Source organism: Mesocricetus auratus, unplaced genomic scaffold (assembly GCF_017639785.1).
Source record: "Mesocricetus auratus isolate SY011 unplaced genomic scaffold, BCM_Maur_2.0 Super-Scaffold_4256, whole genome shotgun sequence".
Classification (NCBI taxonomy): Eukaryota; Metazoa; Chordata; class Mammalia; order Rodentia; family Cricetidae; genus Mesocricetus; species Mesocricetus auratus.
The window spans coordinates 47,683,183-47,755,078 of NW_024429182.1; the positions used below are offsets into that span (position 1 = coordinate 47,683,183).

At 41.4% G+C, this 71,896-nt stretch overlaps 3 protein-coding genes, 1 long non-coding RNA gene and 1 other non-coding gene across 6 annotated transcripts; 3 read left to right on the forward strand and 2 right to left on the reverse strand.

Annotated features, from left to right (window-relative positions):
- Window positions 1-537: 537 nt before the first annotated feature.
- LOC106021056 lies at window positions 538-9,241 on the forward strand. Its single transcript, XR_001196409.3, has 2 exons — window positions 538-1,182; window positions 9,023-9,241. It is a non-coding gene; the product is annotated as an uncharacterized LOC106021056 (long non-coding RNA).
- A 666-nt stretch (window positions 9,242-9,907) lies between these two features.
- Patl1 (PAT1 homolog 1, processing body mRNA decay factor) lies at window positions 9,908-43,139 on the reverse strand. 2 transcript variants are annotated; one of them, XM_040747079.1, is made up of 19 exons: window positions 42,927-43,139; window positions 40,424-40,535; window positions 33,851-34,068; window positions 33,338-33,418; window positions 32,599-32,793; window positions 31,602-31,703; window positions 30,934-31,023; window positions 30,397-30,614; window positions 29,293-29,382; window positions 26,207-26,387; window positions 23,700-23,823; window positions 22,929-23,026; window positions 22,235-22,294; window positions 19,122-19,270; window positions 16,783-16,942; window positions 14,348-14,503; window positions 12,049-12,140; window positions 11,793-11,942; window positions 9,908-11,515 (listed from the first exon to the last, which is right to left on the reverse strand). In XM_040747079.1, exons 1-19 carry the CDS (start codon window positions 42,939-42,941, stop codon window positions 11,494-11,496), a joined length of 2,313 nt encoding a protein of 770 aa, XP_040603013.1. In that variant the 5' UTR covers window positions 42,942-43,139; the 3' UTR covers window positions 9,908-11,493. The 2 variants fall into 2 exon arrangements, with proteins under 2 accessions (XP_040603013.1, XP_040603017.1); XM_040747083.1 differs by lacking the exons at window positions 33,851-34,068; window positions 42,927-43,139.
- On the forward strand, window positions 17,183-17,289 carry LOC121135705. Its single transcript, XR_005872806.1, has one exon. It is a non-coding gene; the product is annotated as a U6 spliceosomal RNA (small nuclear RNA).
- LOC106021470 (COP9 signalosome complex subunit 5-like) lies at window positions 17,296-18,110 on the forward strand. Its single transcript, XM_040747087.1, is given in 1 exon segment — window positions 17,296-18,110. A coding segment is annotated over 1 exon segment (657 nt). The 3' UTR covers window positions 17,953-18,110.
- A 25,950-nt stretch (window positions 43,140-69,089) lies between the features above and the next one.
- Window positions 69,090-70,019, reverse strand: LOC101833882 (olfactory receptor 10V1). Its single transcript, XM_005063811.2, has one exon. It carries the CDS (start codon window positions 70,017-70,019, stop codon window positions 69,090-69,092), a length of 930 nt encoding a protein of 309 aa, XP_005063868.1.
- Between the last annotated feature and the right edge of the window lie 1,877 nt (window positions 70,020-71,896).

A 71,896-nucleotide genomic window follows, 5' to 3' on the forward strand; every position in this document is an offset into this window, starting at 1 on the left:
CCTCTGCCTCAGCTCCTGCCTCCAGGATCCTGCCCTGTGTGAGTTCCTGTCCTGACTCCTTCTATGGTAAACAGTGCTGTGGAAGCATAAGCCAAATAAACCCTTTCCTCTCCAACTCACTTTTTGGTCATGGTGTTTCATCACAGCAACAGAAACCCTAGCTAAGACTTTATCATCAACACTGAAAAGAGATAAGTTATGTAAACTTTTAGAATCAAAAGAAAATGCATATTTTAAAAACGCAATTGAAAGAAGAAGCACTGAAGAGAAAAGATATAGAATAAGAGAGAAAATCAAGTTATTAAGAGTGAAGAAGGGCTGGGTGTTGATGGTGCACGCCTTTAATACTAGCGCTTGGGAGGCAGATCTCTGTGAGTTTGAGGCCAGCCTGATCTACAAGAGCTAGTTCCAGGACAGCCTCCAAAACAATACAGAGAAACCCTGTCTTGAAAAACGAAAACCAAAACAAACAAACAAAAAAAAAAAAAAAAGGAGGAAAGAGAGGCAGGATTTTTACGGCAATTGAGGAACTGCTTTGAAGAGCTCAATACTAAATTGGTTTGTGTCCATGGGAGAAGGTGGGTGAGGAGTGGAAAGCAAAGATAGCACTCAGCAATGAGCTCAAGAAGCAAAAGCAAGAGCAGATGTTCCCAAGGTTCTTCTGGGAGGAGACAGATTGAACGGGGAACAGTGAGAAGCCCAGGGGCTGAAAGCCCCAGTCACCAGCGACCAGCAGCAAAGGCAGGCTCCGTGAACGGAGCAGGAGAAGCCTGCCTCCCGCAGCTCAACAACGCACAGGTCAAACTAGAGACTCCAAAGAGAAGCTCCAGAAACAGGAGACACCAGGAAACTAAGACTAACTATTTTTCGAAAAGCAAGAGAAGCAAGAGAAGATAGAGTCTATGCAGCAGGAGCACGGAAAAGACGGGGCTGGCGCAAGAAACTTGTGGGATGGGCCTTTGAAGACTTAGAAAAGGGTGCAGATAAAAATAAGCGAATGAGAGGAGGCACGACAAGAGAAAAGAAGGCCCTGTATGGCTATCTAATGTAGCAGTGAAAGGAAGAAATGGCTCAGGAGAAAATGGGACAGACCACTAGAGGACACAAAGGCAGAGAAGGTGGATGAGGAGGGTCAGGAGCCGGCACGTAGAAGGCAGGCAAGGACGGAACTCAAGAACGAGGGTATGTGTACAAGGAGACTCAGAGCTCCAGAAAAGCATAAAGAACTGTTATATTTATTTTATCATTTGCCTTTACTTTTTTAAATTTGTTTTTTACATTCCAATCCCAGTTCCCCCTCCCTTCTCTCCTCCCGTTCTCCTTTCCTAACCTTTACCCTTCCCACCTCCCATCTGCTCTTCAGAGAGGGCAAGGCCTCCCCTAGGATGTCAACTAAGTCTCTCCCATCACCTCGTTGAGATAGGACCAAGGCGCCCCTTCCCCCAGTCTGAGCAAGGAATCTCTCCATATAGAATGGGCTCCACAAAGTCAGTTTATGAATTAGAGTTAGATCTGGGTCCCGTTGCCAGTGGCTTCATATACTGCCCACGCCACACCATTGTCACCTGTGTTCAGGGGTCCTACTTCTGTCCTGTGCTAGTTTCTCAGTAGAGAGTGCCGACTCAGTGATCTCTTACTGGCTCTGGTCAGCTGGTTCTGTGAGCTTCCACATCATGGACTTGACTCCTTTGTTCATATTATCGCTCCTCCCCCACTTCAGTTGTACTCTGGGAGGTTGGTCCAATGGTTAGTTATAGATCTCCACGTCCGCTTTCATGTTTCTGGAAGAGGGATCTTGCTTCTCTGGGGTTGTGGATTGTAGCTGGTTATACTTTGCTTTTCAACTGGTGTTCACTTATGAGTGAGTACATATTTTGTCTTTCTGGGTCAAGGTTACCTCACTCAGGATGTTTTTTTCCTAGTTCTGTCTATTTGCTTGCAATTTTTTTTTTTTTTTTTTTTTTTTTTTTTTTTGGTTTTTCGAGACAGGGTTTCTCTGTGGCTTTGGAGGCTGTCCTGGAACTAGCTCTTATAGACCAGGCTGGTCTCGAACTCACAAAGATCCGCCTGCCTCTGCCCCCCGAGTGCTGGGATTAAAGGCGTGCGCCACCAACGCCCGGCATATTTGCTTGCAAATTTAAAGATGTCATTGTTTCTTACTTGCCTTTACTTTTTAAAAGTTAATTGTTTCCTCCTATTTATTCTCTCTGCCCACCAGCCCTGTCTATCCTTCTACTGCCTAACTATTGGCCATTCAGCTTTTTATTAGACCAATCAGGTGCTTTAGGCAGGCAAGGTGAAACAAATGCCGTGGTTAAAAAGCATTTGCAGTTGTGGGTCAGGAGGACCTGCATCCAGTTCTTAGCACCTACTTGGTCAACTCACACCCATCTATAACTCCAGCTCTTCTGGCCTCCATGGGCACTAGCACTCATGTACACACACACACACACACACACACACACACACACACACACACACACAGAGTAAATGTTTTTAAGAAGTTATTTCCTCAATGATTTCATTTTTGTTTTGTTTTGAGACAGAGTGTCATGTAGCTAGGCTGGTCTTCAACTCCTGGCCCCTTGCCTCTACCTTTCAAGTCTTGAGATTATAGGGAAACACCTTTACAACTAACTAGTCACCTTACCTTTTAGAGGTGCAGATTCTGCATCTTGCAGGAGAGGGAAAATGGTATGAGATTTCATTAGGGTACCTGTTACACTGTGGGTGTGACTTGCCAGTAGAATTCACGTTGAAGTTCAGTTGCTCACATGAGATGATTAAGAGGCTATGGGACCTTTAAGAGGTAGTTAGGTTATAGGGTCGCCACTCTCATGAAGGAATTAATAAAGTGCTATAAAAGTGGGTTAGTTGTGCAGTGGGTCAGTTGCTCTGCTCCTCAGTTCTGCACGCTCACTTCCTCCAGCATTCCATTGTTCACGGAGCAGCACACGGCCCTCAGCCCGATTCTGGAGCCATGCTCTTGGACTCTCAGCAAAGCAGAACAAGGCACCTCTCTTTTTGTTAGAAGTTGACTACTTTAGCAACTTTGTTATAGCAATAGCTTAGTTCATAGGTCTATTTCTACTTCCATGCCGTGGTGATGGCTAATGGATATCTGGTGTTTGCTTTCATTTTGCTTTTAAAGATGCTGCCTTTCTAGTGCAATGAGACTAGACCCCTTTCCAGCGTTTGTGGTCTATTCTGCTCACTTTCTAATGCTTGTCATATGATGCCACCTCCGTTACTCCAAAGACATTGACCTTCTGTGGTTTCCTTTCTTCTTTTAGACTTACCTTATCTTATGTGCTGTTTTACCTGTACTTACACATGTCTGCAGGGGTCAGAAGAGGCTACTGGATCCCCTGGAACTGGAGTTATGGATAGTTGTAAGCTAGTATGTGGGTGCTGAGAACTAAACCCTGGGCCTCTTCCAGAGCAGTCAGTGTTCTTAACCACCCAATTACAGAAAGTGCTCTTAACCACTGAGCCATCTTTCCAGGCCCACTAGTGGTTTCTTTTTTTTTTTTTTTTCTTTTTTGGTTTTTCAAGGCAGGGTTTCTCTGTATTGTTTTGGAGGCTTTCCTGGAACTCGCTTTGTAGCCACTAGTGGTTTCTTAAACTTTTTTTTATACAGGGTCTCACTCTGTAGCCCAATCTAGCCTTGAATTCAGACAGTGATCCCCTTGTTTCAGCCTCTCACATGCAGTGATTACAAGCTTCTGTCACCATTTCTTGAAGTTCTCATGGGCTTCTTTTGTGGAGTTGTTCTCTTTTCATTCATGTTTTCTTGACCCTCCCCCATCCTGCCATTTACAACCCCCTCCATTCAAAGTCATTAATACCCTCATGGCTTCTTTCTAGTACTTACCACTACAAGTATCCCACTAGGACTGGATGCTATACCAGAACAATAAGGTCTGACTTACATGATAGTTCCTGACTTGCTGATAAAATGAGTGACAATGTAGAAATAGGCCTCCAGAAACAGACTTCACACTTTGTGCCCGTTTAAAGGGGTTCCTGAAATATCACCTTTAAGCTTGGTCTCATCATTGTACAGTTATTTCACAGCCAGATGTGTGTTGGTTGCCTACTATGTGTCAGCACTGTGCTGGGTTCTGGGGTAAACAGGGCAATTTCTGCATTCGTGCAGCTTAAATGTGAATGCACTAAACCACAGAAGGAACAAGCCACCTGTGACCCGTGTGTCACATCGGTAGAATGGAAGTAATGCCATTTGCTTTTCCTTCCCAGGATCCACACCTACAGCACTGCACCCATGCCTGTGATTCAAATCTTTATCACAAACCCAGTTCCCTTTTTGGACATTTCCCAAGAGGCAACTGCTTAATCTGCCTGCTGAAAGTAAAGTCATTGAAAGCCAATCAGGGAGGCTGCAGATGTGGCCTTCAAGCTGCACAGCTTTGCAGCTGTTCCTGCACAAAGCTCGGATCTAGGATGAGGAGCTACCTTCCAGCTAGGACACAAATCCCAGCTTTAGTCCTTACTAGCTGGATGGTCTAGTAGTCAGTGGTTCTCAACCTTCCTAATGCTGCAAACCCTTTAATACAGATCCTCCTTTGTGCTGACCCCAACCATAAAATTACCTCATTGCTACTTCATAACTGTAATTTTGCTAGTTTTGAATCATAATGTAAATATATGACATGCAAGATATCTGATATTTGACTCCAAAGAGGTCGAGACCCACAGGTTGAGAACATCTAGATGCTATTTTGGCAGTACAATTACAGCTGGCCATTCTGTTTCAAAAGGCAAGAAGATCAAAGTAGAAAAGTTTTGTTTGGGGTGGAAATATGGCTCATGGAACACATACAAACAGGCAAAACGATAATATGCATGCAAATCTGTTTTTTAAAAGTGTAATCTTTCTACATTATAAAATAGCTACAGAAATGGAAAGTTGTGTAGGCTTATCTTTGTTTATTCTTCATGAGAAATGGTGACAGACAAGAAATATTTGAAGATTGAAATTTATTGATTTGAAAGTTAAATTTTAGCACAGTGGGACGGACACACAATCATAAGCAGGGTGGCTCTCTCTGCACTGATACAGAAAGATGGCCTTGGCATATTTAATATAAATGCAAAATGTCTCTAATTGATATCTTTGTGTGCATGTTCATGGTGGAATCACTTCAAGGGCAATCCACTAAATTCCTAGCTTTTTATTTTAAATTATACTTTTTTGGACAGGGTCTTTCTGCATAGACCTTGCTTGTCCTGAAAGTCATTATGTAGACCAGGCTGGCCTTGAACTCACAGAGATCCTCCTGCCTCTGCCTCCTGAGTGCTGGGATTAAAGGTGTGCACCACACTTGGCTCAAGATGCTTTTTTTAATGAGCATATATTCCACACAAAAATTGATTGCATTTTTATATATGTGCATTATCTATTTGGATCACATTCACCCCTCCATTATTCTCTGCCTCCTTCCCCTTCCTACCAACCCTCTCCTCTTCCCAACTTGTCACCCTTTCATTTTCCTGTCTGTTCATTAGGGTTTCTTATAGGATTATAGGTAGGGTTTGTTTACAGAAGCAGGGATACTTTACTAGTGACCACACCCATCAACCATTAGCTGCACACAAAGCCTCAGGGTGTGTGGGACTCCATGAGCCCTCCGGCTTCCATAACCGGATGTTGATCTGTCTAACCTTGCAAAAATGATCACAGATGCTATGAGTTCAAGATTCCAATAGTCATATCATACCAAGAAGTCAGTATTCAACCTTGTTCCCTTACTTCCTCTGTCTTTTACATTCTTTCCACCCCTTCTTCCAATAGTGCCCAGAGAGTTGTAGGGAGTGACATAAATTCCCCATTTATATACATTCGTCATTTACTCTCAATACTTTGACTTGTTAAGAGTCTCTGAAGTCACCTCTGACCACTGTTAAAAAGAAGTTTCTCAGGCTAGAGAGATGGTTCAGTGGTTAAGAGCACTGACTGCTCTTCTAGAGATCTTGAATTCAATTCCCAACAACCACATAGTGGCTTTCAACCATCTGTAATGAGATCTGGTGCCCTCATCTTGGCTGCAGGCATATATGCAGGCAGAATACTGTATACATAATACATAAATCTTTTTTTTTTTTTTTTTTAGGAGACAGGGTTTCTCTGTATTGTTCTGGAGGCTGTTGGTCCAGCCCGGCCTCGAACTCACAGAGATCTGCCTGCCTCTGCCTCCCGAGTGCTGGGATTAAAGGCGTGCGCTACCACCACCCAGCCATAATACATAAATCTTAAAAAAGTAAGTTATAGGCATATGCACATCACTATTTTGAAGGCAACTTGATGGATAAATCATTCTTATTAGCAAGACAACAGCAGTAGTTTTCTGCCTTGGGCTTATGACCTCCCTAGTCATGGGCTTTTGACTAGGTTTACAGTATCAGATGTGATTATTCTCCTGTGGTGCAAGCACCAATCCCATGTAGAAAGTGGTTGGTTATCCCCATAACACACCTGACACTATTGTACCAGTGGGCTCAGCTAGCCTAGCTGGTCTGTATAGTTGTAGCAATGGCCCACAGCCGAATAAGACTACTGATGACAGTTCTCATCAGCTTGCATAGCATCTTCCAGCACTATAAGATCTAGCTAACACATAGGAAATTTCCAGCTTGATTTCTTTATGTCCTGAGACCAAAGCCCTTAAGAAATAGTGTCTTACTACCTAGTTCTGGTGGCAACCAACAGAGGTGGCAACTGACTGGGGGCCTCAGGGAACTCCCTCACCAATAGCTCATGAGGTAGTCCACCCCTGGCATTGGGATTTTCATTTAATAACTTTTAGGTTTATTTTGACTGGCTTATCAAGTATTAGATGTTTTCCCTATATTGTGATGTATCCCAGGCTGGCCATGAATTCATTTTGCTGCTGAGGATGACACTGAACTTCTGATTTCTCCCCTCACCTCCCCAGTGCTGAGACTGCCCAGTTTATGCAGTATTAGGGATCAAACTCAGGGATTTGTGTATGCTGGGTTAGCAGTATCACCAGCATTTCTTGTTCTTCAAACTGATACAATCTAAGCAATTTAAGGATGACAATGGACAAAAAAACAAAAAACAAACACACAAACAATCACTTAGGTTTTTCCTCTACATGCTTTGGAGACCTCATGTCCAATTTTGGTTAGCATCACTTTGGAGAATGAATTCAGCTAAATTGGGAGCTTGGAGAGTCACGTTGAATAATGAGCAAGTTCCTCTGAACAGCCTTCCTTGCAACACTTGCAAGCTAAAAAGTAAGGCAGGGGCTGTCATGAGACCTGCAAGCTATTCATAACTGTGTCTCTAATGCAAGGGGAAAGAAAGTGAAAATAATGCTATTAGATCATTTGAGGATGCTGAATTGTCAGATTAAAGGCTTGGTTGCTAAAATCTGACACACCCATTAATTTTCAGAGATCACAAGTCAATCTACTTAATTGTAGATTGAAGGAAAAGCCTAAGTCCACTTTGACCTTCCCACACAGTAAACCTCACTGTACTCCCAAAGTAGAAATTCATAAGCCATGTCTTCTCTGCCTAATGTTTAAGAAGGCAACTTCAGTGATTCAATAGCTACAGTTTTGAAAAAAAAAATGCAACATAAGGTAGCTATGGGCGCTTACTAAGCACCTCTGTCTTGAACTTACTAAAGTGGGTCTTTGATCTTTCAGCTGGTATGCTCTATCCTTTTACTGTATTTCACCAGGTAGCAATTTTTCTGGGGCTGAAGAGATGTCTCAGTAGTTAACAGCACGTGCTCTTTCAGAGGTTCAGTCCCAGCACCCAACATGGTGGCTCACTATAGTCTGTAACTACTTCCAGGGTATCTGGCACCCTTTTCTGACTTCTGCAAGCCCTAGCCCATAAATGGTTGCACATACATTTGCAGACAAAACTCATACACATCTTGATATCAGTTTTTAACTGTTGCACCATAAATTCTTATCGTCTAGTATAATTGACTACATTCTTTATTCTTAGGTTTAAAAAACACTTTTAAGCTAAATAGCACATTCTCTGGGATTTTACTATTAGTTAACACATGCTACAAGCAAGGCCCGGCTCCTCCTAGAATTTCAGTTCCCAGGTCTCTAAGTTATGAAGTACTATGTTCTCTCACCAGATTTTTAGCCTTGTGGATCCTTCCTCAAGGTCAGCCATCTAACAACAGGGTTTATGCTAAAGTTAAGACTAAACTTCTCACTTCATCCAGCAACTGGTGGAAACAGATGCAGAGACCCACAGCTAAGCACTAGGCTGAACTCAGGGAATTTGGATGAAGAGAGGAAGGCCAATCAACTAACCGGGGCTCACAGTTCACACAGACTGAACCAACAACCAGGGAACCTCTATGGGACTGACTTAGGCCCTCTGCACATATGTGAGTTTGGTCTTCTAATGAGCCTCCTGCCCAGTGGAAGTGGGGGCTGTCTCTCTTTGCCTGACTTCTGGGACTCTACTCCTCATACTGGGTTGCCTTAATACAAGGTGAGGTGTCTAGTCTTACTACAACTTGATACAGCATAATTTGTTAGTATTCACAGGAGGCCTGACATTTTCTCAACAGAAATGGTAGAGAGATGGATGGGGTGAGGGGAGGCAAAAGGAAGGTTGGGGGAGGGGCTGGGAGGAGAGGAGGGAGGAGAAACTGCAGTCAGGATGTAAAATAAATAGACCGAAACAAAAAAATCAGAGGTGGTGGCTCATGCCCTTAATCCCAGCAGTCAGGAGGCAGAGGCAGGCAGATCACTGAGTTGGAGGCCAGCCTGGTCTATATAGTGAGTTCCAGGACAGCCAGGGCTTCACAGAGAAACCCTTTCTAAAAAACAAAACAAAATCTCTCCCATTATATTCTACTCTTAACAACAGTATCATCCCATCTAGTAGTCTGTTCTTAGATCCAACTTCCTTTCTCACTGTTCTTCTTTTTAAAAAGTCTATGTATGGGTGCTTTGTCTATATGTATACCTTAGCACCATGCCTTTGTGTCTACAGAAATCAGAAGAGACATCAGATTCTGTGGAACTGGAATTATAGACAGCTGTGAACTGACAATGTGGGTGATAAGAATTAAACTTCGGCCCTCTGGAAGAACAGCAAGTGATTGAACCATCTCTCCCATTTCTTGTCCTCTTCTGCTCTTCTTACTATAGTTTGCTGAATCTTCAATCTTGCTCAATTTAAGAATAAAAATGAATGATCCTCCTGCTTCACATTCCTGAATGCTAGGAATACAGGTATGTGCCTAGCAAGATTGTTTTATTTTGTTTTAAGAGATTAAACAAAGCTACAGGGCTAGAGCTAAGAAAAATACAAACCATGAAGGCAGTTAAATGCTTAAGGGAACTACTTAAGACCTTAAAATCAAGGAGAGATGGGTATCTGTCTAGAAATATGTGAATGTGTTCAGGGCAAAGTGGTACTTCTTCAACATCAAGAGTTTTGCTAGGCCGGGCGTTGGTGGTGCACGCCTTTAATCCTAGCACTTGGGAGGCAGAGGCAGGCAGATCTCTGTGAGTTTGAGGCCAGCTTGGTCTACAAGAGCTAGTTCCAAGACAGCCTCCAAAACAATACAGAGACACCCTGTCTTGGGAAAAAAAACAAAACAGTTTTGCTAGCGAACCCAAGGATGATGGAGAACCCATTAAAAACAGATTCATGGGCCGGGCCAACGCCTTTAATCCCAGCGCTCGGGAGGCAGAGGCAGGCAGATCTCTGTGAGTTCCAGGCCAGCATGGTCTACAAGAGCAAGTTCCAGGACAGGCTCCAAAACAATACAGAGAAAACCTGTCTCGAAAAACCAAAACCCAAACAAATAAACAAAAAAAAAAAAAAAAAAAAAAAAAAAAAATTCAGAAACAAAAAGTATGCAAGTACACGTTTTCAAGTATACAATTTGTTTTTATTTACAATACCCTATAAAAATGTAAATTTAGAAACTTTTATTTTTATTAATTAGAACTGAACAAAAAGCACAATAAGGAAGAAAACTAATCAAGTGTTTACTTGATCAGGTGTGAAGGGAAGGTAGGAAAGGCTCAGTGGAGACAGTCAGCAGATGGCAAAGAGAAGCTAGAGACCGTCACGGGGGAGCAGCTGGTGGAGCCTGAGGCCACAGAATGAGAAGAAATGGTGATGAGAACAAGGACAGCTGGTTGTAACGGAGGGCTTTACTGTTATACATGTATGTGCAAAACATTTATTCTCTTTAAATATCAGCCTGTCCCGACTACATTCAAAAAGGTGAGAAGAGCAGAAAGGAGGATCAGAACGGGAATATAAAATAAATTCAATTTAGTTTTTAGAACTGCAACTACTAGGGAGAAAAGTCCCTTATCCTGGCTGACTGCTGAAGGTAAGAAAGGTCAAAGGAAAGTGTCCCTAAGAGTCAAACCCAGGCCCTGGCTGCTAGTGGATAGGGCTCAGGCAAGACTAAGCAGCCAGGACACAGTTCTGCTGTAGGGTAGGGGAGACCGATGAGCAGAGCAGCCCAAGCTTAGCAGCCATGGAAGCTTCTACACTAAACGAAAATGGGGAAGAGAAGCAGATGCATGGCTTACAGAAGTCATGTCAGGAAGACAGTGCACGTGTGCAAAAGCTACACAGCAGAAGCAGGCTCTATGTGAGGCTCATCTTGGGTACTCTTGAATGCACTTGAGGGACAGGCTCAAGCACGCTGTAGTCATCACAGGAAAAGGCTTAACCGTGTGTGTGTGCTGTTTCCATTTCGGTGGTCAGGAACAAAGGAAATACAGTTAGGGAGAAAGAAAATACTTCTCAGCCTAGAGCTGGGCATCAGCCAATTAACAAGTTTGATTTAATGTAATGTGCTGTGTACCCTGTATTTATATGTTAAAAAAGTAGAATCCACCAAATTACAAGATGAACAGAAACAGACTAAAAATGTATCAGCTGGTTTATTTTTAGAGGTATATGTTAACTAAATATTTTTCAAACTAAAACTCATTCTTTAAGGACCCTCTGGAGACCACATGAATGTGTGTGTAGGGGTGTGTGCATATTTATCTATACCTTGACTTCTACTTAGTTTTGGCTCTCCTATAGTCATATTAATAAGGGAAGATGAAAAAAGACTTCAAAGGGTAGAGGGAACCTTTGGTGGACTACAACCTACTTTGAACTGTAATAGTGGTGATGGGATAAAGAGATATTATATTTGTGTCTCTAGGGCAAAGAAAATGCAAAATTGAGAAGAATTGAAAAGTAGGACATGCAAAGTGTAACACAGAAGATAAAAGAAACCAACAGAAGTATCACCCAGCAGAAGTATCAGAGCAGTGGGGAAATACCTGGCATTCAGAGCTAACCTCTGAAAACAGGTTGCTCCCACAAGACTTTCCTTTGGGTCATAAGCTACCTCCCCTCCCTCATTAAAAACACTCCATTGGTGATGGCAGCAGTGCAGGTGGCAGCCACAAGGAGGTACAGGACACACTGGAGATCTTTTATCGTATCCCCTGAACCAGCCTACGGATATGAAGAGAAAGACAACTTTTTGTATAAATAAGTTAAAATAGGATGAATCTTCTGCATCTTTATAAGAATTCTTATAATAAAAGACCCTAGGTATTTCTGTCCTCTCAGCTTTTGTCATTTTCTGAGGCACTGCTGCACAAAATACAGTGATTTGGTTCAGCATACATGCAAACATTTAATAGAGGTTTCAATCTCAGTCCCATTCAGCTGCATCCTCCCCACAGTATGATGTGTAAAATAACCAAGGAAGAATGTATGTGGAACTTACTGTAGTTTTGTCTCCAGCAAGTTCAGTTTCTGCCGGTCAACATAGCGAGAAAAAAGGGACACAAGATTTGTGGGTATAGAGATTGGCTTAGCCAGGGCCGCTTGGGGGATCTGTAGAAGTTCTCGGGTTGCCATGAACATCACCTCTGTCCTGACAGAGAAAATCCAAAACAATATGAGAAGTAGTAGGGGAAGAGAAAGGAGAGCAAAGATTATTTAAAAGAATTTAAAATAGAAGATAAACAATCAGTACTGACCATTGGTTATTTTGTGTTGATTCTATAGCAGGGTCTGAACTCTGTAGGTCTTCTCCACGGCTTAGAAGGATTAGTAGCAGTGACAGGCCAAACTGTAAGAGAGGCCAGATGGAATCAGATTTTCACAATGTACCTAAGTGGCTAGACAGATGGCTTACTGGTTAAGACATTTGTTCTTGTAGAGGATTAAGGTTCTGTTCCCAGAAACTAAATGATGGCCCATAACCATCCATTGATATTTACAAGGTACATACACATGCAGACAAAACATTCATACACATAAAACAAATCTAGCTGGGCCGTGGTAGCACATGCCTTTAAACCCAGCCCACGGGAGGCAGTGGCAGGTGGATCTCTGTGAATCTGAGGCCAGCCTGGTCTATAGAACGAGTTCCAGGACAGCCAGGGCTGTTACACAGAAAAACCCGATCAAAACAAAACAAAAAACTACAAGGGACTCAGCTGGTAGCATTTTTTTTCCTAGAATGTGCAACGTTCCAGGTCTAATCTCCATCACCATATAAACTTGGTGTGAAGGTGCATACCTACAACCGAGCATTCAGGAAGATCAAAAATTCAATTTTATCCTTGGCTGTGCAGGGAGTTAGGGACCAGCCTGGGATACATGACAATGCCTCAAAAAGCAAAACAAAACACATTAACAAAAATAAAAAGCAATATACAAAGAATAAACAAAATAATCAAAGCTCAAAAGAAATAAAATAACAAACCACCACCACCAACAAAAAACTCCTGGGGCAAGGAAGATAGCTCAGTTGTTAAAGTTCCTGAGCTTAGCTTGGAGTTCACAAAATGACAAAAAAGCTATATATGGTGTGTGCTTGTGATTTCAGCTCTGGGAGATGGAGCCTGGCAGATCCTGAAGTACATTGGCCAGCCACCATAAGCCAAATCAATAAACTTCAAGTTTAGTCAGAGAACTTATCTCAGAAAGCAAAGGTGGAGAATAATCAGAAAGACACCTAATGTTAAACTCTAGCCACGTGGCTTCTGCATGCACATCACCAAAAGGGAACGTGTGTGGACACAGAGTATATTCTTATCTGAAATGTAAAAAAAAACCCAACAACATGACTTTTTTTGTTTTGCTTTTTGAGACAGGGCTTTGTACAGCCTTGGTTATCCTTGAATTTAAGAGAGTCACCTGCCTCTGTATCCCAAGACTGTTGGGATTAAAGGTGTGTTCTACCATGCCCAGTGCAAAATAAACTCTTAAGGGGCATCAAATGAAAATATCACACAGCACTAGGTTAAATGTGTAAACCATACTCATAGAGGATAATCTTTTTTTTTTGTTCCACAAAATTTCCCTATTTGCTATTTGTAGGCAAATTTTCATCAGTTCATGATCTTGTATGACTTCCTGGTTTTCTACTGCTCTTATCAAAATTAAAACAGTGACTAACAGGAAGACCATGACTGGTCACTTGAGAACCTCCCTATATCCCCTGAGGGATACAGGTATGCTCTCCTATCTCTGATGACCTGTTACTGTTGGCAGGTAAGAGGAGGAAGAGGTCCTGAGCCTTCACCTCTATTGCTTGGTATGGCCCTAAACAAGAGCCTAGTATATACCAGGCACCACCTACATACCAGGACGACTGTGCAAAGCCTGCACCAATACTTGCACAATACACATCAGAAACCAGCTGAGCAAATACTCAGATCATAAAGCTGGAAAAGGGCAGGCAAGGACTGACACTGCCAGTTTAGAAACTCATGATCCTCTTTCCTTATTAGGTTTCCTCTAAGGGGCTTTGAACTAAAAAAGAAAAAAGCTCCCCCCTTTTGGAGGTAGGGTTTATGCCCTGGAACTCAATATGTAAACTAGGCTGGCCTTGAACTCAACAGAGACCCGGCCTGCCTGAGTGCTGGGATTACACACACACAAGTGCACCAAGTTTTGCTTTATCTTTGACATAACCGAAAGCTATATATAGCTTTCCTGAAGCTAGGTATGCCAATCCTGGTCACTGCTACTCATCAGAAGCTTGTTAGAATTTCTGGGGAAAGCCCTAACAAAGAGGACAGGTAGTTAACCTATACTTTAATAATCCACACCCAGCTTTGTTCTTCATGTCAAGACAGTTTTAACTTTCAGAACAAACCTGAAGCAGGAACCTCGAGGGTATGGGAACCTACAGTTAAAGAGGACTGGAATAATTGTAAAAAAGACTGGATGCTTGATGACCCAAATCTCATAAAGCTACAATAGTCCTAATTTTCCTAAGTCAATACAGATGTCATCTAAGTTAAGGACACTAATGGGCAAGACGACCTTGTTCTGGAGCACAGCAGTGAGGTGAGGATTGGAGGGTGCTGGTGCAATTGCACTTTGAGGTAGGTTCATTAGCTGTTGCAGAAGGCTGGTGACAGTCACTGAAGGAAGATGATAGAGCAGAAGAGAGAAGGGACTCAGTAAGCATGGCAGCACCTACGAAACATAAACAAGAACATTACAATTTACCAACTGTTCCTTCACTTACATCCATCCCACCAGTGGCTGTGGCCAGCAGGATGCTCACCACATACAAAATCATTATGATATTACTGTGTGCCAGGACATTTGGTTGTAATGGAAAAGCAGGATATAAACTTGACTCTCCCTTTTTCAGTTTCTGAGTTGAGTTACTGACCCAGCACTCACTGCAAATGATTGATATATTTTTGGTATCATTATGAACTCATTACAGAGAATCTAATTCAGTCTACTGCTGTAATTTTCCTTTCTGATGTTAAGTATACTTCTGGCAAACAGGAGTCTCCTCAAATAGGTTTGTGCATCTGTATTAGTTCCCTTGCCTCTGGTGTAAGGATTATATGTACTTCTCATACCTGGAGCCAGTTATTACTGCAAGAAAATCGATTCTAGAGGCATGGTAGATTACTTTTTAATTTACATACGTTAACAATACAGCACATGCATGTATACATATAAATAGAGATGGGGGAGGGAGGGAGAGAATGAACTACAACTCTACAAACACATATTTTTAGGCCGGCCTCAAACTTATGGCAGCCCTCCTGTGTTAGTGTCCCTAGTATGGGGAAATCAGGCATGAGTTACTACATGCAACTTTTCTACATAGTTAACTAAGTGTTTTTTACTAGCAAGTAAGCCCCATGAAGGTACTTTTGCATTCCTAGCTTTATTTCTATGATATAAAACAGTGCCTGGTATGCAGATGTATTCAGTAAGTATCTGCCAAATGTTAAGATTCTCCCAAACCTGCTTCATCATGAGATCATAACTGACAGAGTGCCCATTGCTCCATTCTCTTTTTGGCATTTATGCTTTAAAATAGGTATACCTGCGCCGGGCATTGGTGATGCATGCCTTTATTCCCAGCACTTGGGAGGCAGAGGCAGGCAATCTCTGTGATTCTGAGGCTAGCCTGGTCTACAGCCTCCAAAGCTACAGAGAAACTCTGTCTCAAAAAACAAACAAACAAACAAACAAAAACAGAAACAAAAAAACCAACCAACCAAACAAACAAAACGGAAAAAAAAAAAGGCATACCCTTTTACCCTGGCCTTTTTTTAAATTGTCAAATCTTTAAAATATCCCTCCATTCCATTTTTCATTCTTGGAATCTCTTAAATGTACTGGTTTTGGAGCTAGAGAGATGGGCTCGGCTTTTAAGAACACTTGTTGCTTTTATAGAGGACCCAGATTAAATTCTCAGCACCCACATGGTGGCTCACAAACCATAACTACAGTTGTAGGGGATACAATGCCCTATTCTGACCTCCATGGATATCAATCATGAACACAGTGCACATATACACGTGCAAACTATTCATAAGTAAAATTTAAAAAATAGAATGACTTAAAAAATGTATTTGTTTCATTCTGTTGCATTTTTCTAATGAGATCTAAATTTTTCATTCCTTTCTGTAAATGCCAAAATCTCAAAGGCTACAGTAGTGATTTTCAGCTCTTTGTGTTTTAAGGTATATAAGCATGTCTTCTGCACAGATAAGTGATGGGGGATGTCCTTCTGTATGCTGTGAATATATGTTTCTCTCACTGGTTGATGAATAAAGCTGTTTTCATCAATGGACAGGCAGGATGTAGCCAGGCAGGAAGATAGGTGGGGCTACCAGACTAGGATGATTCTGGGAAAAGGAATGCAGGGAGTGAGCTGCAAGGGAGTTGCCATGTAGCTACCAGGAAGACAGGATCTGCCTGGGCATTCTCTGGTAAGCTAAGACTATGTGGAGTTACATAGATTAATAGAAATGGGTTAATAATCAAGAGAGTGCTAGCCAATAAGAAGCCTGAGCCATCAGCCTAACAGTTTATAATTAATATAAACCTCTGTGTGTTCATTTGGGGCTAATGGACTGCGGGACCAGGTGGGACAGAAACTTCTGTCCACAAGTAGTTACTACTCAATTGGTAGTCAACTACAATGTTTCCTCACAAGCATCTCATTATTCTGAATCCCAGACTCAGTAATCCTATTCCTTTAGCAATTTCTTGTCTCAAACTTGAAAAAGTACAAGAAAATTGCCTAATCTTTGAAAAGTTATTACAAGTATATCCAGAGATCTTTTAACATTTACCTGTGGGACACCATTCAACCAACATGAAGCTAACATGAAGCTACTGACAATGGAGCAGGGATAGTTTACATTCACAAAAGTAATCAAAAGCCTAAGTTTTCCAACTTGAGAAGCGTAAGAAGAGTTGCCTTATATGGTGGGTACCTCATCTTGTGCGTCCTTCTTGATAAGGAAAGGTAGGTTCCTGGCAGTTGCCATAAGAATGTCAGCTGCTTGCTCTGTGGAGAGGAAAGGGAGAATGCGGGCAACCATTCTCTTCCCTTTTCGGATACACATGATCTGTACAAAGTGGTCATCGCTTGGCCTGCAAAAAGAATGCCACCTAATGTCAACAAGGGCAATACAGAAAACTCTTTTTTTTAAGATATGCAACCCTATCTTCACAACCATCTGTACTATCAATATTGAAGATTACTCTCCAGTTCCAACCAAATAATAAAAGATAAAATATTTAAGTTTTACAAATATGGAAAATTATTTCCCATATTATATGTAAAATGTGATCAAATTTAAGTAAAAACTAAATGGTAACTTATAAGTGTTAGTGCTCGCTTCGGCAGCACATATACTAAAATTGGAACGATACAGAGAAGATTAGCATGGCCCCTGCGCAAGGATGACAGGCAAATTCGTGAAGCGTTCCATATTTTTTTTTACATGGCTGCATACATAGAAAATGCCAAACAGGTTGGCCGCCTTGAAAACGCAATTGGCTGGTATCATAGCCACTCTGTTTATGGCTGCTGGCTCTCTGGAATTGATGTTAGTACACAGATGCTTAACCAGCAATTCCAGGAACCATTTGTGGCTGTGGTGATTGACCCAACCAGAACAATATCTGCAGGAAAAGTGAATCTTGGCGCCTTTAGGACATATCCAAAGGGCTACAAGCCTCCTGATGAAGGACCTTCTGAATACCAGACTATCCCACTTAATAAAATAGAAGATTTTGGCGTGCACTGAAAACAATATTATGCCTTAGAAGTCTCATATTTCAAATCCTCTTTGGATCGTAAACTACTTGAGCTCTTGTGGAATAAATACTGGGTGAATACCCTGAGTTCCTCTAGCTTGCTTACTAATGCAGACTATACCACTGGCCAAGTGTTTGATTTGTCTGAAAAATTAGAGCAGTCGGAAGCCCAGCTGGGACGAGGGAGTTTCATGTTGGGTTTAGAAACACATGACCGGAAGTCAGAAGACAAACTTGCCAAAGCTACTAGAGACAGCTGTAAAACAACCATAGAAGCCATCCACGGATTGATGTCTCAGATTATTAAGGATAAACTGTTTAATCAAATTAACGTCGCTTAGGTACCACTGAGTACTCTTCCTGAAAGTGAAAATGTGGAAGAAAACAAAGCTCTAATAACACTTTTAAACCAGTTAGCAAGACTCAGACTAGAAGACAACGGTGCTGTGCGGAGACCTGAATGTTAGCACTATAATAAAACTATCACGTGAAAAAAAAACCAAACAACAACAACAACAAAAAAAAAAACCAAAAAACAAAAGAACTTATAAGTGTTAACAAGGCACATGGAATTTATGTGGTTTTGTAATTTGACTTTTTTTCACTTTCCCTCCTCAGAATGGGGAATTGAGTCCAGAGCCTCCTGTATGCCTGCCAAGTGCTCTACCACTGATCTACAGCTATCTCCAACTTTTTAACCTCTTAAATACTTGTCTCTATCAAAAATATGCTTCAGTTAAATTCTTTTAATGGCTACATAACATGTCTATCTATGGATAAACCACAGCACCAAAGTGTGCTGTAGTCTATTCTTATGTTTGTATCAATTCAGGACAATCTGAGCGAAGAGAAAGGAGCTGTCAGCAGATGTAGTCCTCTTACATTACATATCTGGGATTTATAGGACGTTAATTATCTCAACTAGGTTTGCTGCAGACAATGAGCAGTAGAAAGATGACACAGAAAGAGTTAACATTCTTCACTGTAAGATGAACTAGCTTCCACATACATAACACTATAGAAATCCCAAGAAAGTACAAATGCTGGTAAGTGCTATTTTAGCAGGAAAGTAAATACATAAAGATTACAAAGTTGAACACACTAGCAATCATACTCCAGATAATGCCTCCCACCCCATCTGCAGCACTAGCACAATCCAAGTAGACACTGAATATACATTGCTGAATAAATGAATCCAAGAAAGAATTCAAAAGGATTATGGAATGTTTTACATGTAGTAGCACCCAAGTCTGGACAAAAAGATACTACAGTGGTGTGGTGGCCCATACCTTTAATAGCAACATTTGGAAGGCAAATGAATTTCTGACAATTCAAGGTCAGCCAGGGCTACACAGTGTGCCTCTGTCTCAAAACAAAAACAACAAAACTCAAGAAAGATGAATGCTAGGTTTATAGAAATGGAAGGACAGGGTACACCATAATCCCAAGTATGTGGAATTTAGTGGGAATGGAAGGGGTCTCCCATTTCCTTTAAGTGCACAATGCTTACCTTTCTTGTCCAGCCAATTTGCCCCTCAGGTTGTCATACATGCTACAGATTTTATGCTTTCTTTCATCCACCAGGGCAGGCCGCTCTTCTTCTAGACTTAGGAGATAGCGCCTTTCATAATCCTCCACATCAAGGAGCAAACTATAGGTCTAGGGGAGAGACAGAACAGGCCATAACATGCTAGGTCAGGACCCTGGAGTATTAGATACTCTTCTTCATAGTTTAGGGATAACAAAAATAAAAGAGTACAATTCAAACAAAATTAGTTTTTTAAAAAGGTGCTTGATTAAACACAGGGAAATATGGTAAAATAATAACCCTTCAGCCGGGCGTTGGTGGCACACGCCTTTAATCCCAGCACTCAGGAGGCAGAGGCAGGCGGATCTCTGTGAGTTCGAGGCCAGGCTGGACCGACAGCCTCCAAAACAGAGAAACCCTGTCTTGTAAAAACCAAAAAAAAAAAAAAAAAAAACCAAAACCAAACAAACAAACAAAAAAACCCTTCAAACATCATTCTTTCTCTTGGACTAATAGTCAGGTAGTAAAAACAGTGAAGTAATTATGTTTTCCAAATTTCCTAGCAGCAATGTTAGGCTGAAACACCCAACTTTCATAACAGTGCCACCAGTGTCACCTTCCAGTAGTGGAGAGAGGGAGAGAGAGAGAGAGAAAAGAGAGGGAGGGAGAGACACAGAAAGTGTATACAGAGGCCAGACCTTGACTGTCATGTGTTTTCCTCCATCTTTCAGTGCTTTCTGTACTGACCCAGCATCTCCCACCTGAACCCAGAGATTGCCAATTAGGCTCAACTAATTAGCCAAATTGCTCAAGGATTCTGTCTCTGCCCCCTGAGCACTGGGAGGGCTGTCATACCTGTCTAGTATTTATGTGGGTGCAGAGGATGCAAACTCTGTTCTTCAAACTTATACAGGAAACATTTTACTATCTTCTCCAGCCCTGATATCTTTGAGATACGGTCTCACTATGGAGCTCTTCTGGAATTTACTATGTAGTTCTCACATTCAGAAACTGCCTTTGTGATTAAAATCACCACACTGGATTCCTGCCCTATGTTGCTAACCAGGCAATTTTTCTTTTCTTTTTCTCTCCTTTTCCTTTTTTTCATTTTTGTTTTTTTTTGGTTTTTCGAGACAGGGTTTCTCTGTATTGTTTTGGATGCTATCCTGGATCTAGCACTGTAGACCAAGCTGGTCATTTTTGTTTTTGTTTTTTTTTTTTGTTTGTTTGTTTAATTTATTTATTTATTACATACACAGTGTTCTGTCAGAAGAGGGCACCAGATTGAATTGTAGATGGCTGTGAGCCACCATGTGGTTGCTGGGAATTGAACTCAGGTCCTCTGGAAGAGCAATCAGTGCTCTTAACCTCTGAGCCACCTCTCCAGCCCCATTTTTGGTTTTTTTGAGACAGGGTTTCTCTGTGTAGCCCTGGCTGTCCTAGAACTAGAGATTCACTTGCCTCTGCCTTCCAAGTGCTGGGATTAAAGGCATGCACACTCACAATAAAAGGCCAGGCAAGACTTTTTTTTAAAGATTTATTTTTTATGTACACTGGGGGTTTTGCCCACATGTTTATCTGTGTGAGGGTGCCAGATGCCCTGGAACTGGAGTTACAGACAGTTGTGAGCAGCCACATGGGTGCTGGGAACTGAACTCAGGGTCCTTTGAAAGAACAGTCAGTGCTCTTAACCACCAGCCATCTCTCCAGGTTGACCAGGCAATATTGTAAAGTTAACTTTACTCCCAATGTTAACCAGTCATCTAGCACTTTGCACATATTCATTTGCAAACTCAATCCCAAAACAAAACTGCTACAATCATCTCCATGAAGAAAATGAGGACAGCATAAAGATTAAATAGCCAGCTTCAGGTTATAGACTCAGAAAAGGGATAGTTTAAGCTTGTGTTCTAAACTGCTGTGCACTAAGTAGTGTAGAATGGTATTATGTATATGGTATTGCACTGTTATGTGTGCTTTACAGACTGTCTACACATACTGTCTCATTTTCCTTGGCACACAAGGAATGCCTAATAAATGCTGTAAAACTAAATTAGTTCATGTAACAACAAAACTTTTTTATTCTATTTTTACTAGGCTCAACATGAACTGGGTAGAGGAGATTACTCAGTTGGTAGTGTTTGCTGTCAAGCCTAACAGCTGAGTTCAACTCCCGGAGGCCATGTGTTGGAAGGAGCCACTGTTGTCTCCCTCAAGTTATCATCTGACTTCTACACACAAGTTGCAGCAGACACCAACACCCACACACAAGATAAATAAATTTACATATATAAAAAAGGTGACCCGCTCAAAGATAATTATCACAAAACTCCACTGCAGTGTTCTTTCCAGGATTCCACAGGCATGGTGTAGCACAATCATTTCTGGAACACTCTGGTAAACAACAAGCACTTAACAAAAGTCAATTCTTAGGTAATATAAGAGACAGTGGGCCAGTGAGATGACTTAGCAGGTAAAGGCACGTCCCCCCAAACACGACAATCTGCGTTAACACCTCAGAACCCACATGGTGAATGGAATGCAAAAACCCACCCCTACAAGATATCCTCTGGCATGCATGAACAATGCCACATCCAATCATAAATTGTAATTACAAAAAGAAAACCAATTAAAAAAAATCAAAGAACGCCGGGCGGTGGTGGTGCACGCCTTTAATCCCAGCACTCGGGAGGCAGAGGCAGGCGGATCTCTGTGAGTTCGAGGCCAGCCTGGTCTACAAAGTGAGTTCCAGGACAGCCTCCAAAGCCACAGAGAAACCCTGTCTCGAAAAACCAAAAAAAAAAAAAGAAAAAAAAAATCAAAGAACACTGATTTAAGCCAGGTGGTGGTGGTGCATGCCTTTCATCTCAGCATTGGGAGGCAGAGGTAAGCGGATCTCTGTGAGTTCAAAGCTAGTTTACAGAGCTAGTTCTAGGACGGCTAGGGCTGTTACTCAGACAAACCCAGTCTCAAAAAACAAACAAAACAAAACAAACCAAACAAAAGGACACTGATTGACTGGTCACTCTTCTACTTCTTAGATATATATTTGCTAGCTCTTTAAAACTAAATATAGAAATAAATTCTATTCTTACTTTCTCAATGATGACAAGGGTTTTTCTTCTCTTGTCCCGAACTTGTTTTTCTTTTGTTTCCTAAAAAAGAAAAAAGGTTATTCAGTGTAAATGCTTTACTTCTACTGAGAACATTTTATCAAGAATGCACCTTTAGGTTCACTGGTAAAAATACCCAACACTCCAGATTCCTTAAAAAGTTAATAATCCAAAATAACAACAGTATGAAACAAAGGTCATTGACTGAATCAGCTCACAAATCATTAAACTAAATTAATAAATCTAAAAAACACATAGAAACAGTTTTAAGTAGTAAACTAGGATGATACTTGCAGCCAGAAGTATCAGATCCAAAGACTTCTGCTATTGCAGGTCCTGGCTGGCCTCCTTATAAATAAAGGAATTAGAGCCAGGATTGCTCAATTGGTAAATAGTGCTTGCTATATGGATGTAACTGACAATTTGTATTTAATTCCTGTGGTACTTGTTGCAAGGAGAATAACTCTCTAGAAAATTGTCCTCTGACTTCCACAAGTGCACCATGGCATGTGTGACACACACAATTTTTTTTTTAATGAAGGCATTATATTTCAGTATATGTGTGAAAAACCAAAAAGTCAGGACACAACAGGTCAGTTTAAATTACAGACAATTCCACTATGCCTCCTCTCATTCCAATGATTGCAAAATGAACACCCCATTAGCTGGCACTTACATCATCCTCACTCCGAGATGTCACAACAGCATCGATCATCTTTCGAGGATTATTCACACTAGAGACAGTAAGCTTACCCAAAGAGCCCTCAAACTGCACTGCAAGGACAAACAGAAAAAAAAGAAAAAGTAAAAGACTCCAGTAAAGACTTGGAATACAGTAGAATATAGTAGACAGCATTCAAAAAGCTTTTCTTTGTTCTTTACCCATGGTTTAGTAATTCACCACAAGAATGTTATATAGTGAAGCATCCCCCCCTTTTAAACAAAGATTTGCTTATCATGTATAACACTTCTGCCTGCATGTATGCCTGCAGCCAGAAGAGAGCACTACATCTCATTACAGATGGTTGTGAGTCACCATGTGGTTGCTAGAAATTGAACTCAGGATCTTGAGAAGAGCAGTCAATACTCTTAATCTCCAAGTCATCTCTCTAGCCCCTTCCTTTACTTTGTTATTTTTGTTTTAACTCATGATCCTTCTGCCTCTTCCTCAATATTGAGATTACAGGTGAGAACCACTCATCCAAAACAACTCCTTTGTATAATCTATTCTCCACCCCTTCATTATAAAATCATTATCTAACAAAAATCTATTTAAGGAAAACAAAACAAAAAAAAACATAGTAAGTTTTTAAAACTACAGAATCTCAAAGAGCAAAGGAACCGGAGAGTTCATCTGTCAGGCTACTCATGCTCTCCACATATAATTATCTCATTTATTAAAACAGCAGTGCTCCAAATTTTTCTTAATAATGGGCTGGGACCTTACCAGGCTTATAAGCATGCTCCAATTTGGCCACCTGAGGGGTGATAAGCTTGGTACGCTCTTTCTTAGGACCATCACCTTGTATTTCTTCAGCAGCTGACAATTTCTCCAGTTTTTCAAAGTAATTCTACCACAAGAGAAGATGGTTTACATTGCAAAACAAATACAGACCACCCCCGTTCTTCACACTAATAACACTAGTATTAAGTAGTAATAAAACTAGGACTCTAGAATACACTGATGTCTAGTTTTGGTAGTTATAACTTTCTTTTATTTATGTTGTGGGATAAACTTTTTGTACACTGTGAAAATGTGTTTACTACAAAGGCACCTTCTGATTGGTTAATAAAGAGCTGAATGACTAATAGCTAGGCAGGAGAGGATAGGAAGTATTTCTGGGAAGAGAATGAGGAAGACGAGATGAATCTAGATGCAAGGAGAAGCCTGAAAGATACGGAACAAGTCAGACATACAGAATGGAAGAGAGGTAAAAGCTACATGGCAGAACATACATTAATAGAAGCAGGCTAATCTGAGCTATAAGGGCTAGTTGGGAAAAAGCCTAAGCTTTCATAATTAATAAGTCTCTGTGTTACTATTTGCTGGCTGGCAGTCCAAGGAAGAAAGTTCAATGAGAAAGCTTACTACTTTATTTATTATTTGAGGCAGGGCTTCTGTGTAAGAGCTCTGGCTGTTCTGAAATTCACTCTGTAGACCAGGCTGTCCTTGAATTCAGAGATCCACCTGCCTCTGCCTCCCAAGTGTTGGGCCCCAGTCCCATGGGGTCTCTGTGAGTTGCTGGTCAGCCTACAAGTGCAACTTGTTTTCCAGTCCAAGTGCTTTCTGTTTTCTAGTCCTGGCTTACTGCCCTGGCCTTGACCCTCTGACATCAACATCCAGCAGGAGGAAAACAACCATCTCTTCTACCTGGGGTAATCTCTCAGGTTCCCCTTACTTTCCTGACCATTGTCAGGCGAAGGCCTGGAGATTTAATCCAATCCACCCCCGCAACTGAGGGTGATCTCTCACCCAAGAGCTGGGATTAAAAGCGTTCACCACCACCACCAGGCTAGTATATTCTTTTGATTTTTCAATGTGCCCTGACTGTCCTAGAATTCACTATGTAGACCAGGTAGCCTCGAAATCAGAGATCTTCCTGTTTCTGCCTCCAGAGTGCTGAAGGCATGCACATCCATCCTTGGCTTTATTAAAAACCAATCTATGGATTATGAATATACCTCAACAACATGTTAGTAGCGTTTATAGTATGATAGTATGTTTACAGCATGTTCAAGGCCCAGCACCACAAACCTGACACTCACACATGCTCAAATCCCTTATGCTTTAAAAACATTAACTGGCTTGGTAAGATGGCTCAGTGGACAAAGGTACTTATCACTAAACATGATGACTGTTAAATAGATAGGTACCTCAGCCAATGCTCCTGGGTATGGTAGAGAAGGTCTATTGTAGATAAGAGGCAGAGACAGGGACATCTGGGAAAGACCAGAGGAGGTATGATGCTGAACCATGTGAGAAGGGGAGGGAAAGGGAGAGGGAGAGAAGAGGACCAGGTAAAGCAGTCAAGAGGACAAAGACACAAAAAGGTGGGTAACCAAAATGGCTGAATTACATAAGGAAGAGCCTCAGGGGGAAGGACAGCCCAAGCCCTGGGCTAGAGTGTTCTGGGGGTGGGGGATTGGGAGGAGTAAAGGGTGGAATATGCCAGTCATGCCACTCATACCCTGTAACAAGTAGGAAGGAAAGGATCCTGGGAGAACCTGGTGCCAAGGTCTGCTGATATGTTAAATAGGCACCTTGGCCATTTGTCCTGGGGTTTGAGATTTAAAAATGACCTAAATTCAATCTCTGGGATCCACCTAGTGAAAGGAAAAAGCTAATCCCCCTTGATACCCACCCACATGTGGATCTTAAGGGTTGTTCTGCACTGTTCACAAAATAATGTTTTTTTTTTTTTTTTTTTTTTTTAAATGAGACAGGGTTTCTCTGTATTGTTTTGGAGGCTGTCGGTCCAGCCTGGCCTCGAACTCACAGAGATCCGCCTGCCTCTGCCTCCCGAGTGCTGGGATTAAAGGCGTGCGCCACCACCGCCTGGCCAAAATAATGTTTTTAAAAAGGGTATTTTTAAAAACGTGAATTAAAGAAGATGTCTTTAAAAGCTAGACTGCTGATATTCTTTTATTTCTTTTTCTGGTGTTAATGGGGTACTAGGAATTGAAGTATGGGAATTGCACATGATACGCAAGTGCTCTCCTACAAGCTACATCCCCAGCCCACCTCTGCCTCAACCAATACTCTTAATTGGAAGAACCAGATTATTAATGCCAAAATGAAAATATCAATCCGAGCACATACAGCTTGACAATACTGAGTGTTAAAAAACAGAATCTGTTTAGTCAATTTGCATTCACTGGACAGTCTATCAATAGAAAATTCTATTACTAGCATAAGTGGACAAGCTGTTCTCAAAACAAGCACCGGCAATTTACCTGGTAATAGAAATCATCCAGGTAGGGATCAGTGCTCTGCAGCTGCATCATCTGGATTTTAGAAACCCAATCCTTTTCCCGCTGCAGCATGAGATTAGCATATGGATCCTTTCGGAGATGATCTTGATAACTGGCCCGGTGACTTCCTCTGTCTCCAGCACCATTGAGATTCCGATGCTGACTGAAAGGCAAACACATGTTGCATTCAGGCCAAGTCAGCATATTAGCCATGCTTTTCAAAATACAGGAATATAATAATACTTCTTCAAAAATATCCCCCTTTGCCTTTGTGAAGAAAAACAGAACTGCACCCTAACAGAATCAAAGGGCAAAAAGCTGTGTAAACTAAGACCTGAGTTCTTTCTCGTTTGTTAAGCATATCCATACCTGTACTTTTGTGTAAATTATAACCACACACAGGTGGTATATTGCTTTTCTTCACTGAAGACAATACACTGAGGCCTGGAGAAATCAAAACTATCTAGCAGGTGGCAGAATAAGATTGAAAACTGGTCAATCTGATCCTGAAGTCTGTATAATTTTTCTTTAACTCAATGAAAATCATAAAACATTTTAATGTATCTAGCTCAAGAAAAATTCTGTAATATTTATCCATTGTCCAGATTTAAAATGTATTTGTCCAATTTGGTTCACTTTGAAGTCACACAGCCAATCTTGGTGACATAAACCTATGTTCCTAGCACTCAAGGCATACTGTGGGTTTGAGGCCAGTCTCATGAACAGTATGAACCTGTTTAAAAAAAAAAAAAGAAAAAGAAAACCCACCAAGTAATACAGGTGGGAGTTTAAAATATTTTATGTGCACCTACAGGACAGAAGAGGGTGTCAGATCTACTAGAGTTGGAGTGATAGGTAGTTATGAGTTGAATGAGGTAGCTGCTGGGAAATGAATACTGGTCATTTTTTAGCTTCCTTTTCAAAGAAGAATCACCATGCCGTCTTTATATGGATTCTCCCCAACATGTTCATAACCTTTATAGTGCTTGTTTACCTGTCTTTGAATGTTTTTTCTTTCTTTTCTTTGATTCAGGGTCTCACTATGCAGACCTGGTTAGCCTGATCTCACTATGTAGATCAGAGTGTTCTGGAACTCAGAGACCCATGCCTTTACCTCCTCAGTGCTGGGATTAAATGTATGAGCCACCACATTTGGTTTGTCTTTCAGTCTTTTTTTTTGAGACAGGGTTTCTCTGTGTAGCACTGGCTGTCCTGGAACTCACAGAGATCTGCCAGCCTTTGCCTCCCAAATGCTTGGATCAAATGTGTATGCCACCACTAGGCTTTGAGTCTTATGCAGGATTATTTTGTATGTTTTTGATTACATAAGTGGCAATGGGAATAATTCTACTCCTTGCTTCTTTACATCACAAATGTATCCTGAGAATACTATAAAGTGAACTGAGATGATGTGGTCTAGCATGTTTTTGACTTTATTATCTACTGCCTAAATCTTCTCCGGAGGAGCTATATACTCACTTCTTGCCTCAAATAAAGTAGTGAGACGATTATTGCGTGTCTGATGATGGTAACTCCTATCTAGTTTTAATCTTTACGCTGAAGTGTGTCTTCAGTTTTAGGAACCACCCAGTAAATTTTATTCTATTGAAAACTGAATATTTTGGGCATGTATTTTGTTAGTGCTTTCATTTTTTCCTCAAAGTATTTTTTTAGTGGTCTTTGTTTATTATTGCTTGGCTTCTGCCTTTTTTAGGTCTTTGCCTCCAAGTGATAAAATTATAACCATGCGTCACCAACACCTTCAAGGACTGATATTTTAAATGTATTAATACAGTTAAATGTGTTAATCTTTCCCTACATAGCTTATACTTGGAGTTTTGTTTATAAGTCAACACTGGTTTCCTTTTTCTCCCCTGCAAAAATATATTCTAGAAAATTTTGAAACTAAGGAATTATACACAGAACAAAAAACAAACCAAAACTGACATTGAGAACCCCTTACATCTATACCTAGTTTTCCTAATTTATCTAAGTAAATAATTATAGAATGACTTGATAGAGACACAGAAGGCAGCAGCACCTTTATGTATCGTGCTGTTTTTGGTTTTCAAAGCCTACCACAGTTTGGCCACGTAGCCAGTGGTACATATACAAAAATGTGTTTACATTTGAATGAAGATGAAATAATATGAGGAAAAGAATGACCATTGTGCTCACACAACACCTACATTTAGAGCTGGCTACTGTGTTTTAAGATTACTTCTAGCCAGGCGTTGGTGGCGCACGCCTTTAATCCCAGCACTTGGGAGGCGGAGGCAGGTGGATCTGTGTGAGTTCGAGGCCAGCCTGGTCTACAAGAGCTAGTTCCAGGACAGCCTCCAAAGCCACAGAGAAACCCTGTCTCGAAAAACAAAAAAACAAAAACACCCAAAACAAAAAAAAAAAAGATTACTTCTAAACTAGAAGACAAAGAAAAAGGCAGTTAAGATGGTGATTATAAATTTGATAAGGACTATAAATGTCAGAGCTCAGTTATGACTTAAGGAAAACATGACTTTAACTACAAATTCACTGATAAAATCAGGTTATTGGGACATGCCAGATGGCTCAGTCTTTAAAGTACCTGACAACCCAAGTTCAGTTCCTGGGACACAGGTGCTGAAGAAAACTGACTGTCACACACAGTAAGTAAATAAATACAACAAAAAAAATCTCACCATTTAGAGTGTAAGTGAGAGAGATAGAGTGTGTGTGTGTGTGTGTGTGTGTGTGTGTGTGTGTGTATTCCCCCACTCCCTCCCAAAGAAAAGAACAAATAGAAGGGCCAGCAATATGGCTCAATGGGTTAGGGCACTTGACAGATGAGTTCAATCCCCAGAACCAACACAGTGGAGAATAAGAACTAACCCCTGCCAAGTTGTCTTCTGACCTCCACAGATACACAAATGACACACACATTATAAACTAAATGCAATAAAACAAAACATAAAAGGATAGTATTCAAGCCAACAAAATACGCTCCATACTTAGTACCTGTAGTTTAAAAAACAAAAGTAGCCCAAGTCAGCAGCTTCCTCTTACATGTCAGGAGAGCGATGAGTACTCACTTTCTACTCTGCTGCTGCCTCTGATGCAACAGGCGCCGGTGCTGTGGATGAAGGTGAGTTGTGTCTGGTCTAAACATTGGGGCCTGAGGTCTAAGAAAAAAGGAAATGGTTCTTGGTTATCTTACCTTGATGACTTCATTTAAAAAAAATTATCAATACAGGACAATGTCACAGGTTTACTTAAGGGATTTCCAGTTCATTTTAGAAGTGAAAGCTGTCATTTCACTTCTAAACACCTTCAGTGTTCCTTAAGTGGACTACTTCAGTGCTTTAGTAGTAAAGCAGTAGAGTTCTTTTTTATTCTTAACAGGGTTAATGCATTTAGCTTTAATTTCTTTGTAGGAATGACATAGAAATTGTATGTGTGGCAGTTATTTTACATGTCAGTCTAACTATGATACCCAAGTTTAATCAAACCCCAGTATAGACACTGCTATGGAAGCATTTTATAGATATAATTTACATTTACAATCAGCTGACTTTAAGAAATTGCCCTCCATCTGAGAGGCCCAACAGCCAAAACGAGAAGTCACTCAGAGAAGAACCCTGTATTAATACCAGAAATGATGTTCTGCTGGGTCTCTAGCCTAATGGCTGACATACTTCAAGGTCAAGACTGCAATGTGACTCTTAGTTTCTAGCCTACTAAATGGACTTCCAATCTGCCAGTCAGTTCCTTGAATTAAAAATAACTTTTCCCACATATATGTATCTTCTATTGTTGTTTCTCTTCAGAACATGAACTGACCAAGTTTGTCTCCTTATAAAACCAGCAACATAGCTGGCACTTAGAACATCTAGCTTCTTGGCCTCTGTCTCTGTTATTCAACTGTGGTAATTCTTTAGTCACAAGCACTGGACAATGTATTGCATGAATGTTAAAAAAATGGGCAAGAGTGCAACTCTAGTAAAAGAAGCATGATACTCTGGAGAACAGTGTAGAGCTGAAAACTCATCAGTTCTGACAACCTGAGGACCCAGGAACTTCTCAAACACTATACTTCTTAGCAAGTATCATAAGAGTTTTACATCATAAAACTAAATGAGAAATAAAACTAAAATGGACCTGGCTGACAATGATCAACAGAGGCATGTTTTGTATACCTTAGGTTTTGCAGGTGAGGCATTGGGCCAGGAGGATGCTGTTGGGGAGGGGGTGTAGCAGGAGGTGGAGCACTAAAGAAGGCACGGAAGCCTGGTGCTGGGGGAAGCATCTGCCCAACTCGCCCTTGTAGCAACTTAGGATTCATGGCAGCCAGGGGGCTACCAACAAATCCAGGGACCCGTGCAAACTGGCTGGGAGACATCCGTCCAGGCTGTAGCTGCAAAGAGGAACAAGATCTTTAATGTAATATAATTAGCAATTCCAACTGGCCCCACTCCTCTTTGTGACAGGGTCTCATTACATATTCCAGGCTGTTTGGGAACTCCCTGTGTAGCCCAGGCTGGTCTCAAACACATGATCCTAACTCAACCCTCCAAGTGCTGGGATTATAGGCACGCTCTACCAAAAAGGTAAATACTGAGATCACAAAGTGGGAGGTGGGAGTAGGGAGATGTGGCTAACAAGAAAACGGTGTCAAGCAATGGATCTTATGATAGTAGGATCATCCTTATGGGTATGGCTAACCATAGGCTTACCTGTGCTCCTCCAAGAAGCTGTGCTCTCTGCAGGGGACTGAGTACAGGAGGAACACTAGGAGAAAAAGGGTGGCCTAGAAGGGACGAGTTCTAAGGACACAGAAAAGGGAAATTATGTTCATACTATGGATCAAGCAAATCAGTAAATTAGGCAAATTCAATATAAATTTAGCATAAAGTTAGATGTAAAAACTTCCAAACTGGAGAGCCTTGTATCAGAAAAGAAGGCTAGAAATTATGAGTGACTACTTCCATATAACAGGAAAGACAGCATTAGGATGAAAGGCTTATGCAGCAGAAAGTAGGAATGAACTTAGAATCTTTGTGTTCTTTTCCTTTTGTTGAGAGAGAAGAGTATTGCTAAGTAGCTCAAGTTGGTAGCCTAAAACCCACTCACTATGTAGGCCAGGCTAGCCTGGAATTAAGGATCCTTCTGCCTCAGCCTACTGAGTGCTAGGACTACAGGCATATAAAGCAATTCCCAGTGGAGCAAAGGATCTTAAAGTGGCATTAAACAAAGTAAATTTTTGTCCTTTGATCTTGGGACCACAAACCCCAGAAAACAAGGAGAGATTACAAGCAATACATACAATATAGGAAATGTCTGCTCTACTACATACTAAAGGTGATCATGATGTTCACAATTAACATTTGTAAAGTTGACATACCGGGACACTGCAGAGCTGGTTTGGAGACATCCTCTCACCATAGGGAGCAGGATAACGTGGTGGCATTGGGGGCCGTACATGAACAGGCTTCGGACACAGAATCTATTAAGACAAATATACACAACTACATTGAATGAAATCAGTCTTTTGCCTTCCTACACTCCCTCCCCTCAAGTACCGGTAGAGACACAGAACTCAATGCAAAGCCCTACTTCTAAGCAAATTACTCTGGCTATGGGTTCAAACACTGAACCTTTGGTTACTTCCTCTCACAAACCAGTTTCGTCTTAACTGAGGAAGATTTAGCTAATTCTCCAGTATCCCCACCCTTCCATGCTATCTGAGGGAAGTACCAGCAGACATTCTGACTTGAAAATTTTCTCCAAGAGGATATATTTTGATTATAGTGAGGGACAAGGAATGATAAGAAAGCTGGAGGATTAACTAAGTCCTATTCTGAAGCCTCAGTGATATGGCCGCCATGCTCATCAATGTTGTGATACATTGTGACTCCACCATTTCTTAGGATATTGAGCCTAACTAGGCCATACCAACACCACCCTCCCCCCATACCTTCCAAATTGGCCTTCCTTTTCAGCTGCTGGTTTCAGGTGGAGGAAAGTCTATGGAACACGACTGCACAGGCTCTAGGGAAAGCAGGGATATCTTAAAGGTAAAAAGGGATGTGGACAATGCTGAGTGTTCCCACACCCCCCAGCTTTCAGTTATCTCTCTGCTAATGTACCCGGCAGCCGGCAAAACACTTAGAAAAGGATATATGCACTAATGTGACTAACTACTCTCTTTTCTCTCAGTTAAAAGGTATCAGAAGCAGCAGCAGCAAATGGTATTAGGGAATGTGTCTCATTTGTACTAACTTTTCTCTAATTGGCTATTCTTTTAATGCCTACCCACAATGTCCACCCGCCTCCCTGTATCCCAAATAATTTTGCCCAGATTCCCAATATCTTGGGCTGTGAACGTTAAGGAAAAGTACCTGTTGGTTGAAGCTGGGAACGGCCATCTGCTTAGGTGGGGTGCCTATAGGAACGGCTCTAACAGGAGGACTTCCAATGACAGGTGATGTAGACCGCCTTGGTAAAGCTCGCTCAGAAAGATCTCGATCATCTTCTGGGCCCTGTGGGGGCCTCTGAGGCAAGGCATATTCTAATACAGACACTGTAGGCATTTCCTAATTGAGGAAGTGGTAAAAAAAAAAACATACAGAGAAATTAGCTAATTTGTAATGTTTTAATAGTCTCTACAGATGCCAAAGATACCTTATAAATTATCTTAATTTTTATTTAATTTTAACTCATATACAGTAAAAGTCATCCTTTAGTACACAATTACTTTACATCAAATTCCTTTACATTATCCTTTCATAATCAGCCCTTTGGCCTTGTACCCCACCACTGTCCAACAATCAGGGACATCTCACCTGCAGTTTTGCCTAGAATTTAACTGGCTTAAATCATACACGGACATCTAGGAGCTCTAACAACTCCCTTTCAACTTTTAAACTGAGAGCTGAAGAAGGGAGCATTAGCAGGTACAACTGTCAAGTGCTGGATGAAGCAGTCAAGGTTAACACTGGGGAATGAGACATACCTCTGTATTATTACAGTATATTATTATTAATATGCTATATTATTACAGTAAGAAAAGGATGACAACTGGAGCTAAAACGTATCTGTGGATATAAGTCATTGTACACAAAGAGAAGCATTTAATACCTGAGCAAGTAGTGGTCCACGGATTCGCCTCAGAACTTCAGATCCATCCCAGATGCTGGAATTCAGACTTCTGGGTTGAGGCTGCCAAAAAAGGAAACATACAGAGTCTAGAATAGTGTGGCTCTCAGACTTGAACCTTGACTACTTGGGAATAAGTAGTCAGTGTCCCAGAATACACACGATTCCTCAACTTTAGCTACAAAATTGCTAACATCAGAAATTATCAACCTTTTGGTCTGTTTTCTTTCACGAGATAGGGTCTTATTCTGTAGCACAGACTGTCCTTGAACTTGCTAAGAAGCTAGGCTAACTCCAACCCACAGTGATCTGCATGCCTCAGCCTCCCCGGTGCTGGGATTTTATGTGTAAGTCACCCCACCTGACCAATTAATAATTTTCTATGGCACATATAATTCTGTTATTAAACAGAAAATAAATGACAAAGCTCAGTACTTTAATTATTAATCTGTTATTATCTGAGCTACTGTTAGTTCCCAAATCAGAGTAACTTACTTGTGAAACCGGCCTGGTCTGCACTGCCCTCATGATAGCTGGATCTTCTAGCTCATTTTCAATCACCATCTTACTGAGCCTTTCTGCTAGATTCTCCTCATGGTCACCCAACAAGTCCATCTCATCCCTCTCTCTAGTGCCTGTTTGCTCATCAGCTGCCGCAGGTAGCTTCTCTTCCAACTCAGCCAGGCGCTCATGTGCTTCCTGCCAATCATCATCTGTAAGACAGGTCAGTTCATATAAGAAATGTAGCTCAGCTGGACAGGGTGGTGCATGTCTTTAATCCCAGCACCCGGGAGGCAGAGGCAGGCAGATGTCTGTGAGCTCTCTGTCAGCTTGGCCTACATAGCAAGTGCCAGAGTAGCCAGAGTAGCACAATGAGACCCTGTCTCAAAAAATTCTTCCTTCCTTTCTTTCTCTTTCCTGCCTGTCTATAACAAAAGGGTTTTATGGCATTTCTGTAAGCACACGTGGTATATATGAAGTGAACTTTCCACTATTAAAAAGAAAAAAAAAGCATTATTATTAGGAATAAAATACAAGTTCTGGGGGTTGGGAGAAATGGCTTAGTGGATAATAGTACCTGCTGTACAATCATGAAGACTGGAGTTTGGATCCTAGCACCTGCATAACAAGCCAGGGGACCTGCAGATGCCTGGCACACCAGCTCCAAGGGATCTGACACCTGCTTTGGCCTCCACACACACAAAAGAGCACACACCTGGACACACATGTGGGTATACAGACACACCTGTGCACACACACACATACTCTCTCTCTAAAAAAACAAGCTTTTGGATCAACAGTTTAAAGTATTAACAGTGTCTGAATACCAGTCTGAAACTGACTTCTAAACTGGTGATAGATCTTTATACTATTTTGGGTACACTACTAGCTTTGAGATTTGAAGCTGTTTCAGGCAAAACCTGAAACTTCTGGAAAAAGTAAAAACCTATACTACTAACACAAGATTTTCTCTTAAATTTTAACTGCCATCTTCTTTTAAGTCAGCAGTTCTCAACCTGTGGGCCACAGACTCTTTGGCAAACCTATCTCCAAAAATACTTACAATATAATTCGTAACAGTAGCAAAATTACAGTTATTACGTAGTAATGAGAATAATTTTATGGTTGGGGTCACAACATGGAGAACTGCATGAAAGGGCGAAAACCACTAAGAATCTAAGCCTTTGAATCTATTTATTTCATCTGGTATTTTTAAAGCCTCTACTGTATGACAAGGACTGTTTTAGGAACACCGGATCCAATGTACACAACAGGGATACTACCCTCACATAGCCTTGATTCAAACAGGAACACAGATAAAGGAAATAAACACAATGAATAAGCAAACAACACACTGCATTATAAGAAAAGTCTATGGGAACATGGAAGAAAAGTAGACTGAAAATGTAATTAAATAGATGGCCAAAGACAGGCCACACTGTGAAGATGACAAGAGAGCCAAGATTTTAACTCTCTCTGTATAATGTACCTTAGATATCTTTTCGAGTATAAATACATACATATTAATAGCTGCTTTTCGGGCCGGGCGTTGGTGGCTCACGCCTTTAATCCCAGCACTAGGGAGGCAGAGGCAGGCGGATCTCTGTGAGTTCGAGGCCAGCCTGGACTACCAAGCCAGTTCCAGGACAGCCTCCAAAGCCACAGAGAAACCCTGTCTCGAAAAACCAAAAAAAAAAAAAAAAAAAAAAAAAAAGCTGTTTTTCCTCATTCTTCTTACGACTATATATGATCCCATTCTATCAACATACTAATTTAGCTTATTGCCTAGTGAAAAACATTCCCAGGATGATGCATACCTTAGAATCTTAAGTATTTACATAGGCTAACTCGCTTTTAGGGTCAGGTTATGTACTCAAAACTTACTATTTATCAAATAGAAATGTATCACCTCTATAATACTAATGATCCAAAAAGCAAAGCAGGTAGGACTTTCAAATTCAAGATTTTAGTGTCAAAGGACTCAAGACCTGCTCTTTCAGAACTCTGTGAAAGATTTGAACATAATAGTCTTCTTAATGTGTCCTTAAAATGATGTGGGGGTCATGGGAGCTGTAGAGATGGCTCAGGGATTAAGAGCACTGACTGCTCTTCCAGAGGTCCTGAATTCAATTCCCAGTGGCTCATAACCATCTATGGTGGGATCTGATGCCATCTTCTGGCATAAAGTCAACAGAGGACTTAAGTAAAATTTTAAAAAGTTGTAGATCATTTGGGGCAGTGTGATGGATGGTGCATGCCTTTAATCCCAGAGGCAGAGGCAGGCAAATCTCTGTCAGTTGGAGGCTAGCTAGTCTGGTCTACAGGGTGAGTTCCAGGACAGTCAGAACTATTACACAGAGAAACCCTGTTTCAAAAACCAAAATCAAACTAAAACAAACAAAAAATTGTGGATTACTTTATATCACTAGGAAAGGCTTGGAGGAAAGAGTTGTAAACATATCCATGCCTCTAAACATACACCATCTTTCATGTGGGGTTTTCAGTCCCTTAAGTAAATGCATGGTCAAGTGACACTTTTTCTTGAAGTGTCATCTTATAGAAATGAATTTAAGGAGCCATTTTATTATGAGACACTCTGAGAGATACCATGTTGTGCTCAAAGGGAAAAAAAGAATTTAGATAAAAATTACAGAATTTAGCTGGGTGGTGGTGGCACACACCTTTAATCTCAGCACTCAGGAGGCAGAGGCAGGTGGATCTCTGAGTCCAAGGCCAGCCTGGTAGACCCAGTTCCAGGACAGTCAGGGCTATACAGAGAAACCCCATTTTGAAAATACACATAAAATTTTATTTTACTTGTAAATATATATAATAAATTTATAAGTATATATATAAATAAAAGATAAAATTATAGAATTCAAGTGGCTAATCATGAAACATTAAGAAAAGGGTAACTGGGAATGGAGAGATGGTGCTCTTCCAGAGGATTCGGATTCAATTTCCAGAACCCACATGGCTGCTCACACCCATCTCTAACTCTAGTTCCAGGGCTTCTGACACCCTCACACACAGACATGCAGGCAAAACACTAATGAACATAAAATAAAAATAAATTAAAACAACCACAAGTAAGCAAGCAAACAAACAAACAAAAATGGGTAACTGAATTGGAGAGATGACTCAGTGGATACAGCACTTGCCACACAAGCATGAGGTCAAGAGTTCAAATCTCTACCATCTACATAAAAACCTGTGTGGGTGTCCCATCTGTAATCCCAGTGGTACAGAAGCTGGGTGGGCTGGGATGTTGGGGATGGGGAGGAATCCTGGCACCAAATTGGCTAGAAGAACCAAATTCTGGATTCAGCCAGAGACCCTGTCTCAGTAAATGAAGTGAGAGGGTGATTGAGGAAGTCACCTGACATTAACATCTGGCCTCTGCACACACCCTCACACATGCAGACAAGAAAACACATGCACACCATAGAAAAAACACATGATAAAAAGTGAAATTAAAAACTCAAACCACATAAGCACCTTCACACACAACAGGCACACACAAATGAACTAAAACGAACACAAATTAAAATTACAGTTGCTTAGCTATATGCCAATGTTTGACCTAAGTATACCATTGGTCAAGTAGATAAGAATAATAAGGAAGGAGACATTCTTCTACTTAATTAACTTGTAAACCCTGAATGAACTCTTTCCATAAACTTTTACCACACTTGAAGGCCATCTTTAAGCTATTTCTAAACAAAAACAAAAAGTAGAAATCATCTAAGTCACCGAGTCTATGCTAATGAGAAAAGGGGAGAAGAAACAAGGAGCTCTTCCAAATAAAAGTAGATTTCCAAATATCCTTGTACTACAACCAGTAGGTCGCACTAATTTTATTTATAGTTTCTGAACCCCTTGGTCACTGTACTTAGCTGTTAAAATCAGTACAATATTGGGGCTGGGGATATAGCTCAGTGGCACAGCACTCAGTCTGTGAGGCATTTGTTCAATCCCTAGTACAGGGAAAACAAACACTGCTGTAAAGATTAATAATATACATTAACTATCAAGAATGGAGTCTATGACCACCAGGTAAGTTTAAGCTTTTATTTTTAGAGAATGGATAGGGATTACTTAATACCATTTGCTGCTCTGAGATGATGCAAACTTTTTTTTTATGCAGAAGACAAAGGTTAGGTTTCTTACAGAAAGGTGACATCAGAACTTTTGTTGCCAGGTATTATTCAAGGCGCTAACTCCATGAATTACAAATCATCAAATCAATATTTCACCCAGTGGTTTAAACTCTATATCATCTGTGTGTATCTATAATTTTTTTTTCAAAGAAGTTACAGATCAACTTAGCAATTTTTTTCCATCACAATGATGTTGTAAAGGAATTAAGAATTTCAGTTTACAATTCCAGCATATCAAACTCTGAATGGAAAGAGAAGGAAGACCTTTGGAAAGTCTTCTCTATTGTAATCTTCATTGGCAAAGAAGTCCTTAGTCACCCTTCTGTTCTCAAATGCAAAGTAAGCTAGTCATGTTACCTTGCTGCCTCTAAATTCTACCAACTGCTCTTCTACTATGTACCCCAAGAACCTTTACCTGATCACATAAAATAGTTCTATATATACTAGTATCCTTTTCAAGTCAGTGTTCCTATCTTGTGACAGCAAAGAAAAAAAAAAGTAAGGGGTGGGGAGAAGGGGGATACTGTCAAAAATCTGAATGTCAGTGAGAAGGCAAAAATCACTGTCAAGGTTCAAAATTGAGAACATATTACTATGCTGTCTCATCTTAGTAAATCTAGAAACAATAGAAATCTAGTAAAGAATAGAAAAATCTAGAGAGAAGTATACACTGTCTGCAGCTTCTATTGTATTTTAGGAGTTACTGCTAAACTACCTCCTAAATATGATTTGCAATTCCTATGACTTCTCAGTGCTTGTGATTCTATTCTACATAGTCTCCTTTGCTATCTCCATGGAGACAGACAACAGCATCTTGGATCATGTCATTCTCCTGGACAATCTCATCTCCTGAACTCTGGCTATCCTCCAAAAGCTCTTTAATTCCCTTCTCTACTAAGCATTGCTTCTACTTTCAGCATATTTCTTGTTGCTCTCCTTTGTGACAATTTTGGTTTTCTACTGAATTTTGTAAATGACAAAAGCAAACCTTTCCATTTTTCCCATTTCATTCAACTCTTGAGTTTTGCAGAATTTAAGCTGTTTTAATTATTGCAAAACCAGTAACCACCGTAACATTTTTAGAGCTTTTTGACACTGAACACCTTAGAATCATCCACTACTGCTGTATTTTTCCTGGTTTTCTTATTATTTAACTTGGAACACTTGTACAGACTGAACTTCGGTAATTCCAAAGAAATCACAAATATTTACACACACCCCAATCTAAACACTGCTACTGCTGCATTCCAACAGCCAAAGCAAGAATACCTACATTCATGTTCTCATCTGTGTACTCTACTTGTTTTTTTAAAGCATAAACTTTAGCTTGTTTGTTTACTTTCTCTAAACTTGTTCTAAATACTTTCATTAACTTATGAAGACATCCTATCACCAAAATTCTTTATATAGAATGATTTTTTATTGTACTGAAGAAACTTGAGGTAACAAATTATTATGCAACATACCAGCGATGGGCCTAGAATGTTTCCCCCCTTTTTGAGACAGGGTTTGTGTTCTTATATAGAAGAAAAAAGCCTAGAACTCAAGATCTTCCCCCCTTCCTCCACTTGACTGGTAGTCTGAATTTTAAAAATGTCTTACATAGAAACTGAATTTTCTGCAAGTCAGTTTTCCTTGAATGTTCTACAAGCACTCCCTTTATCTATAATTATTTTCAACATCATTTATATGTCTACTTTTCTAATTATTTAAATTCCTTATACTGGCAACCTAGAGCTACAATGTATTGATAATACCTGTTATTATAGGTAAGACAAAGAGGCCCAGGTGAGCAGAACAGAAGATAAACTACTATGACTGAGCGAAAGTTGTACTATTATATAAAGAACAGAACTGGGTCATGCACACGTCTGAATCCCAGAGCACAGCTGGATACACTGGGTACACATCTGTAATCCCAACATTCCTACTTTGAGACAGGAGGTGGAGACACAAGAATAACTTCAATCCCTGGGCCACCTAGTCTGGAATATGTAGCTCCAGGGCAGAAACAAGAGAGATCCTTTCTCAACAAGGTGGAATGTGAGAACCAACTCCTGAAAGGTGTCCTCTGACCTCTACAAGGCAGCACCAGCACAAGCTTACCCACACTCACAGGCATACACACACAGAATACACAAAACTTTAAATCAGAGGCTGACTTTACTAAGACTAAAGCACCTGATTAGACAACAGATACCAGCCGGGCGTGGTGGCGCACGCCTTTAATCCCAGCACTCGGGAGGCAGAGGCACTCGGATCTCTGTGAGTTCGAGGCCAGCTTGGTCTACAAAGTGAGTTCCAGGACAGCCTCCGAAGCTACAGAGAAACCCTGTCTCAAAAAGCCAAAAAAAAAAAAAAAAAAAAAAAAGACAACAGATACCATAAAAAGAAAGATGTTACTTACCAACTGCACCCGACCCAAATGTATCATCATTGAATTGATCAATTTCTTCATCTTCTTCTCCCAGGCCTTGAAATGCATCTTCATCTTCATCTAGAGGACACTCCTCTAGAGACTATAAAAAAGAGAAAGACACTTAACTTTTCATAACATCTATGCAGTCCTAATACTGGTTCTTTTTAATGACTATAACATCTTAAAAGACTTTTTGTAGATAAGCATACGATTCCTTTATACCACTGGCTGAGACAATGGTAATTATAAATGTCAAGATAGTTTCATATAGATTTTTCAAAAATATTACATTTTCTTCACTATATCCATGTGGTTTTCCCAATCCTTTGAATTTTTAAAAAAGATTTTTTTTATGTCTGCCATTAGAGGGCACCAGATCTCATCATAGGTGGTTGTGAGCTAACATGTGGTTGCTGGGAATTGAACTCAGGACCTTTAGAAGAGCTGCTAGTGTTCTTAACCTCTGAGTCATCTCTCCAGCCCTCCCAACCTTTTGAAATCGTTCCATCTTTCTTCCTCTTTCCTGTGGAACTAACCTCTAGCCAGAATGCAGAACTCAAAACATTTTCACCCACAATTCAGCTAAGCATTAGAAAAACAATCATGGGTTCTTGCTCTACTCTTACAAAATTGCCTAATCACAGGCACTAACTTCTAAAAATTTTCAGTAATTTATCTTTATTTTATGTGCACTGGTGTTTTGCCTGCATGTATATCTGTTTAAGGGTGCCAGGGCATACGTGTAGGCACCTGGATATGATGGAGTTACAAACGTTGTGAGCTGCCATGTGGATGCTGATCTCCTCCAGAAGAGCAGCCAGCGCTCTTTTTTTTGATTTTCGAGACAGGGTTTCTCTGTGGCTTTGGAGGCTGTCCTGGAACTAGCTCTTGTAGACCAGGCTGGCCTCGAACTCACAGAGATCCGCCTGCCTCTGCCTCCCGAGTGCTGGGATTAAAGGCATGCGCCACCACCGCCCGGCTCAGCCAGCACTCTTAACAGCTGAGCCATCTCTCCAACTCCAACAACTCACTTTTCAAATTAATTCAGCCATATACTGTTCGAGGGCCTACTTATGTCTCAAGTTCTGTGCTTGGCACTAAACCATAATGCCTTAAGCTGTCATTTTGAGCCAAATACAACTTGATTCAAAGAAATCTGTGTGAAGATCAAACGAGGCAATGATTGTAGAATGCTGAATAAAAGCTAGAATCACCATATCTTGTGTTATGTCCTACTATTTCTTCAGGCACATGCTGGCTTAGAACTGCTGATCCTCCTGCCTCACCTTCCAGTGAGGTCATCAAATCAGCTCAGTGTATTCTACTTTCAATCAATCGTTTCTCCCACTTCAGTCTATATTCAGTTTACCAAGTTTTCTTTGCTTCTGGCAGCTCTGTTTTGTTTTGAGACTGGGTTTCTCTGTGTACCATCTCTGCATGTCTGGAACTCGCTCTGTAGACCCGCCTCTGCCTCCTGAGTGCTGGGATTGAAGGCGTGCACCACTGCTGCTTCGGCCAATTTGTAATCCCTGTATCCCATCACCTCTCTTCATGTTTACACAGTGAGTTAAGACAGAATGTAAAAATCAAGTATCCTACTGTTTTCAGTGTTCAAAGATTCCAAATTGGAATTCCACACTCCAGTGGGACGGCTTGTGATGTATCTCATCCAGGAACTTTTAAAGCCCCTTCCACCCAGGCTACGGTCCTCTCAAACTTGCACAGAGCCAGCCCTCCAACTGCCTCCACACCAGAAGTAACTTCTAGCAACTCTCTACAAAATCACAATCGCATATACTTGACCTAATCAGGATGACTCTGTAAGGATTCCCCTAGTCCGACTCTAAACCCAGAATGTTTCGTCCCAAGATTAGGAGTTGCTCAAGGTCACACAGCAGTGGGTGACGGTCAGCAGACAGCTACATTCGCTGGGCAACGTCACCAAACCCACTTTTCCTCCACTCATCCAGAAGAAACTTCTGCTGGACACGCCCCCCTCCCCACTCGGAGCCCTTCTTCCCGAGCCGATTAGATAAGTCTCAGCCAAAAGGCCAGTCCCGGCCCCTCCACCTGACGGCTGCCCGCGTGCACAGCCCCGGGTGTGTGTAACAAGGGTGACGGGATTCCGGGTGCAGGGCGGGAAAAACCTCCGTGGGCATTCCCCCCCGTGGGTTTTGCCTCAGGAAAAGTCACCGGGTAGGAGCGCTGTTAATCTCCTCGGCAGCTCCGGGAGCCGAGGCGCAAGTGTAGGGTCAGGTTACCGCACTTAACGGGCCCTCCCCGCCGCAACCAGCGGCCGGCTCTCGCCAGTCCCGCCCCCCCCAGCCCCGCGGTCCGCGCCGGGTCCCGTCAGAGCCCCACGGCCGAGGCGGGGTCCCCAGCCACCCGCGCCCTGCCCCCTCCTCAGCGGAACAGGACCCACGCGGCGGGCGGCGGAGGAAAAAGGGGCGCGCGGGCGAGGGAGGGGTCACTTCCGGTCGCAGCCACTCACCTCGTAGCGGAACATTCTTGGGGAGGGGGGGAAGGGAACGGGGAGGGGAGTGGGGGGGGGAGGGAGGGAAAGAAGCGCCGACTCCCCGGGCTGCTCCGCGCGCGCGGGTCTTCCACCGGCTCGCGACCCCTGGCCGCCGCCGTACGCCGGAGCGTGCGTGGGGACGTGCGCAGGCGCGCCTCGGGCTGGGCGGACGCTCCGGCGGCGGCGGCTACGCGGGGACAGATTTGGCGTTGGGCTTCCTAGTGTGAGCGGCGGGAAGGAGATCCCGGGGCGAGACACTGCGCACGCGCGGGCGATTGGCGTCAATTTAGGGAGCCTGAGCCTGCGGCTCCGCCTCCATGCTCCCACAGGCTGTCTCGTGCTGTGCTCAGAGTCACGAGGTTGCCGTCTGTGACTGGGCGGAGAAAAGCCTTGTGTTTGTCACGGTGGTCCACCCTGAAGCGTCTTGGTTGAGGAACTCTGGGATATTCATGGGTTATTTTGTTTAACGTCCAGCGTCCTTATCGGGGTGACTCGACCTGTGAGGGGGAATTAAGATGGAAAGTCCGTGTTCTTGGGGAAGAGAAAGTCACTGGCTGAATCAGCGGGAGGCCGAGGCTGTGATTGATAAGCGGTCAAAGAGTTGACGGCTCCGGAAAAAGCCGGAGACACATATAGGAGGGTTAATTAAGGTGGTTTTTGGCGCCAGGCTCTTCCGGCAGGTGGGAAGCGGGAGAGCCCTAAAAAGGGCAGCGCAGGCTGGGGGCTGAGGTCACCCCTGCAAGCCCGGCAAGCCTGGGTGCACAGCAGGGCGACAGCCACTTCCGTTGGGGAACAAGCCCGGGAGATTTGTCCAGCTCGCAAGCTTCAGTATCCCGGTTCTGTAAATCTGGTGCTTTGGTGTTTTATTACGTCTAGCGTTTCTGGTGTTGCCCTAGCTCAGCTCTCTTCCCCCACCTCAAGGACTGGTTTTTGTTTTTAAAGACAGGATTTCTCTATGTACCTCTGGCTGTCCTGTGTCCTGGAACTCGCTGTGTACACCAGGCTGGCCTCGAACTCAGAAGTCCACCTATGTCTGCCTCTCAAGTATCTCTGTGGCTTTGGAGGCAGTCCTGGAACTAGACCAGACTGGTCTCAAACTCACAGAGTTCTGCCTGTCTCTGCCTACCTAGTGCTGGGATTAAAGACTGGGCCACCACCGCCTGGCAAGCTGTGCATTCTTTAACTTGTTACTGTGACTGCATTAATTAACTATAAGCTTTGGGTTTGGAAATAAGCGTTCTGGGTGGGATATGTCTGGCTTTTCACTGCAGTGAGATACTAGATATGTTTTCTAAACACCTGACCTTTGGTGTTTTCTTTTGTAAAATGGATATAATTATGTCTACTCACCATGTGTGGTGGCGCATACCTTTAATCCCAGCCCTTGGCAGGTACATTTCTGTAGGTTTTTTTTTTTTTTCTACCAGACAGGGTTTCTCTGTATTGTTTTCGAGGCTGTCGGTCCAGCCCAGCCTCAAACTCACAGAGATCCGCCTGCCTCTGCCTACCCAGTGCTGGGATTAAAGGCGTGCACCACCACCGCCCGGCTACATTTCTGTAGGTTTAAGGCCACCCTAGTCTACATATTGAGTTCCAGGACAACTGAGAAAAATTAAAAGTTTAAAAACTTGGGCCCTGGCCAGGCGGTGGTGGCACACGCCTTTAATCCTAACACCCGGGAGGCAGAGGCAGGCGGATCTCTGCGAGTTAGAGAACAGCCTGGTCTACAAGAGCTAGTTCCAGGACAGCTTCCAAAGACACAGAGAAACCCTATCTCGAAAAACCAAACAAATAACAACAACACTTCCCTCCCCCAAAACAAAACAAAAGGAATGCTGTGGCTGGCACCTGAGCCTGGATCTCAGAAGGGGAGGGGACCCTCCACCATTTGGGTCAACATTTCTGTGTCTGCTAATTGCTGGTCATAGGGTTGTAAAGATCCCTTGGCCCATGGGATAACTGATAGACCCTGTGACTCTGTAACCCTACAACCCCCTGCCCTGTCATATTATCTTACTCAAATGTATCTGGCTTCAAATTCATAGTTACTGCCTTACTCTGTAGTTTGTATGACCTTAAGTAACCATGGAAACTCTGAAATTTGTGGCCTTCAACCTTATGGTCTTCCCCTTTAACAGGTTCTCTTTATGGCTGGTTGGCATCTCATTACCCCGCCATGGAGTGAGATCCAAGCTGGCCAGCTTGAACAATAAAAAGAAACCTTTGCTTTTGCATCAGAGGTGTGTCGGCTCCTTGGATTGGTCTGGGTCTCTGAGAACCAGTGATACATAGACCTTATCTCCAAGGGGTCAGGTATGGAGGTGGTGCAGCCATAATTCCAGAACTCAGAACCTATGATAGAAGCAAGAGCATCAGGAGTTAAAGAACACTTTAGTGAAGTCCATCCGGGTTACATGAGATAGTTGCCACACTCCCAGACCTTAGCACAACTAATGACATAAAGGAAACACCATTCAGGCCTTGAAACCCAGCATGTACATAGATAGCAGACTCCCCACCCCCACCAGAGGTGACAGAGGGAGGGAGAGAGGGGGAGAGACTGGGCAAGTCCCTATATTTGTACTCACCTTGCTTTTTGGCTGCTGTAGTTCCATTTCTGGCTAACTGTCCTTGCTAACTAAGGTGTGTCAACTCAGGGTATAGCTTTTGTGTTTAAAAGCTCACCTTCTGAAAGGCTCAGGACTGTACCAGGGCCCTGAATACCCATTGTAGTTGCAGACCATGCAGACCAACTAATAAAGACCTATTGGCTTAAACCTGTGTCCAAGTAGTAATATCAACTTTATTTATGTTTTCTCCAATTTTTAAAGGTAATCTTATTTAATACACACACACATATATATCATTCATTTAAAAAACTTGTAAAACAGTTGGCTGTGGTAGCACATACCTTTAATCCCAGAACTCAGGCAGCTAAGGCAGATGAATCTCTGTGTTTTTATGGCCAATTCTACCTGAAACCTAAGCCAATCAAAGCTACATAATAAGGCCCTGTCTCAGAAATAATATTGGGTGTCTGGAGAGATGGTCAGCATTTAAGAGCACTGGGTAGTCTTCCAGGGTTCAAATCCCAGTACTCACAAGGTGGGTCACAACTGTGATTTCAGTTCCAGGGGATTGAATGCCCTCTTCTGACCTGGAGCATGAGGCATGTACGTGGTATACAGACAAATGTGAGGATGTGACTGCCAGCCCAAACCTGATGGCACTGTGGTTTTGGCTTCTCAAAAATGAATTACTTCATCTCAGTCATTAGAGTGTGTAGTGATATATTATGATTTATTAAAGCTTGATTGAGGAAACGCAGAGTTAGCCTCAAGCTATAGAGATCAGGCAGTGGTGATACACACCTTTAATCCCGAAGGCCAGAAGCTAGGATGTAGTGGTGCACATCTTTAATCCTAGGACTCAGGATTAAAAGGTAGACAGATCTCTATAAATCCAAGGCCACCCAGATTTACATAAGAATGAATCAGTCTAAAAGAATTCTAGCTCATGCCTTTAATCCCAACATTAGGGAAGTATATAAAACAGTAGCAAGATCTCAGTATGAGGCATTCACTCTCCAGTCACGTTGAGGAGAGGTTACAGCCTAAGGTTTGGTGAGAACTCGTGGAGACAGGATCAGCCCATTTAGCTTGAGATAGAGGCAAGAAACTAGTGGCCATTTGCTTTTCTGATCTTCATCTTGAAGTTTGAACTCCAATATCAGTCTCTGGATCTTTTATTTATTCATGTGTCAAGAGTGCTTAGATATGAGTAATAGTTTACTTAGGTCCCTGTGATGACTAAAGCAACTTAGTATGGGCTAGGCATCCCTTAAGGAACCTTGACCTTTTGCTTTGGAATGCCTGGGAGATGCTAGTGCTGTGCAGGTGAGATAAGACTAGGAAATGGACTATGAGGTATCAACAGCTGCCTTCTGCAAACTGTTATGGTATGGGAAAGGGGATGAAATGCCTTTTTATTACTATGTAGTGGAAAAGTGAGAAACAGCTGAGGGAAATGTTAATCACACTGGGGAAGAATAAGATCATTATCACAATTTTGAGCCACATTTGAAGCAAGCTTGATTTTATTGCTGGCCAAGAGCTGGCCAGCAATGGCCTTCTAAGTCAGGTTAAGGAGAGTAGCCCCAAATCCATTTCTTGGACCCTTTTAAGGAGTAAAATCATGCATAGTTGCAAAGCAGTTTACAGAAGGCAAACAATGCAGTGTAGTCAGCAGGGCTTTGGACTGCCAGCTCTCAAATAATGACAGACTTCTTATTAATTATGAAAGCTTGGCCTAGCTTAGACTCATGAAGTATGAATAATAAAAACCTAGAGACAGATAGTGGGGTTCAAGCTGAAGGTCAGGGAAGCTAAGCAGTCAAACTACCAGAGAGCTCTTACCTCTATCAGGGCTGAGGTGATCCTGAACTCATCATGGCTAGAGACTAATTGCCCAAGACTGACTGAATGCCCTGCTCCTATCTTATGTACCTCTATAGTGCTGGGATTAAAGGCATGAGCTATTTCTTTTAGACTGATTCACTGTCATGTAGCCCTGGGTGGTCTGGAACTCATAGAGATCCATCTGCCTCTGTCTCTTGAGTCCTGGGATTAAAGGTGTGTGCCACCACTGCCCAGCTTCTATGCCTGTGGGAGTTTTGCATTGTGATCTTCAGTGACTTTATTAGATAATAAATAATATATCACTACAGGCTCATTTCTGGCTAGCTCTTTTAACTTAAATTAACCTGTTTATCTACTTTTTGCCTCAGGGCTGTTTAGTTTTCTTTCCTTCTGTATATCTTATTTTAATGCTTCTTGTGTCTGTCTGGCTGGTGATCGCCTGACTTCTTGCCCCTGGCATGTCCCTCTCCTTGTTCTCTCCCTTCATCTTCTCTCATTCTTCTCTAGGAGCCTAGATTTCTTCTCCTATTTATTCTTTCTGCCTGCCAGGCCCACCTGTCCTTTCTCTGCTAACTATTGGCCATTCAACTTTTTGCCAGGCCAATCAGGTGCCTATGGCAGGCAAGGTGAAACAAACACAACACACCTTTAGATAGTTAAAAACACATCCTTCCACTGTTAAACAAATGCAGCATAAACAAAGGCAACACAGTCTAGTGATACCTTGTTTGTACTCTAACAAAGCTTGCCTGAAGATCAGAGGACAGAGCTAGCCACTAGCTAACCATAGAGGACTGGAGGTCTATACAGAAAGAGATGAAGTAATATGGCTGGACAGAGAGAAGAAGCGATAATGTGGGAGGAGACAGGAGCTCAGTCTCTTTTTGGCTGGGAAGTTAGTGAGGTAAGGTGTGGCTGTGGTTTTCTCCTTCATCTCTCTGATCTTTCATCATTTCACCCATATCTGACTCTGGGTTTTTATTATTAAGACCTATTAGAACTTGTGCTACAACACAACTTTACTCAATTAAAGTAATATTCCACAGCATAAGCAAATGTAACACATCTTTGCCCAGATAAAATAATACTCCACAACAGTAGGGGGCAAAGGTGGTTATATGGAGGGAGGAGGGATTCTTCTTTCCATGAGTCCTGCAGAATGATTTTCAGACGGGGGTTTATTGACCTCTGCTGTAGGCCCTTGAAGGGTCAATCTGCTGACAACCAGGGCTTGGCCACTGTGATGGTTTGAAAGAAAATGACCCCCAAACAGAGTGGCACTATTAGGAGCATGTCGTTGTTGGAGGAAGTTTGTCGTTGTGGGGGTGGGCTTTGAGGTCTCTTTTGCTCAAGCTTCCCTCAGTGTGACTTTCAGTCTACTTCCTATTGCCTCTGAGTGAAGATGTAGGACTCTTAGCTCCATCTGCCTGCACACCACCATGCTCCCCGCCATGATAATGAATTGAACCTCTGAAACTGTAGGCTAGCTGCCTCAATTAAATGTTCCCACTTATAAGAGTATCCATGGTCATAGTGTCTCTTCACAGCAATATAAACGTAACTAAGACATCCATTTTACCAAGTGTAGACCATACAGACCTTCAACCATGGGGACAGTTTGGAATTTGCTCCAGCCCAAAGCAATATGTATCCAATTTGATCTGGGTGGCTAGGTTTGCTGAGGGTAACATGCATTCTTGACCAGGCTATCTGACAATCAAAAGAATGCTGGGAGGGCTGATCATCCCTGAATGTGGGCCATACAGTTTCGCGGAATGTTTGGAGGCGACGCTTGGTGATAGGATAATCATAATCCTCCTTGAATATAGGGTTAAAGTTTACCAAAATTCTTAGGAACACAGGTTCTTGCTGTTTTTTTTTTTACCCATACTGTGTAGTTGGGCCTTTTTTTTTTAAATCAGTACCACTGGTTCCCCAGTAATAACATGGAGGTTTATTATTAATTATAAAAGCTCAGTTGATAACTTAGGTTTGCTTGTAAATGGCTCTTACAATTTAAATTAACCTATTTCTATTAACTTATTTTCTACCTCATGGCTTTATTACTTTTATTCTGTATGCCCATGCTGCTTCCCCGCTTTGTTCTTATCTGGGTTGGTGATTTCTTCTTCCCAGTGTCCTTGTAACTTGAAAATTAAAAGACCCAGAGACTGATATTGGGGTTCAAGCTTCAAGCTGAAGATCGGAGAAGCAAAGCAGCTGGCCACTAGCTCTTATCTCTACCTCAGCTCAGACCAAAGGGGCGATCTTCAAACTGCTCCCAACTTCACTGTTCCTCAGATTCTCTCAGACTGGTATGTTCTCCTCAGTGTGGCTAGAGACTAACTCTCAGACTGAATGCAAGCTCTGAGACCCTGATCCTGTCTTATATACTCCCTAATGCTGGTATTAAAGGTATGTGATCCCAGGTCCTGAGATTACCTTTGTGTGAGCTGTTCCTTTTAGTACTGAACCAATTTGGTGTAATCAGTGTAGCCTTGAACTAACAGAGACTCATCTACCTCTTAATCCTAAATCCTGGGATTAAAAGTGCATGCTTGGCTTTTATGGCTAACTAGTATGGATGCTTTGCTATTTTGATCTCTAGTAACTTTAATAATTCATAAACAATATATCACCACAGTCCTCCCTGCCCTGAAATCCTGTCTATATATTGGTCATTCAGCTTTTTATTAAACCAATCTGAGTTACAAATCTTCACAGTGTACAAAAAGATTACTCCACAACATTTCCCCCTTTTGTATAAATAAAAAGGATAGGCTTTAACTCTAACATAATAAAACTATAACAAATAGGAACAATTGTCAGATAAGAATTACATTTACAATGTTCAGTCCATTTGTATTTGGCATATTTGGAGAAAATACTCCATTATTTATCTGTCTTTTTGAGTCCAATGCTTTGTACCTAATTTACCTTTTACCATAAACAAGGAAAGCTATTGCTATGACTATCTAGTATTTCAATTCCATCACAGACCCCAGAAGGATATAATATTACTTGAGTAAACAGGAAGTGCAGAGCAAGCAACTTCCAAAACTAAAAGAAATGATAGCAACAGCTAGCTGCCAGGAAAGTCACCCAGGGCTTTTCTGCAACATTGGGGCATCCATCTTTGTCCTACAGGCGTAGAATATCTGACAAACTTTTTTGAGAAGCAAGAATTTTTGAAGGACTGTCCTACTCTGTCTTGCAAAGTTCAGCAATCACTTTTCTTTGTGTCCTGCTTGTCCAGTTTGGACAACATACTGTTAGCAGTTGAGGCAAATGCAGTTTCTTGACCAATTGGCTAGCTTTTGTTATAAAGAAAACAAACTCCAATTGGAGGTTTATTGATGCTCATCATCCTTTTTTGAAGTAGATTGGTGCCATCAGGAGCAGATAGATGTGTCTCATTATCATGAAAAGCCTTATGTTATTAAAACTTTTTAAATACCATATTCTGTAGGTCTTTGACATGCTTGAAGAGCACATATATATCTAAAATATATCTCTGTATGACCTTGAAAACATACCTAACATGACTGTAAGTTTGATAGTTATAAATGACTATTAGCCTGTATTTATTATCCTAAATAGCTTTTAAAGACTAAAACTTTGCTGGGCGTGGTGGCACATGCCTTTAATCCCATCACTCAGGAGGCAGAGGCAGGAGGATCTCTGTGAATTCGAGGTCAGCCTGGTCTATAGGAGTGCCAGAATAGGCTCCAAAACTTCACAGAGAAACCCTGTCCCCAAAAAACAAACAAAAATCTACTCTTTTATCTCATTATTCTTATACTATATCCCTTTTTTCCTTCAGAAAGAGATCCTTGAATATAACTCTCTTGTTTAGCTTTTTTCCTGACAAGACCAATAACATCTTGTAACCAACCCCCTAAATGACTACAAACATCTATAACTCATCAAAAGACCAAAAGCCATCTACCCTACCTCTTGGGAATGTGGGTGTTGTGTTCTCTGAACTGCTTCCTGTTGTATGGGGTGCTGGCATCTTTAGAAGACCCTGGGAACATTGGGATAATAGTCAAGTCCTGGGACAGTTAGCTGTATTATTTTTTGCTTAGTCTCTGTGAAGTGGTAAGGCTTATCTGAAGTCCTGACTGGAGTAGTCTGTGAGTCTGAACCATCTTAGCCAGTAGCCTTGAAGCTGTTCTGGATGCAGAACTCTGAGGAAAGTGCAATAGAGACACTTTGAGATGTTCCATCTCCAGAACCACCCGTTTTCATTGGTGTCTGGTCCCCTTGCTCTGAAAACACATAAACTTCGAAAGGTAGCATACACATCTGCATTAACACAAGTATAGAATGTGAGATGTACACAAGTCGATTAAAGATGATTTTTTTGTTTTATGTTTGAACAGGTAAAAGGCATTTGTCAACCTGGTAAGTCCATTTGGACTGTATAAACAAATTGTAATATAAATCTCTATGCATGTCATATGAAAGGATGGCATGTAATAATAAGTCACAAGGACTCTGTAGACAAAAAGATTTATTATGTCTCGTCTCATCTCAGAGCTATTCCCATGTCAAGGGATCAGCTTGCATGTCACCTGTCCTGTAGACTTCCTCCCCTAGGTCTGTAGCCAAGACACTGAGGAGGTCTCATCCAGTCAAATCTGATCTCTATTAATCTAGAAGGAATCTATAGCCTTTCCTCCAACCAACACATTGTCCAACTTCCATTTTGAAGTTATGACTTTGAAAAAATAAATAGGTTGGTTTAATTTAGTAGTTTCCATAATCAAGTGTCTCTCATTACCTATTATTTTTGTACATTAGCTTTTTAAAAATTCAAAGTTAATAAAACATCATACAGGATCCAGACTCCCTGTATATTTTCCATTCTTACATAGCTTATTTTTTGTTACTTTACTTTCTCTTTAAAGACATTATTTTTATAATACTTTATATTATTTTTCTATGACTGTCTATACCCATTTTTTTGGTTAAGCATACACACCTCGTTAAACATATTTTAACCTGTTAGGTATTTCCATCTGAACCTGCTTTACTGCATATCTGTAACCTTTTCTGTCTGCACGAGCAAAATTTAATTCTGCCATGTAGCCTCGCTCCTGGTGCACTGGCGGCTCTAGCACATAGGCAGCTGCCAGGAGACATGTTTCTCAGTACAGAGCCTAGCATGAGACATGAGACTAGAAAGCTGCATTTGGCTCTCTTTTTGAATGTTTATAGCCTTCGTCTTTTAGCTGTTTTAGGTCTTTTGTGGAACTATGTGCCTCACATTGGGTGCCCTTTGTAGTTGGACCTTTTCAACAGGATCACTGGCTCTGCAATAATGATATGGAGATTTATTTATATATATTTAAATAATTATTTATTAATTATGAAAGATTAGCTGATAGCTTAGGCTTGTTACTAACTAGGTCTTATAACTTAAATTAACTAATTTTTATTTGTTATTTTTTGTTTTTGTTTTTCGAGACAGGGTTTCTCTGTGGCTTTGGAGGCTGTCCTGGAACTCACTTTGTAGACCAGGCTGGCCTCCAACTCACAGAGATCCGCCTGCCTCTGCCTCCCGTGTGCTGGGATTAAAGGTGTGCGCCACCAACGCCCGGCTAATTAACTAATTTTTATTGATTTACTTTTTGCCATGTGGTTTTTATCACCGTTACTCTATACTGCCCATGGTGTTTTTCTGCTTTCTCTGCTTCTGTATGGTGAGTCTCTGTGTCTCCACCCTTCTTTTTACCAGTATCCTCTCTGCCCTGAAAAATTCTGCCCAGCTATTGGCCGTTCAGCTTTTTATTAAGCCGATCCGAGTGACAAATCTCCAGTGTACAAAGAGATTATTCTACAACAATACTGTCAGTTCAGTTGCCCCAAGTCCAAGATAAACCAATTAACACAGAAATTGTGAAAGACAGAATGGAGACAGCAAAAATAAAGTCAAAGTCAAAGACAAGATGTACAAAGACAAGACAAACAGGACATAAAAGCACACCAAGAAGCTCAGGTGGTTGGTCTGATGTCTCACTTTTTGTCCTGAACGGAGAATATTGAGGTCCTGTTGAACTCTCTTCATGTCCCAGATAGGGATCCCACAAATCAGAATCAGACTATGACTCCATAGATGCTTGATCCTTTTCTCAACAGAAGAGTTTTACCCTGATAGTTTGACAACCAAAGGCAGTCTCGGAACCTTGGAAAGCATGTGCCTCCTGAAATGGCCCCTCAGCCCTGGAGTTCCAGAGTAAAGATCTGGCTTTAGAATTTGGGTGGGTGGTCTAAATCTTGCTGGGGCCTCCAGAAAATGTTAATCCCACTGGGTGAGAGAATAAGACCACTATCACAATTTTGAGCTAAATTTTAAGAAAGCTCAATTTTACTGAGGTGCACCAAAGAGCTAGCCAATGACTACCTCCTAAGTCATGCTAAGGAGAGCAGCTTTGATTCTGCTTCTTGGGTGCCTTTTAAGGAAAATCAGGAGTTGCAAAGCAGGTTTACAGAAGAGAGACATGGAACAATAAGGAAATATAGAAAAATTAAACAACAAAAACAAAAAGCATACTGAACCCATCATGTGGTCTCCATGTGATTGGGGGAAGGTAATCAGGGAGGGATAGGGGGAATAAGGGAGGGTAAGGGTATTCTCAAAAATAAGTCAGGGTCATGGGTTGGGGCAGGTCAGGTTCCAGGAAACAAACTTAAAAACATCCATTCAGCTTTACAGTAAATGGAAACTTACATTTAACAATACAGCATAATGGCTCCTGCCTTGAAGATGGAGTCAGGCAGGCTCTTCAGAAGTAAAACAATTTTCCTGCTCAGCTGTGGATTCCATGGATAGTTGTAATACACATCTTTCGGATGTTCACCTTAAAAACTCAAACCCCACTTCCTTACAATATGCTGTGTTGACTCTAAAGCTGCCATTTTTTTCTGCTAATTTTAAGAATATATTTATTTAATCTAAATTTGAATTGAGTCTAAGTCTCTGGTTTCTCCCAGTGGATTCAAATGCCAAAGCACATACATGCAGGCAAAATACCCATATACATAAAAATAAATGTTTAATGAAAAATAAGTAAATTTTATTGTAGATGAGAGTTGATCTTGATTATCAGCATTTGTTTCATTATGTAAAGATGTGTTGCTGTTTCACTTTGACTGCCAAAGGCACCTGATTGGTCTAATAAAATGCTGAGTGACCAATAGCTAGGCAGAGAAGGGATAGGTGGGGCTGGCAGGTAGAAAGAATAAATAGGAGGCGATATCTATGCTCTAGAGGAGAGAAGGATAGAATGAGGGATAAAGAGAGGGCCTGGAGCTAGCCAGTCAGGCAGCTGCCAGTCAACCAGGCATGGGATAGTATAGACAGAATGAAAGAAAAGCAAAGAGCCCTGAGGAAGAATGCTGATGAAGAGAAATAGGTTAAATTAAGTTATAAGAGCTTGTGGAACAAGCATAAGCTAACAGCCGAGCTTTCATAATAATTAATAAGTCTTCCTGTCATGATCTGGGAACTGGTTGGTCACTCAAAAGAAAGCCTGCTACAGGAGGCTGTGAACAGTAGAGAGGCCCCAGTAGAGGCTTCAGACTCACTGTGTAGCTAGGGATGGCCTTGAATTCCTGATCCTTCCTCTTCTACTCCCTAAGTTTTGGGATTAATAGGCATATGGAAGCTATACCCTTGCCTTTTTATTCTTATTTTAAAATTTCTACTAGTTGTAAAAGATTAGTTCTATTCCAGAGCCTATGGTTCTATATTCCATCTGCAAAGTTAACAGCATAACTCTTCTAAACTCCCATTCTCTGCTTCTATTGTCACAGTTTTCTTTTCTACCCTTCTGCCTCCCTCTGTTATAAAAACCCTGTGATAATATTGGGTATAACTGAAAAACTTAGAATAAAATTTCTGTCCCAGTCGGTTTAAAATCTCTCCTCTCCTTCTCCTCTCCCTCTTCCTCCCATTTTATTTTATGCATGTGGGTACTTTTCCTGCATGTATGTGCATCATGTGTATGCCTGGTGCCCACAGAGTCCAGAAAGTGGCATGAGGCAGTTGTTAGCTGCCATGTGGGTGCTGGGAATTGAACTCAGGACCTCTGGAAGATCAGCAGTGCTCTTAACCACTGAGCCATCACTCCAGCCCCCAAAATATCTTCTGCAATGTCAAGTAAGTAACATACTGTGTAGTAGGCATGAGGTGGAAGGGATTTACACCTGCTTTCCATCCAGAAGACTGGAGTAGGTGTTGTTTATAGCCTGATGATTATTGCTATTCTGTAGAGCAAAGCTTCACCAATTCCCTCAGACTCCTGAGCATTGTTTCTCAGTCAATAGAATCCATCCTTGTGAAAGTGGTCCTATGTACTTCACAAAAGAGTTTACCATTATGCTCAGTACAAATCCTTCCTCCCTGGACCTTTTTTTTTTTGGTTTTTTGAGACAGGGTTTCTCTGTATTGTTTTGGAGTCTGTCCTGGAACTCACTTTGTAGACCAGGCTAGCCTTAATCTCCCTGGACCTTTATCCTGAGCCCTGTTTTTCAGTCAAAAGAACACATTCTTAGAACGAGGTCAGGTGTTTTGCAAAAGACACATACTTTGCAAAGGAGTTTCAATGTAGTCACGCCCTAAACTTTATTGTAATAATTGTCATGAGGAAACGTATTCCCAAAGTTGTACTGCATTTAAATATGCAAAAAAAAACCCCTGCCCAGGGTCAGACTCCAGAAGTTTGAACCAGCTCTGCTAATTCAGTTGTGCTGAAGCAAGGATCTGGATAGTTTTGGGTAGTTATTTTTCAGCTTACAGCATATGGTATGCATACGCCATTGGTATATGCAAAATGAGTTTTGTTATTTATGTAGCATTGTGTTTCTTCGCTGTTGAATTAGGTTGCCTATTGCGGTTTGAAAGAAAATGGCCTCCCTAGGTCTATAGGCAGTGGCATTATTAGGTGTGGCCTTGTGTTATGTGGGGGCAGACTTTGAAGTCTCATATGCTCAAGTTTTGTTCAGTGTGGCACAGTCTTCTTCTATTGCTTGTGGATCAAAATGTAGAACTCTCAGCTATCGCTCTAACACCATGTCTGCCTGCATATCACCATGTTTCCTGCCATGATGATAATGGACTAAACCTCTGAACTGTAAGCCAGCCCCAGTGAAATGTTTTCCTGTATAAGTGTTGCTGCAGTCATGATGTCTCTTCTCAGCAATAGAAACCTAACTAAGACAGCCTTTATAAGCTGGGTATTGGTGGCGCACACCTTTAATCCCGGCACTCAGGAGGCAGAGGCAGGTGGATCTCTGTGAGTTCCAGGCCAGCCTTGTTTACAGAGTGAGTTCTAGGACAGCCTCCAAAACAATACAGAGAAACCCTGTCTGGAAAAACCAAAAAAAAAAAAAAAAAAAAAAGACAGCCATTATATAACTTTGGTGTTTAACTTTGGGGATTTAGTACATGAAACAATTATGTTTTATTTTACTAATGAATCTAAAACTTTACCATGATGCCATGGGAACTGCTCATCTCCACATCATGGGCCATTAGCTGGTGCTGCCTGGAAGCTGAGTCAGTGAGTTGCTGGGAGTGGGAATCGCTTGAAGTTTGAAGTATTTAGAAGTTGGTGTAGTCTGTTGGTTGGGCGATTTGAGGTTCTCAGTTGAGAGTTGAGACACTCAGATGTGGGTATTTGTTATGGTTCCCAAATTTATTTGCAGTGATGGCTGGATTCTAAGAGCAAGTCTCCAAAGAGCCAGTGAGAAGAAGTACATTTATCACCTAGGTCTGAAACAGAAAGATTGCAGCATGATCAATAAAAACACAGAGACAGATATTGGGGCTAAAATGAAGACCAGAAAAGACCAGAAGCGGCCAGTCACTAGAGTTCTTATCTCTACCAATGCTCAGACCAAAGGGGCAAACCACCAAACCTCACACTGCTCCCAACTGCACTTATGCTCAGACTCACTGAGACTGCAATGCGTTCCTGTCTCCTCCCCCCTATATTCCTCTCTCCACCCAGCCATATCACTCCTGTCTTCACCTCCCTAGTGCTGGAATTAAAGGTGTGAGCTCTGTTTCTCTTTTAGATTGATTTATTCTCTTGTAGCCCAGAGTGGCCTTAAACTCACAGAGATCCAGTTGCCTCTGTCTCCTGAGTGCTGGATTAAAGGTGTGCACCACCACTGCCTGACTTCTATGGCTGTGGCTAGCTTTGCATTCTGACCTTTGGCAAGCTTTATTAGCTCATAAACAAGCTATCACCACAAACGACAATATTCTTCCCATGGTCAGTAAGCTGACCGGAGCTGGGGGTACCAGTGGAAGAGTGAAAGAGTTTAAGAGCTGCCATGTTGACCAGAAAGGAATACACAAAAATGTGGAGCAGCCACTCAGCCCAGACCCTGAGAGACTGACATTTCAATGATACTACCAGTATGCCTTAGCAGGAAACCCACAAAAAACAAACGTCTGAGTTTTCAGGATAATGGAAATGTAGCTGGTCTTTCTAGTTTAGTCTTCATCCCCCATGAATATGATACATTTGGTTTTCTAAACAAAATAAAATATATTTTAAGAAACAAAGGGTTGTTGGTGTTGTCAGCTGGGAGCTCCAACTAATAAGAGGTAGGATACTGTTTTTATCATGTGTAGTGTTTGCCGTTCTGAAGCTTGCAGAGAATGCTTGGTGGTTGAGAGCACTTACTGCTCTTCCAGAGTACTCAGGTTCCAGGGATCTGATGCCCTCTTCTGGCTTCTATGGACAATGCATGCATGTGGTACACAGATACACATACAGTTAAAACTGCCAGGCACCTAAAAATTAATAAAATTAAAAATACAATTCTGAAGATGAACTTATGTTTTTCAGGTCACACTTTTGACTGAGTTTAACTACCAGTCTTGTCACCAGGAAAAAGTCAAATTAGTTTGCCCCAGTGGGCAACTGAAATCAAGACACTAACCTCATTTTTTTTTTGTTTTTGTTAAAGAATTAGCTAAGCTAAGCTCTGCATTTCTGAACCTTTACACTGCCCGACATAAATCTACCATGTACTAAGTATGAGGTCATATTTGTTATGATTTTAATAATCTGTAATATACATCAGAGGCATTGTTTTATATAAAGGATAATACAGTTTTTGACAATGATGGAACATTTAAGGACCTATAACTTGGCAGCAAATGTTTGTGATTTTTGTGCTTAAATACGTGCTTTAACTGACATTCAAGTTTCAGTTCTGCAACTGCATCCCAAGTCTGTTCTGCATCCCTGATCCATCAGTTATTTTCCTTCCTGCATTCTTTGGTGCTACCTTGTATTAAGTCTTACTTTGTGGTAGCTTCTTGGGTCTGCTTGGGTTGATTAAGAGACTTGAACCACAATATTATTTTTTGAGTAAACTTTATACTGTTTTCTTCCCCTTTTAAAATATTTTTTAATTTTTAAAACAATTTTACATACCAATCCCAGTTCCCTCTCCCTCCCATGCTCCTATTTCCTCACCATCTCCACACCCCACCCCCATCCACTGCCCAGAGAGAGAAATGTCTCCCATGAGGAATCATCAAAGTCTGTCATATCATTTGGGGCAGGACCAAGGCCTGCTCCCCTCCCACATCTAGGTTGAACAACGTATTCTTCCATAGGGAATGGACTCCAAAAAGCCAATTCATGCACTAGGGATAAATACTGATTCCACTACCAGTGACCCCATAAATTGTTCAAGCCCCAAATGTCACCCACATTCAGGGGGTCTAGTTTTGTCCCATGTAGGTTCCCCAGCTGTCAGAAAGGAGTCAGGGAGCTCCCACTTGGTCAGATCAGCTGTTTATGTGGATTTTCCCAACATGGTCTTAACTCCTTTGCTTATATTATCACTCCTTTTCTACAGCTGGACTCCAGAAGTTTGGCCCAGTGCTTAGCTGTGGATGTCTGCATCTGCTTCCATCAGTTACTGGGTGAAGGCTCTATGATGGCAATTAAGGAAGTCATCAATCTGATTATAGGGGAGAGGAAGATAAGGTACCCTCTCCACTATTGCTTAGATTCTTCATTTGGGTCATCCCTGTGGATTCCTGGGAATTTCCCCAGTGCCAGGTTTCTCTTCAACCTCCATAATGTTTCCCTCTATCAAGATATCTCTTTCCTTGCTCTCCCTCTTTGTCTTTCCCCCAACTTGACCTTCTCAATCCCGCATGTACTCATTGCCCCTCACCTCTCCCCTCTGGACTCTCCCACTCCCTCCCCTCTCCCCCATACTCTCAATTTACTCAGGAGATCTTGTCTATTTCCTCTTCTTGGATGTCCATGTATGTCTCTCTTAGGGTCCTCTTTTTTCCTGACTTCTCAGTGGTTGTGAACTGTAGGCTGGTTATCCTTTGCTTTATGTCTAACATCCATTTTTGAGTGAGTACATACCATGTTTGTCTTTCTGGGTCTTGGTTACCTTACTCAGGATGGTTTTTTCTAGTTCCATCCATTTGCCTGTGACTTTCAAGATGTCATTGTTTTTTTTTAGCACTGAGTAGTATATATACATGTACCACATTTTCTTTATTCATTTTTTGGTTGAGGGGCATCTAGGTTGCTTCCAGGTTCTGGCTATTACAAATAATGCTACTATGAACATAGTTGTCCAAATGTTCTTGTGGTATGAGTGTGCATCCTTTGGGTATATGTCCAAGAGTGGTATTTCTGGGTCTTGAGGTAGATTGATTTCCAATTTTCTGAGAAACTGCCATACTGATTTCCAATGGGGCTGTACAAGTTTGCATTCCCATCAGCAGTTGAGGAGTGTTCCCCTTATTCCACATCCTCTCCGGCACAAACTGTCATTGGTGTTTTTGATCTTAGCCATTCTGACAGGAGCAAGATGGTATCTCAGAGTCGCTTTGATTTGCATTTCTCTGAGGCAAGGGATGTTTAGCAATTCCATAAGTGCCTTTTGGCCATTTGAGATTCTGCTGTTGAGAATTCTCTGTTTAGATCTGTACCCCATTTTAAAATTGGATTATTTGGTCTTTGGTGCCAAGTTTCTTGAGTTCTTTGTATACCAGGCTGGTCTTAAAACTCACAGACATCTGCCTCCTGAGGGCTGGGATTAAAGTCATGTGCCATCACCACCCAGATATATACTGTATTCAACAGTTGCTGCATCATTTTGCTTTTCCAACATTGTGGTAAGTGTTTATACCTCTTTGCATCTTTGACAAGAACATCATCTTTAGTTTTTTTTAAAGTGCATTAGATTTTGTTTTTATAATAATTTTTCTATTTAACTTTTTACACATGTTACTCCCAGTTCCCTCTTCCTTGCCTCCTCTCCCGGTCCCCGAATACCCCCAGCCCCCCAACTCTATCCCCCCTCCACTCCCCACAGAGGGAAGGGCCTCTCATGAGGGATTTTCAGAGTCTGTCATATCATCCCAGACAGGACCTAAGTCCTACCCCATGTGTCTAGATTGAGAGAGCATACTTCCATGTGGAATGGGCTCCCAAAGTCCATTTGTATGCCAGGAATAAATACTGACCAACTCTCCAAGGTCCTGTCCCATAGATTGCTGAGGCCTCCTCTCTGACACCCAGGGTTGGGGGATGGTCTAGATCAGTTCCATGTTGGTCTCTCAGTCATTAGTCTGGGATCCGTGCGTTCCCCCTTGTTTAGGTCGGCTGCCTCTGTGGGTTTCGCCAGCCTGGTCTTGATTCCTTTGCTCATCACTCCTCTTTGCAACTGGGTTCCAGGAGTTCAGTTTGGTTTTTAGCTGTGGGTGTCTGCCTCTGCTTCCATCAGCCACAGGATGAGGGTTCTAGGATGGCATATAAGATAGTCATCAATCTCATTATCAGGGGAGGGCATTTTTTTAATTTTAATTTTAAATAGCTTGTTTTACATGTCAATCCCAGTTCCCTCTCCCTCCCCTCCTCCCGCACCCCCCTTCCCCCCCACCCTCCCACCCTATTGCCAAATCCTTCCACATAGGGGATATCTAGAGTCTGTCATTTTACTCTGGGTAGGGTCCAGGCACTCCCCTAAGAGTCCAGGCTGAGAGAGCATCCCTCTTTGTGCTATAGGCACACGAAGACAGTTTGTATACCAGGGATAGACACTGATCCACAGCTCAGGGCCCCATAGGTTGCCCAGGCCTTCTCGCTGACACTCACATTTGGGGGGTCCAGATCAGTCCTCATGGGAGGGCATTTAAGGTAGCCTTAATGCCAGTTAGTGTTATTCTTGTAGATCTCTGAAAACCTCACTAGTGTCAGAACTCTCCTCCAACCTCCTCTATTGTGGTATCTCTCATCATTCTCTCCTCTATTCTTATTCTGACTCAACCTTCCTGCTCCCCTGTGTCCTCCTCTCCCCTCCTCTTTCCCCCAGCTCTTTCTCCCATCTCCCTATCCCCGTCCCTCCCTTCATGCTCCAAATCCAGTTAGCAGATCTCGTCCCATTCCCCTTCTCTGGGTAACCTTGCATATCTCTCTTAGGGTACTCCCTGTTTCCCAGACTCTCTGGCAGTGGGATTGTAGACTGGTAACTCCTTTGCTCTATGTCTAAAATCCATATATGAGTGAGTCCATTGGTCTACCTGTCTGTTTTTGTGCCAATACCAAGTTGTTTTCAGGACTATATCTCTATAGTAGAGCTTGAAGTCAGGGATGGTGATGCTTCCTGATGTTCCTTTATTGTACAGGGTTGTTTTGGCTATCCTGGGTCTTTTGCTTTTCCATATAAAGTAGGGATTGTCTTTTCAAGGTCTGTGAAGAATTTGATAGGGATTGTATTGAATCTATAGATTGCTTTTGGTAAGATTGCCATTTTTACTATGTTGATCCTACCTATCCATTTTCTGGAATCTTCTTTAATTTCTTTCTTTAAAGAATCAAAGTTATTGTTATGCAGTTCTTTCACCTGTTTGGTTAGTTACCCCAAGATATTTTATGTTGTTTGTAGCTATTGTAAAGGGTGATGTTTCTCTGATTTCTTTCTCATCCCCTTTATTGTCTGTATATAGTAAAGCTACTGATTTTTTGAGTTAATTTTGTATCCTGCCACTTTGCTGAAGGTGTTTATCAGCTGTAGGAGTTTCCTGGTAGAATTCTTTGGGTCGCTTATGTGGACTATCATATCGTCTGCAAATAGTGAAAGTTTGACTTCTTCCTTTCCAATTTGTATCCCCTTGATCTCCTTTTGTTGTCTTATTGCTCTAGCTAGACCTTCAAGTACAATATTGATGAGATATGAAGAGAGTGGACATCCTTGTCTTGTTCCTGATTTTAGAGGAATTGCCTTTAGTTTCTCTCCATTTAATTTGATGCTGGCTGTTGGTTTGCTGTATATAGCTTTTTATTATGTTTAGGTATGTTCCTGTTATCCCAGATCTCTTCAAGACCTTTACCATGAAGGGGTGTTGGATTTTGTCAAAGGCTTTTTCAGCATCTAATGAGATGATCATGTGGTTTTCTTTTTCAGATTGTTTTTATGGTGGATTATATTGATGGATTTTCATATGTTGAACCATCCCTGAGTCCCTGGGATGAAGCCTACTTGATCATGGTGTATGATTTTTCTGATGTGTTCTTGGATCTGATTTTCCAGTACTTTATTGAGTATTTTTGCATCAATGTTCATGCGGGAGATTGGTCTGTAATTCCTTTTCTTGGTTGTGTCTCTGTGTGGTTTGGGTTCTAATGTAATTGTAGCCTCGTAAAAAGAATTCGACAGTGATCCTCTGCTTCTATTATGTGGAACAATTTGAAGAGTATTGGTATTAGCTCTTCCTTGAATTTTTGGTAGAATTCTGCACTGAAACTATCTGGCCCTGGACTTTTTTTGGTTGGAAGAATTTTTATGACTGTTTCTATTTCTTTAGGGGATATAGATCTGTTTACATTGTTTATCTTTTCTTGATTTAATTTTGGTAAGTGATATCCACCCAGAAAATCATCCATTTCCTTTAGATTTTCCAATTTAGTGGAGTACAGATTTTCAAAGTATGACATGATTCTTTGGATTTCCCCAGTGTCTGTTGTTATGTTCTCTTTTTCATTTCTGATTTTGTTAATTATCATGTTCTCTCTCTGTCTTTTGGTTAGATTGGATAAAGGTTTGTCTATCTTGTTGATTTTCTCAAAGAACCAACTCTTTGTTTCATTGATTCTTTGTATTGTTTTCTTTGTTTCTACTTTATTGATTTCAGCTCTCAATTTGCTTATTTCCTGGCATCTACCCCTCCTGGGTGAGTTTGCTTCTTTTTGTTCTAGAGCTTTCAGGTGTTCTGTTAATTCTCTAGTGTGGCAAATCTCCAGTTTCTTCATAATGCTATGAATTTTCCTCTTATAACTGCTTTCAAAGTATTCCAAACTTTTGGGTATGTTGTGCCTCTGTTTTTTTCATTGAATTCTAGGAAGTCTTTGATTTCTTTCTTTATTTCTTCCTTTACCCAGGGGTGATGCAATTGAGCATTGTTCAATTTCCATGAGTTTGTGAGGTTTCTGCAATTTGTGTTGACGTTAAATTCTAATTTTAAGCTGTGGTGGTCTGAAAGGATACAGGGGGTTATTCCAATTTTTTTGTATCTGTTGAGGTTTGCTTTACTGCCAAGTATGTGGTCAGTTTTAGAGAAGGTTCTGTGTGGTGCTGAGAAGAAGGTATATTCTTTTTTGTTTGGGTAGAATGCTCTATAGATGTCTATTAAACCCAATTGGGTGGTAACTTCTGTTAGTCCATTGTTTATTTGTTAAGTTTCTGTCTGGTAGACCTGTCCAGTGGTGAGAGTGAGATGTTGAAGTGTGTGGGGTTTAATGTGTGATTTGAGTTGTAGTAATGTTCCTTTTATGAACATGGGTGCCTTTTTTTTTTGGTTTTTCAAGACAGGGTTTTTCTGTGTAGTTTTGGAGGCTGTCCTGGCACTCGCTCTGTAGACCAGGCTGGCCTCGAACTCACAGAGATCCGCCTGCCTCTGCCTCCCAAGTGCTGGGATTAAAGGCGTGTGCCACCAACGCCCGGCCCATGGGTGCCTTTATATTTGGGGCATATATGTTCAGAATTGAGGCTTCATCCTGATGGATTTTTCCTATGATGAATATGAAATGACCTTCTTTATCCCTTTTGATTAATTTTAGTTTGAAATCTATTTTGTTAGATATTAGGATAACTACACCTGCTTGCTTCTTACATCCATTTGATTGGAAAATCTTTTCCCAACCTTAACCCTGAGGTAACGTCTGTCTTTGAATTTGAGTTGTGTTTTTTGAATGCAGCAGAAGGATGGATTCTGCCTTCATATCCATTATGTTAGCCTATGTCTTTTTATAGGTGAGTTAAGACCACTGATATTCAGGGATATAAATGGCCATTGATTGTTGATTCTTGTTTGCTTTGGTTCTGTTTTTGGTGATGGTATTGTGTGTAAGTTTTTTTCCTATTTATGACTTCTGGTAAAGTAAGATTGTCTATTGCCCGTGTTATTGTAAGTATAGTTAACTTCCTTGGGTTGGAATTTTCCTTTTAGACCTTTCTGTAGGGCTGGATTTGTGGATACCTGTTATGTAAATCTGGTTTTGTCATGGGATATCTTGTTTTCTCCATCTATAGTGATTGAGAGTTTTGCTGGAATATTAGTCTGGCCTGGAATCTGTGGTCCCTTAGTGTTTATAGAACATCTATCCAGGACCTTCTGGCTTTCAGAGTTTCGATGGAGAAGTCAGATGTAATTCTGATAGGTTTGCCTTTATATGTTACTTGGCCTTTTTCTTTTGCTGCTCTTAATATTCTTTATCCTGTATGTTAGGTGTTTTGATTATTATGTGGCGAGGGAACTTTTTTTTTGGGTCCAGTCTATTTGTTGTTCGGTAAGCTTCTTGTACTTTCATAGGCATCTCCTTCTTCAGGTTGGGAAAGTTTTCTTCTATGATTTTGTTGAATATGTTTTCTGCACCATTGAGCTGGACTCCTTCCTCTTGTTCTATGCCTATTATTCTTTTTTTTTTTTTTTTTTTTTTTGGTTTTTCGAGACAGGGTTTCTCTGTATTGTTTTGGAGGCTGTCCTGGAACTAGCTCTGTAGACCAGGCTGGCCTCGAACTCACAGAGATCTGCCTGCCTCTGCCTCCCGAGTGCTGGGATTAAAGGCGTGCACCACCAACGCCTGGCCTATGCCTATTATTCTTTGGTTTGGTCTTTTCACGGTGTCCCATATTTCCTGAATATTTTGTGTTAAGGATTTGTTGGATTTAAGACTTTCTTTTGTTGATGAATCTATTTCCTGAGATTCTGTCTTCCATCTCTTGTATTCTGTTTGTTATGCTTACATCTGTAGTTTCTGATTGTTTATTCAGCTTTTTTATTTACAGCATTACCTCAGTTTGCGTTTTTTATTGTTTCCATTTCAGTTTTCAGGTCTTGAACTGTTTGAATTGTTTCCTTCATCTGTTTGTTTTTTCTTGGCTTTCCTTGCTTTCTTTAAGAGAGTTATTGATTTCTTCCATTTCTTTTTTTTTAAAGATTTATTTATTTATTACATATACAGTGTTCTGCCTACATGCCAGAAGAGGGCACCAGATTGAATTGTAGATGGTTGTGAGCCACCATGTGGTTGCTGGGAATTGAACTCAGGATCACTGGAAGAGCAGTCGGTGCTCTTAACCTCTGAGCCATCTCTCCAGCCCAATTTCTTCCATTTCTTTAAGGGATTTTCTCATATCCTCTTTGAGGGCCTCTACCTCTATCATTTTCATGAGGTTGTTTTGAAGGTCATTCTTTTCTGTTTCATCTGTGTTGGAATGTTCAGGTCTTGCTGGTGTAGAGTCTCTAGACTCTGGTGGTGTCATGCTGGTTCTTCTTTTGTTGACTGTGTTTTATATTGCTGTCTTCCTATTCCTTCTTTCATTGGAAGCTTGTAGGTTTCTTCCTCTTCTGGTAGGTTTGGGTCTAAGGTTCTCTTCCAGTGTGTTCAAGCAGGTCCAATACTCTGATGGGTCTCACAATGGGTGCAGGTGGATCTGAGATACTCTCAAGCACAGGGCAGTGGCCTGAGGGAACTGAAGACTGAGGTGTGGTCAGACTCAGGGTGGTCCTCAAGCACAGGGCAGGGGCTGGAAGCGACCGAAGACTCCATTGTCTTTTGTTTTTAATACAAATATATTTGTATATTTTATATACTTTGCATTTTGTCTCCATATATGTATAGACGTGTGCTGTGTGTGCTGTTCCTGAGGCAGTCAGTCAGAAGAGAGTGTTGAATCTCCTGGAGCGGAGTTAAGAAAATGTTGTGAACCACCATGTGGGTGCAGGGAACTAAGGCAGGGTCCTCTGGAAGAGCAGCCAATGTTTTTAACTACCAAACCATCGCTCCAGCCCTATCTTTTGTTTTGTTTGTTTATTTATTTGTTTTTTTAATATCTTTTGTTTTTGATGGTAGCTATCTTAATATGGTTGTGGTCCTGTATCATGGTTTTGATTTACAAAGTCATTGACAATTTATTTTCACTGAACTTCTTATATACCTGTTGGCTATTTGTATGTCTTCTGGGAGAAATGCTTATTCAGGTTCTTAGTTAATTTTTAGATCAAATTGCTATTTTTAAGATATTCAATATTGAGTTGTATAAGTTCCTTAATGTTTTAGAGATTACCCCTGTTTCAACGTATAACTTTCAAATGTAATATCTGATTTTGTGCCTATGTTTTTACTCAGCTGTTTCTTTTGTTATGCATAAGCTTTTTAGCTTGATGCTGCCTCACTTATCTATTTTTGCTTTGTGGTTCATGTATTTGGTGTCATCCCTTGATTCCATTGCCCACACCAAGATCAAGAATATTTCCTTTTATGTTTCTTGTAGGCTTTTTAATAATTTTGAATCTTACGTTTAAGTCTTAAATCCATTTTAAAGTGTGTGTGTGGACATGGGTGTGTACACATATGTGTGGAGGTACCCACAGATACCAGAAGAAAACATTGGATCCCTTTCAGCTGGAGCTAAAGGCCATTGTAAACCACTGAACATAGGTGCTGAGAACTGAACTATGGTCCTCTTGAAGAACAGTAAATGCTCTTAATATTTGAGGCATCTTCTCAGCCCTTAGTCTTTAATACATTTTAATTAAATCCCCCCACCAAGCATGTATTTGTGCACATGTGTGCAGAAGTATGTGTGTATATGCATGGAGAAACCTTGCCCACGGCCCTCTCTTAACTCCCTACCCTCCTCTTCCTTGAGTTATTTTTCTTTTTTATTCTTTTTCTGGGAGTGTTGAGACAGGGTCTGACTCAGGTTGGTTTTCAACTCTTTGTGTAAGAGAGGATGAGCTTGCTCTCATGATTCTCCTGGCAAGGATTCTTCCAACTAAGTTACACTCCCAAACCTTGAATAACTTTTTGTGTATGATTTAAAATAAAGTACAAAATCTGTCACAACATGTTTGAGGAACTATAAGATAGAAGTGACTACTAGAGAGGAGAAACAGAAGAACCAGTAGAAGGATGTGAGTTGTAGATAGACTTTACCCTGAGATGAAGTTTAACAACTTGAGCTGTCTTGTAAGGGATGATCCATCTTACAAGTTGATGATCACTCCTACTGAGGGCCAGAGCAGATCCCAGAAGGATAAATTCTTTTTGGCTTATTTTGTCTAAGAGTGTTTTGCCTGCATGCATGTGTATGTATCACATGTGTTCAGTGCTTGAGGAGGTCAGAAAAGGGCATCATATTTCCTAGAACTAGAGTTAGGGATGGTTATGAACAACCATGTGGGTGCTGAGAACTGAACCCAGGTCCTCTGCAAGAGCAACAGGTGTTCTTATCCACTGAGTCATGTCTCAAGGTCCAAGATGAAGATATTCTTAAAAGTTGTAAGATTCAGTGATGTCCATTTCATCATTTCCATTATTTTTACTTATTAAATAACTTTCCTCTTAATTGCTACTCCTTTTCATTATAAAGTCTCTCTAAAAATTTTGAGCACTGTGGTAAGTTTTCATTTGGATCAACAACAACAACAAAATACAAAAGAAAAATTCTCCTACATGTCACCAACTATAAAGCTTTAAACATTTTATTATTTTTTTCCATTCAGAACCTGGTGTACACTAAGGAAACTGGAGCCACAGAGATGGGGAGACTTGTCTACTGTTACGTATGGTTCTATTGGCAAAACAAGCCCAGAATTATAAGAACATCATATGGACAGAGTTTAGTCCTTAGATTTGTAGATACTTGTTCTCATCTTCGATATATCAGATTTTAGCAACGTACAGTTTTTTCTCTGAATAATTACAATGATGATGCTTAGTATGAAGTACAGAAGTTAATCCATACAAATTGGTATATTATAGCTGCCCAGCTCTGCCTCTCTCCATTCCTGCCCAGGGCATAACATTGCCTTATGTGATATAGCTGTATTTTCAGAAAGACAGAAGCATGCATTTTCTCTGGAAGTCAAACCAGACTTAGCATATCAGACCATGTGTCTCCAAATGCTAAGGACATCCCTGATCTATGCATGTCATCCCACAATTACTTTATTATAATTAATTGGTTTATTTGTCTTGAGAAAGGATTTTCCTATGTAGCTTAGGCTGGCTTCCAATTGCAATCCTTCTGCCTTCCAAGTACCAGAATCACATGATTACACCCATATGCCTGGAACCTTCATAATTAGTAATAGCATCCCATTTCACTTTCGGAAGTGCCTTGATCTACACAAACCAAAATGTCACCCTACCTAGAACCTTCTCAGTGCCTTCCTCAAAGCATCTTTCAGTTCCTTGTTCCTCATACTGTAGATCAAAGGGTTTAAAATGGGCGTGATAAAAGTGTAGACCACAGACACTATTCGGCCCATCTCAGGAGAGTAGCTGGACCTGGGGGACAAATATATAAAACTGGTACAGCCATACTGCAGGAGGACCACTATGATGTGAGAAGAACAGGTAGAGAAGGCACGATGGCGCCCTTCAGCAGACCGGATCCGTAAAATGGCTGCAATGATGAAGACATAGGAGACAGAGATCAGAGAGAGGGGGATGCTTAGGACGATGAAGCTGATGATATACAGGGCAGTCCTGTGAACATGTGTGTCTGCACACGCCAGGCTCATAACAGCAGGCATGTCACAGTAGAAGTGGTAGATCTCATTGTTATGGCAGAATGGGAGACGGAAGATTAAAATAGTTAGTGGCAATGACAGCAGGAATCCCAACACCAGGGATCCCACCATCATCTCCACACACAAGGACCAGTTCATGATGAGCGTGTATCTCAGAGGATAGCAGATTGCGACAAACCGATCGTAAGCCATGACTGCAAGCAGGACACAGTCAGCTCCACCCAAGAAGACAAAGAAAAACATCTGGGTGCCACAACCAGTGATGGAAACAGGTGTTTTGCCCATAGAGAGAAGATTTACCAAAGCCAGTGGTGCAATGGATGATGTATAGAAGATTTCCAGAACTGCTAGGTTAGCTAGGAAAAAGTACATGGGGGTGTGGAGTGAGTGGTTAATATGGACAATCACAGCAATTGAGGCATTTCCACTGAGGCTGGTCAGGTACATCACTAAGAAGGCCACAAAAATCAATATTTGTACCCCAGGGTCAGGTGAGAATGGACGAAAGAAGAATTGGATCCTGGCCGTTTTATTTATTGTTTCCATGGGAGTGTACAAGACCTACCGCTAAGAGGAATGACAGGAGTCTCAAGGTATCTCTCATTGAATATGATATCTTTCAAATCCTCCATTCACTGGTAGAGCACCTTCCAAGGTACCTCAGCAACAATATGCATAGTTTATTTCACTGAAGTCCACAGAACAAATGACCTATATGTTTGCCATCTCCTTGTTTCTCTTTCCTTTCTCTCCAAGTACCAAAGACTGAGAAATCCTCAGTGACGGGACCTTTGATGACATCTGAATGCAGTGTGTACCACAGCTCCTGATGTAGAGGAGTTCCCCAAAGTATGTGCTGAACAAAGCAATGAATAAGACCAATTTAAAGTACAATGCTGCAAGACAGAGAAACAGGATATTGATTCATTTTATGAAAATTAAAATAAAAATGTTGGAAGTATATAGGCAGATGAGCATCATAATTTAGAGATAATTTACTATATCATATATCTCTTGTGTTTTTCAGAACCTAGAGTTTTATTGTTTCATTTTGCTTTGGCTGATGTTTGTTGAGAAAGGTTCTCCTGTAGCCCAGGCTGACCTCAAACTCACTACGGAGCTGAACCTGGTCTTGGACTTCGGTCCTTCTGCCTCCACCTCCTGAATGCTGGGTTACTGGTGTGGACCACTATGCCCAGTTTTATGGGGTGCTAGTGTTTTGTACCTGCCACGCAAGAACTCTTCCAACAAAGTTGAATCACTGGCCTTGAGTCTGCCTTGTTTTTCTTTTTCTTTTTCTTTAATTTATTAACAGCCAAATATCATTCATGGGGCTCTGTTCCCATGGAATGACTCATAACCAAAGAGGGAATTTTCTTCTTTTTATAAAATTATTTATTTATTATGTACATAGTGTTCTGCCTGCATGTTTGCTTTCAGGCCAGAAGAGGGCACCAGATCTCATTATAGATGGCTGTGAGCCACCATGTGGTTGCTGGGAATTGAATTCAGGACCTTTGGAAGAGCAGCTAGTGCTCTTAACCTCCAAGCCATCTCTCCAGCTCCTATGCCTTGTTTTTCTTAACAGAATGATTTCTAGTTCTATTATTTTTCCTGCAAATGTGATTACTTTTTTATGCTTAAATGCCAACTTTTATATATGTCTGCCAATTATTTGAGCCTTTCTTGGACCCCCCCTGTTCTATTCTAATTCCATGTTGACCCTGAAATAGTCATGTTTGTACTGTGTGCTTTACTCTAATCCCAATCTTTTTTTTTTGTTTTTTTTTATGAGACAGGGTTTCTCTGTATTGTTTTGGAGGCTGTTGGTTCAGCCTGGCCTTGAACTCAGAGATCCGCCTGCCTCTGCCTCCCGAGTGCTGGGATTAAAGGCATGCGCCACCACCGCCCGGCTCTAATCCCAATCTTGCTTCTAACTTTATACACTTCCACTCTCAATCTCCTCTCTTCTGCTTAGTCTAAAGTTCATCCAATTTTTCAAATTCTAGGATCTGTTCTTCCATGAAACTACCATAGGGTACTGTAGTTCAAAATTCCCCTTCTGAAATTATTCATGACTATGATTTAAGTGACATTACATTGCCTCTTCTTGTATCATTATGTCCTGTACCCATATATATAGTAAATGAAATGGGGTGTGGCCCAGCATTTGAGCACATGCTTTTCTCTCATTTCACTTGCCACTCCCATTCTCAAGCATACATTCCCTTTGTCAAAAAACTGTCTTTATGTTTACTTCCAAACAAATAAATAGGAATAAAGAAAGAAAAAGAAGAAGGTCTTGGAATTCCAGAACCATAACACAGGAAAGCCATGATTTGATCTGTTTGGTTAGCTAAGGACAAAAATGTTAAGTTACAGTGTTTTTAGATTCAAGATACTGCCATAACCTAGGCTGTGAC

Coding starts and splice junctions, on each gene's coding strand:
- Patl1 (XM_040747079.1), bottom strand. Junction 31,704..32,598: donor TTCCCAGCTTCAACCAACAG/GTACTTTTCCTT, acceptor TTGTCTTAATAG/ATTCTGTGTCCGAAGCCTGT. Junction 23,824..26,206: donor TGGATGATTTCTATTACCAG/GTAAATTGCCGG, acceptor CTCTTGTGGTAG/AATTACTTTGAAAAACTGGA.
- LOC101833882 (XM_005063811.2), bottom strand. CDS start 70,019: ATGGAAACAATAAATAAAACGGCCAGGATCCAATTCTTCTTTCGTCCA.